Source organism: Amaranthus tricolor, chromosome 10, assembly GCF_026212465.1.
Source record: "Amaranthus tricolor cultivar Red isolate AtriRed21 chromosome 10, ASM2621246v1, whole genome shotgun sequence".
Classification (NCBI taxonomy): domain Eukaryota; kingdom Viridiplantae; phylum Streptophyta; class Magnoliopsida; order Caryophyllales; family Amaranthaceae; genus Amaranthus; species Amaranthus tricolor.
In genome coordinates this window covers 13,130,666-13,202,754 of record NC_080056.1, presented here as the reverse complement: position 1 = coordinate 13,202,754, position 72,089 = coordinate 13,130,666, and the positions used below count along the sequence as shown (strand labels likewise).

Genomic DNA, 72,089 nt, shown 5'->3' with positions numbered 1-72,089 from the left:
CCACAAAATAAAAAATGACCTCAACCACTAATTACCCCCAAGTTAATTGGGTTCCCACATTTAAGGGAGAAAAATATGAACAATGGGCTATGCAAATGAGGTCAATATTTATCTCTCAAGATTTATGTGAATTAGTACAAGAAAGTTACGAGCAACCACCCAAAGATGACACTAACGAGTCATCTTGGGATGAAACAAAAATAAAACAATATAAACAAAATAGGATAAGGGATAACTATGCCCTATCCCTATTATATCGTGGAGTCGACGAGGCAATACTTACAACGATCATGCCTGCAAAAACAGCTACGGAGGCTTGGAGGATCCTGGAGACAAAATACAGAGGTTCCGAAGAGGTAATTATTTTTAAACTCCAATCACTATGGAGAGAATTTGATAATCTATTAATGGCAGAAAATGAAACAATACATTCATTTTTTGACCGAGTCACTAATATAGTTTATCAAATAAGATCAAATGGTGGTAAAATAGAAGATGAAAATGTGATTCGAAAAATATTAAGGAGTCTTTCACAAAAATATAACATTATTGCCACAACAATAGAAGAAGTTAACAAGAAAAATTTATCTCAATTAAGTATGCCCGAATTAATGGGATCACTACTTGCACATGAAGATAGATTAAAAAGATTTAACGAAGAACCACTAGAACAAGCATTTCAAGCTAAGTTAAAATTTTCTAATGGTGAAAATAAAAATAGTCATTGTAAAAATTATGAAAAAGGACAAACATCAACTAATTGTAGCAAGGGGAGAGGAAATTTTAAAAATCAAAGGAGTCGATTAAATAATCAAACTGACCTTTATTGTAAATTATGTAAGAAAACTAACCACAATATTAATGATTGTCGGTACAAATGTAAGAGGTGTAATAAACACTCTCACCTCGAAAAAGATTGTTGGTATCGACAAAAAGAAGCAAACTATTCCGAAAATAATAATTCCGGAGAGCAAATATTTTACACTGGATTAAATGCACAAGAAAAAGTAAGTGACATATGGTATATTGATAGTGGTTGTTCAAACCACATGACCGGCAATAAAAATTATTTTGTCACTCTTGACGAAAATGTTAAAACACACATCACACTTGGCGACGGTAAAAAAGAAGATGTCGCCGGAAAAGGAACAATTGCCGTTAAAACAAAAAATGGATCATCACAATTAATTCATGAAGTTTTTTATGTTCCCGGACTTGCACAAAATTTATTAAGCGTAGGCCAATTAATTAAAAAAGGATATGTGGTTAAATTTGAGGATAACAAATGTCAAATCTATGATAAAAATAAGGGTCAGATAATAACAACTGTTGAAATGGCTCCTAACAAAATATTCCCATTAAAATTGCCATTTGAAGAAAAATTGGCTTTAAGCTCAATAAATGATGAATCCACCTTATGGCATTTGAGATTCGGGCATCTAAATTTTAACAGTCTAAAACTATTAAAACAAAAAGAAATGGTAATTGGACTACCATCAATAAAAAATGAAAGAAAAATTTGTGAAGGCTGTATATATGGCAAGATGCACAGATTGCCATTTCCTACCGCACCTTGGAGGGCCAAGGCTCCTCTAGAGCTTGTTCATGCAGATATCTGGGGTCCTACCAAGAATCCGTCTCTTGGCGGAAAAAGATATTTTCTTCTGTTCGTAGATGACTACTCCCGCATGATGTGGGTATATTTCCTGGAGAAAAAATCAGAAGCTTTTTCCCACTTCATGGAATTCAAAGCCCTCACAGAAAATCAAAGTGGGCATTCTCTTAAGATTCTTAGAACGGATCGTGGTGGAGAATTTACAAGCAACGAATTCAACAACTTCTGTAAGAAGCATGGCATTAAAAGAGAACTTACAGCAAGGCGTACACCACAACAAAATGGTGTCGCGGAAAGGAAAAACCGCACTATAGCAGAGATGGCCCGCAGCATGATGCAGGGTAAACATCTACCCAAAGGATACTGGGCCGAAGCTGTTCACACGGCAGTATATATCCTCAATAGATCTCCCACAAAAGCAGTTAGGGATTTAACGCCATATGAAGCCTGGCACAAGAGAAAGCCAAGAGTAGAACACCTCAAAGTGTTCGGATGCGTAGCTTATGCCCACATCCCAAAGGAGAATCGGGAAAAACTCGACGAGAAGGGAGAAAAATGCATATTCATTGGATACAGTCACGAAACAAAAGGATATCGCCTTTACAAGCCTGAATCTAAACAATTAATCATTTCTAGAGACGTAATTTTCGACGAAGCAGCCGAATGGACGTGGAAAGAAAAAGAAACTGAAGCTCGCGAAGGAGATACTCTCCTAAGAGATCCAAGTGAAGAAGATGGAGCAGACCAACCAACAAACCCATCATCTCCGAGTCCAAGTACACTTGAAAGTACAAGATCATTCCCAAGCTCACGAAGCCAAACATCACGTTCAACTCCTCAACCTCAAGAAGCCCGAAGATCAACACGAGATCGGCAACCGCCATCATGGTTACAAGATTACCATTGTGACCAAGCAATGATGGCTCTCTTCTCTAGTGAGCCACAAACATTTCAAGAAGCAGCACAAGAAGAAACCTGGATTGAGGCTATGAACGAAGAAATCAAAATGATCGAGAAGAATCACACATGGAAACTTGTAGACAAACCACAAGACAAGGAAGTCATCGGACTCAAGTGGGTCTACAAGGTGAAACATAATGATGATGGCTCCATCAACAAGTACAAAGCAAGGCTCGTAGCAAAGGGATATGCGCAACAACCAGGAATCGACTTCAACGAAACATATGCACCAGTTGTCCGCATGGAGACAATCAGAACAGTCCTGGCATTAGCAGCACAGCATCAGCTACCAGTCTTTCAACTCGATGTCAAATCAGCATTTCTAAATGGAGAACTCGAAGAAGAAGTGTACGTCGAGCAACCGCAGGGATACGTCATCAAAGGCCAAGAAGACAAAGTATATCGCCTTCGAAAAGCTCTGTACGGACTCAAACAAGCACCCCGAGCGTGGAACAGCAACATCAACAATTATCTTCTCCAGCATGGTTTCATCAAGAGTCCGAGTGAACCTTCACTATACATCAAGACACAAGGTAACAACTTTCTCATTTTATGCTTGTACGTGGATGATCTAATCTATACAGGCACACACCCACCGATGATCAAAGAATTTAAAAAGGCTATGATGAAGGAGTACGAGATGACAGACCTAGGTACAATGAAATACTTCCTTGGCATACAAATCAAACAAAGCCCAGGAAGAATATTTCTATCACAAGAGAAATATGCAGAAGACCTTCTCAAGAAATTCAACATGGGTGAATGTAAACCGCTGGCTACACCAATGGCAATCAATGAGAAGTTATCAAAGTACGATGGCAAACCAAAAGTCGACGGAGCAATGTATCGAAGCTTGGTCGGCTCTCTTATCTATCTCACACATACAAGACCAGATATAGTCAACGCTGTCAGCATCGTATCCAGGTTCATGAGTGAACCGAGCAAGGATCATCTAACAGCAGCAAAGAGGATTCTCAGATACATTAAGGGAACAAAAAGCTATGGGATCATGTACGAAACTGAAAAAGATTTCAAGCTCACTGGATACACCGATAGCGACTGTGCTGGAAGCGTGGATGATAGAAAAAGTACAAGCGGGTACGTATTTCAGCTTGGAAACAAGGTGGTCTCATGGTCATCAAAAAAACAGGCGACAGTAGCTTTATCATCAGCAGAAGCAGAGTACATTGCAGCAACAAGTGCAGCACGTGAAGCAGTCTGGATGAGAAGGATATTAATCGATCTACAACATAAGCAAGAGACACCAACTACAATGTTCTGCGACAACATGTCAACAATAGCAATGACGAAGAATCCAGTGTTTCATAGCAGATCAAAGCACATCGAGATACGACATCACTACATTCGTGAGTTAGTAGATAAAAAAGAGATCGAACTACAATTCTGCAAGACGGGGGAGCAACTCGCAGACATTTTCACAAAACCCATATCAACTGATAGATTTATCGATTTCAGAAGACGACTTAAAGTTCAAGATTTTTCAGATTAGGGGAAGTGTTAAAATAATCTAGAAAAATCTAGGATTTTAATTAAATATAAAAATATCTAAACTAAAGAATTAAAAAATAAAAATATCTAAGATAATATAATGGAAGTAACTAGAAAAGTAATTAAAAAATTAAAAATATCTAAGATATTTTAGTAAACTTGCACTATAAATACCCATTGATGTAATCAATTTTTTGTGCAATGAAGAACAATATTTCATCCTACATATTCACTCATCTTCCTCTCCAAATAAATCCATTCATTATTTTACCATCTAAATTTTCCTACATCATTTGGAGGGAATGGGTTACCTGAGAGTAATGGATTGGTTTGTCAAAATTATAAATCAACCAAACTTTAATGGAAAGGTTAAGCATTCCGTTTTCAATGAGCTTTAAAATCCATACCAAACACTTGAGGTCAATCATGGAACTCCTTTCATTAATTTTCCTTAATTATTTTTCTTTTAAGGATGAAAGCAACTGTTAGAAAGGTATGCTGTGGCTAGCTACAATTGCTAAGCTCCTACAGTTTTTACTTAATTGGTGACCGGAATCTTTAACATCACGAATTTTGCGACTGAAGAAAGAAAAAATGACTAATATCATATGTAAAACTCACCAAACAGCTATGAAATGCTGGCAGAAAATCAACTTGGTGTGTCACAAGTAAGACGGTCTTTGCAGAAAGAGCTTCCATAACATATTCCTATCATAAAGAAACCAGATAGATATTAGTTTTAAGTAAATGAAGAAAACCATGGTCAAGTGAATGTCATTGAGGTCTAAGTTACATTGAGGAGGGTAGTTGCAGTGCGTGCGTCAACTGCACTGAATGGATCATCCAAAAGGTAAATGTCGGCATCTTTGTATAATGCACGAGCAAGTTGAATACGTTGCTTCTGCCCACCACTTAGATTAATTCCTCTTTCTCCTATCTCAGTCAAGTCACCATAAGGAAGAAGTTCGAGGTCTTTTACCAACGAACACCTACGAAGAGTCTCTTGGTATCTTATGTCATTCATGCTAGATCCAAAAAGAATATTTTCACGTATTGTTCCTGTTTGTATCCAAGTCGTCTGGGAAACATAAGCTATTCTTCCATAAACATCCACCTGTACAAGAAACCGGTTAAAGAAAGAACAGAGTATACACATTACACAACTTCTCAGCTTTAGCAGGCCCACTGTAGGTCAAAATACTTGCTCATGTGATTAAAAGGATGCATAAATGTACAAATCATGAAGGTTGCGGAAAAAACTTACAGTTCCATCCAGCTTTTGTACTTCTCCGAGAATTGCTGCTAGTAATGCTGATTTTCCAGACCCAACTTCTCCGCATATTGCTATTCGTTCACCCGAGCGAACAATTAAATTTATGTTTTTCAGTGTTGGATTGGATTGACTGATTTCCCATGAAAAATTAGCCGACTTGATGACAATGGCATCATTTCTGCAGGTCATACTGCCTTGTTTCAGCACATTTTGAGTTTGAATGTTCGGTGCTTCAAGGAATTTCACAATTCGTGAATATGCAACTTTTGCTTGAATCACAACACTGATGACATCAGAAATAGCTCTGATGGGCTCTTGTACCAGATTCAATGTTGCGAGAAACGTGAAAACATTATTGGCATGTAGGGGAACTCCAAGTAAATAACAAGCCCCAAATGTAGCAGAAGAAACCAACATTGGAGATATCCAAAGGAGGACAAAGTTGTATGCCTTTTGCATCTGCACAGCTAACAACCATTTAGATTCCACTTTCCTCAATGCCTTGATTACGTTCTTGAAGTGAGTCTCCCAAGCATACAACTTTAGCACTTTCATGTTCATAAGAGCCTCCGAGCAAGCCTTAAGCCTGTGTTCTTGGGCAACCATCAACTTGCTTTGAAATGTATGCTGTAATTTGGCAAGAGGAGTGTTGCAAAAAACGGTTAAAACAATTACCAGTAATGCTGCAATAGCTGCAAGTCCCACTGAATTTACTAAAATAATCAATGCCAAGCACAGCTGGAGGCTTGTAGTCCAAATCTGATGAAACCAATAAGGGAATTCTCCGATTCTGTAAGCATCGACAGTCACATAATTTATAATTTCACCACCAGAATGCATCGTCCTAGCAACATTTGATAACCTTAGCTGCTTCCTGTAAATTGCTGCTGTGAGCATGGACCTTATTTTGAGGCCTATTAATCTACTCTGAAAGTACCAGTGCCTTTGTGACAAAGATTCCAAGATTTTCGAAAAGAAAATTGCAATGGCTAAAAGATAACCTTCGTATTTAAAAGTTTCTTTACCTTCAGCAACCTTAATGAAGGAATTCAGCAGAACTGGTCCAGCTGAAACTGCAAATATTTTCATAAGCGCTAAAAACCCTGATGTCAGAATCTGCCTCCAGTGGCATGCAACAATTGCCCAGAATATTGTGTATTCTGCAAGTGGTTTATCAGTCTGTTTCCGCTTATTCAACTCATCTAAAAACTGTAAGTAACACGACTCTGCTCTCTCTGTATCTCTTAGTTTTGGTATGTTGTCTTCCTGGAGAATCTTCTCCCTTCCCAATCTGAACAAAGGATTCAACCAAAAAAACATCATCTTACTAAACAATCCAGCAGTAGAAAATGGCGCAAGTGTGGCACCTGAATTGTTTTTTTCACTGCCATTATTCTCTTCAATCATAGGAATATAAAGAGTATTGTTGGCATTGCTACCCACCCCTTCATTTTGGTACCTTTTGAAACTACATAGCAAAAGCAAGCTTGCTCCTAGGAAAGACAGAATGTTTAACGCAAGGAGAGCTGTTAGTTTTTCATGGTTTACTATGGTAGCAAAGAGAGCTAGAAAGCAGAAGATACCAGCATAGGCAAAAGCCAAAATGGATGAAATTTGCACTAAGGCTTTTGGGTATAGTTCACTTGTAACCATTGCTGTTAGTCCCATCACCCACCACGTAACTCCATGGAAGAAATACATCAACCACCAATGAACTGGTGAAATAGAATGATCATTTCTCCAGTTTCCCACGAAAACACGAATACCAAAACCAATGTAAACAAGTCCCAAAGAGCCATTAAAAATAACTGATAATATTTGTAGGTTTGATAACTGTCTACACTTAGCTTTTAGCTCAAGGTTCCGGGATGTTTTGCTATGGAAGTTAAATAAGAGGACTACCAGAAGTAGTGTATCAAAACAAACCATGAAAGCATGGTTGACACATGAAGAAGGATCAGTGATAGATAGAAACTGAAGACTACAAGGCTCAGAACTGTTTACTGCACAGCTGGAACGCCCACAAAATAGAGTCCACACATCCTCCATTGTTTTCTGAATAAGCAAAGATAAACAACATCTTTCAGGTAATAGCATCTCAGAAAGAGAAACCATTTTCTGAATTCATTACATATAGAACTTTAAAGAAGTAATTATTATCTATGTTGATACAAGGAAAATTAAAGTAAAACTAAACATTTTTTTCAGAAAAAAAAAAACAGTACCGTTGTGTCTTTGCTTAATGCAGGGTTTGCATATATTTAGCACGAAATTGCTTGAAGTTTTGATGAAAACAGTAACTAAGCAAAAGTTCCTATCATAATTGATAAGCTTGATCATATGAAAAATTATGTGAAGTTGATAAGGAATTAAGATGATGCAGTTAGTAGCTTAGTGGGTTATTTCATGCAAATCATGATGACTAGCTCGTGAGAATAGAGCTTAGATGTACTAACTTCTAATGGAAAATGGTTTGCTGATGAGCAATGGAGTAATGACTATCTAGTGGGAATAAGTAATAATGACTAGCTTATGATATTAAATACTCCCTTTGTCCATGAGTTGCTACAATATCCTATTTCGTCCGATCTATTAGGTTTCCTCCATTTTGTTTTAATAAAAATTATCCCAACACTCTTTATTTATGCCTGATCACAATTTATGTCTCTTTTGATAACATCCATATCCGTTGTACAAACTCAAGAGCATGAAGGATCAGTTTAGATATGTTTTGACAACTTTTGTTAACATTTGTGTTGGAGAATCCACATTGTTGAACAATAAAGTGATGATAATGTTTAATAAGAAATCGGGAATCTGGTGATGTATGATGTTTTACAAGACAATCAGTTTTACTGCTATTCTTGTTCTGAAAAATATAGTGGCTCTCATGTAGGTGGAGTTTGTTAGTGATAATATTAACAAAGAGGTTGTTTTTGATTCACCATTGACAGCAAATATCATATGTAAATTTATTTAAATAAGAAGTACACAATATAATAAGTCAATTTATTGTAGTTTATCATAATCCAAATTAAAAAACGATAAATCTTTGACTCTATCGAAATAAAAAACATACTATTTTTTCATTTGAATAAGGTAATAAAATATACATTATTTATTTTTATTTATTTGTTTGAATATTTATTAAGATTTTAGTGTATCAAAAATTAAGTTTTATTAGAAGAAAAAAAACACTTAAAACAGAGAAGTATTTTATGGTTCATTGGCATGATAGTGGTGGTGTTCTTGTGTGTTTTTTTAGAGTTTATTTTAAATACAACTTGGTTGCCTTTTTTGGTATTTTAATGAAATACACTATTCAACTTGACACCCCCACCCCCAAAGCATATCTTGAGGTTTTGCCACTGCCAGTTTACAACTCCTTATTCATACCCTTCCATCTGCCACATTACACAAATCAAAGTGAGTTTTTTTTTTATTTTTTTTATTTGTTTTTTTAATTATTTTCTTAAGATGCTCTTGTGGAACTTTCCTTACAAAAATAATACTTTGTTGTACAACAACTGGCGCATTGGTTTTAGCTAGATCATTGCTTTTTGCTAGTTGGTTTCATGTTGCAAGATGGGAATATATGTATTGTGAATGGTGACTCAAATTAGTAAGTATTATTGAAGAAGATGAATCAAGAAGATGGGTTAAAAAGACAGGTGCGTGGGGCGCGGAGAAGGCCGGGGGGCGCAGAGAACGTTTTGTTTTCAAGTCGCGGCTCACGAAGTTGTACGCGGCTCGCAAGTGACGGTTATTTCTCACGTGGAGCAGTTTCCTTTTTTCTTGGCCGGTTATTTATGGATACTTGGAGCCCAAGTTTTCTTTTATTTTGGTTTTATTATATATATACTACCTCTTATTAGTACTAGGTTCATTATTCACAAATTGAGAGACAGATCACTAGAGAGCCATTGTTATTTGTGAGTGTTATTGTAATTTATCTTGTAAATTCTTTGTAATTATAGTGAAATTATTTGATCTTTGTGCTGGTGGACGTAGTTAACACATTGATAGTGTAACACTCCGGCCCCTCGGACCGCTGGTGACTACTCTTGGAGACTGTAGACTAGCCCCACAAACCAACACAAGTCTTTCCAGCGCACTTTGGCCTCACTCGTGCGCACCCGGGAAAACTTCTCAGGAGGTCACCCATCCTAAGATTGCTCTCCACCAAGCACGCTTAACTGTGGAGTTCTTAGCAAATGGGCTCCCTAGAAAAGAAAATGCACCTTGTTGATATGAGTAGTCTATCAATTCCTTTTTCAAGCTAAATCTGGGGTATTACAGATAGTGAACCACGTTAAATCTCTTTTGTCATTTTCTTATTATTTGCATTGAATTTCTTTATTGTTTCATTATTGTTCATCGATTTTGCTTCCGCTGTCGTACAACAGTATGTTACCACACTGACTTATCGGACTTTGATCTACTTTTTTGCTCATGTAACTTTAGTTTTTACGAATTAGGCAATTACACCGCTAATCAAATGTTAGACGCTGGGCAAGCAGAAATGCAGGATAATGTTTGCATCCATTAGAGGACTTTTTTCAAAGTCTCGCTTAGCAAGGCACTTTGTACTCTTGAATGCCCATTTGAAATAGATTTTAAATTATCACTTAGTGTTGAATTTATTTTACCTCTGATCTTTTAGTTCCACTTTTATTGACATTTGCTGAAAAGCAATTCATTTTCCCTTTGTTCTTGCATTCCATTTTCATGCATTGTGTTCTAAATTCTTATATGGGAACCGCTTAACATACTCATCAATTTATTACTCTCTTTGCTCTTTACAATTATTTCTATTTGCTATTTTAAATTGTTACATTTGTTATTCTCATAAAGAATCATTGTATTTAGATCACAAAGTTTGCATATAATTAATTTTATTCATTCTCACTATAATATTTTAATGATTTTTATGATTCCTAAATATTTTCCGCTTTTATTTTAACATCGGAGGGAGTAGAAAATGCTAATATGCGGTAAGTGTAAAAATACGGTAACAGTCATGATTTCGATAAAAAATGATCATGTTTTTACGAGGTGTGGTTATCGTAATGCTTAAGTAATTGTCGAAACCATCAAATATCCCTTGAAACGACCCATGATGCCTTTTTACACCTTTATAATGCAGTAAATATTAATTCGTTTTTTTAAAACCTTTGCAACACAGCTTATATAATGCGTTGGGGCCTTATTTTTACACCATGGATCTACCACTACTTAGTACAAGAAATCTTAAAGACATATGATTTACGAGGTTCACCCAATGTTTTCACAAGTTTTGCACTCTTGAACACTCCCGAACACCACCAAATACCTTAGGCTCTGATACCAATTGAAATACTAAGAATACTAGGGTCTAAAGGTTCAAACTTTATCCCTAACAACACCCAAGGACTATGGTAAGGGTGTTCTATGCAATGAAACAAACATCTCAATAAACTAGTAATGAAAAGCAATAAGAAACAATGCAATAAACAAAGACACAAGATTCACGAGGTTCACCCAATGTGGACTACGTCCTTTGTGGTGGTTAGTTTGCTTGTGTTATGTGAATAATCAATGGAGTTCTCAAGAACTCATACAATGAAAAATTACACTTGGAGAAGAAGAGTAGAGAAAAGAAGGGTTTGTGTTTGGCTTAGGGTTAGAATCAACTTAGGGATCTGTCTAGGGATTTCTATTTATATTAGAAGTCATGTACAAGTGATGGGTCAAAAGCCCATAATAATACAACCCGCAATAACTTATGGAGGAAGAAAATAGAGACTGTTGCTGAACCTCGCTCGACTGGTCGAGCAAAAAAGGATTGGTCGAGCGGATTGAAATCTTGGTCGAGCAGCAGTCCAGGAAGTCCCTGAATCGATTGGTATTCGCTTGACAGGTCGAGCCATTTGGTGCTTGGTCGAGCGGCTGTGTGACTTGGTCGAGCATAGAGATCAGTGCCTTCTGATCTGCTGGAGCTTGCTGCTGCTACCCTTGTGCAATGATCTTGAGGCTTCCTCATGCTTAACCAAGCACATACAAGGTACTCCATACACACATACATCCATATATTAGCCATGCATCGAATATCATCCCGATCACATGTGATTTGTGCACTCAAAGTCACACGAAACTCCAACAGTTGAATGACCAAAGATGATATGTAGGCCGGAAAAAGATTTAATTGATTTAAATTGACAAATTGAATTGGTAGAAAACCAAAATGAATGGAGATAGATAATTGGTTCATATAACTGACCATTGAAATTAATTTATCAGTTCATGTAACCCATTTGGTCTTTTGTTGTTAGGATAATAGGTGACTTGCGTTCACCGTGTATTTAGGACTTGATTAAGCAACTCCAACACTAGGAATCAAATTTGGAGAAGTGTAAGATGGCTAAAGGGAGCATTGGGGACCACAGGACATGTTGCACAAAGTCAAAATCCAACCAGAGGCTGCTAGCAACATTATGCTCGAATGAGCTCCATTTAAGCTCGAACGAGCACAAGGCTCTAGAAGGTCACTGGCTTGTTTTTGCCCCTTGTGCTGATGTCTGTCTTAACCATTTCTTACTTCTTTGTCATATGTTTCCCTATAAATACATTAGTCCTAGGTCATTTGAATGTAAGCCAAAACTCTCATAGTAATCTCTCCTTGCTTATTTTATTCCCCTCTATAGCTCCTCTTTTCCTCGTCAAATCTCCATTATAATTCCTTCAAACTTGTAGTTTTTCCTTCAAACACATTACTCCTGATTATAAACGCATTACTACTTGGGATTATCAATACTTTCAACAATTGGTCAATAAAGTCTCGTATAAATTGGTCAAACACAGAAAGTTATAGAAAAGAGAGGATGTATGACATTTAAATTTTAGACACAAATTTTGAAAAGGAAAGTGTTTTTTTTGTTAAAAAAAAAATAAATACTGTAATTTGGCAATTGGCATTATAAGGATAAAATAAAACTGAATTTCAGTAGCAATGTTTATTCATTATTCCTTAAACAACTCGTTTTCTTGTTCATGGACATGGCTTTTGTTAATGTGACTATGAGACCAGTATTCCATCACAAGTTGCTTGAACAGAGAACCTTCTTTTTTCATTAGTTTCATTGGCTCATCATACTCCATCAGTTTCCCTGCATTAGAAGCAACATTTTCAATTTTACATGATATACTATCATATATGCTTTTATACTTGTACGCGCTGAATATATAAATTTAGCTTAATTTTTGGTAATATTAAGAGAATAAGGTTTACCATCACTAATTGCAAGAACCTTTGTGCAGTCCATTACAGTTGGTATCCTGTGGGCTACGATGATAACAGTGGAACTACCAAATTCTGATCTTATTGTTTTCTGCAGGATCATGTCTGTTGTGTTATCTATTGATGCAGTCGCTTCATCAAGCACTAAAACTCTGCTTCTTTTCAATAGAGCGCGTCCTAAACAGAACAACTGCCGTTGTCCCATGCTCCAATTGCACCCATCATCCATAACTGTAGGTAAATCATTTCGTTCTATAAGACGCATAAATAATCTCATTAGATGAATTTTTTGTTGTTTGAAAGGACAAAAACACTTGCCTAGAGAATCTAGCCCTTGGTTTTTCTCGTCAACAGCTTCTTTAAGCTGACACTTATCGAGTACCTTAACACAGAATCATTAGTTATTACTAGTATATGTAAAACTTAAATCCTTAAGTTATGGTCCTGTGGAATATGGAACTGTACCTTCCATATTTCTTCATCATCATGCTGAGATAATGGATCCAAATTGAATCTAACTGTTCCATTGAATAGAGTAGGATCTTGAGGAATGATCCCGAAATGCGACCTTAGATCATGGAGTCCTATCGAGCATATATCAATACCATCAACTATAATTTTCCCTCCCACTGGTTCCACTAATCGAAATAGTGCCCCTATTAGGGTAGTCTTCCCACTGCCGGTCCTACCGACAATACCAATTTTATCTCCACCTTCAAATGTACAACTAATTCCTCGAAGAATCAATGGTGTATTTGGTCTATATCTTATCTGTTTAATCATGAAATTGTTAAAACCACAAGTTTCCAGAATCTTTCATCTTGATGTTCAAAATATTACCTGTAGATTGAGTATGTCCACTTTACCAACTGATGGCCAGTTTAGTGGTGGGTGGGAGTTTTTGATAAATTCAGGAGCTTCACTTTCTATATCCATATATTGGCTAAGCCTTTCGACAGATACGATGTGATTGGCCAATGTGCATTGATTTTGGATTGCAAAAACCATAGCCATATTCAATGCTAGACCATATGATAGTGCCATGCCAATGAATCCTGCATTAGTTGTATGAATAAGAACACAATTTCTAATACTGTAAAAAATTCTAACATTTTGATTTTATGTTTGTTGATTAATACTGTAAAAAATTCTAATACTGTAAAAAACTCTATTTTCCCCACTACCAAGTCACGCTTTGGTGTAGGTGGGTGTGGGACTTGAGCTGGTAACTTGAAAGGTCACGGGTTTGAGCCTCAAAAACACGCTTCCCCCCTCTACCGCATAATTATTTCTTGAACGAGGAAACTAGAGTAGATTTCCCAAATAATTAATTTAATTGGAGTTGCTAAATCCCACAAAAGATAGTGAAAAACCTCTAACCTGAGCTAAAGGTGTCAGGAGGAAGCAAAAGCATGCATAGCGCTGCTGCTGCAAGGATTGTAGCACCGAGGATCTCAATCCTATGAATCAGCCATTCATTAGCTGCGAAATTATGGAAGTTTGGGCTCGCATTTGTGTCAATAAGATTAAGAGTTTTAGAAATAAAACGTTCTTCCTCCTTAAAAGCTCTTATTGTCATGGCTCCAGCTACAGATTCAGCTAGATGGCTCGCTACCTTAGACTTGGTTGTACCGTTGAGTCTCATCAACTCTTTTGCAGTTGCAAAGTAGTATCTCTGTTCAAATGTTTCACCAAGTAATTAGTTAAATTCCAAAAATCAATCATGAACATCTGTAATACTTCCATATGAATGGACTTTATTGTTAAATTAAAACAATGGGGTAGTCCTAGAACTACTTACTTGCAGTAGTATTGCCATATAAACTGCAGGTAAGGAGACAAATAACACCTGCCAAGTAATGACAGCCAAGATAACTAGAGCAGAGAATGTATATGTAGTACCCCCAAAAGCTGTTTGTATACTAAAGGCTATATCAAGATCAACAAGGCTCAAATCAGAAGAGATCTGCAGAATTCAGAGGATATCAGTTCAGGCCAATAAATTGTGTCAATCAAAGTTCTGATTCAATAATGTCGTTTAGGCTCACCCGACTGAGTATCCTTCCAAGAGGGGTAGAGTCATAAAATGACATTGGCGCTCGAAATAGAGACTTGAGCAGCTGTGAAAATAAAGATTTTGATGATTCCATACCTAATGTAACCACTGTGAGAGATCTTACGAGTAAGATTAATGGTGTGCATAATCCAATAATGACATAAACCATGATCAAGGTAAATTTGTTGACTTGAGGATTATCTACGGAAGATGCCATCCAAGTGTTTCCTACTATTTGGCTGCACAAGAAGGCAATATGAGAAAGAGCAAGGATAGAGAAGTACAAATAGCCTTTCCTTTGATTTAGGTATATTAGGTATGGCTTTAAGCCAGTGTTTCCCACTTCTTTTTCTTCTTTACCAATTAACTGTGTTTCGCCTTTTGCGGATTCATATTGCTTCTCAATCTCATTAGTATTAGAATATTTGCTTTTTCTTAATGTGCTAACTTCAACATGAGCTTCAGAACCGACAGTCGTTTGGTGGGCGTTAACAAGGTCCAGAAACTGTGAACTTGAAGCTAATAACTCATGGTATGTGCCTGCCTTAAGAATTTTCCCATCTGACATCATCTACATTAAAGGGAAACACCCTAATATTAAAAATTGCATCGAGTAGGAGTAGCTCAATAAAATGCTTTTTATGCAAGTTCTTAGAAAGGAGCTAAAAATCCCGTGAATGTAGTTTAGTGAATAGTGATTGGAGACTCACCAGACAGCAATGAAATGCAGGAATAAAATCAACTTGGTGTGTCACAAGTACGACAGTCTTTCCCGAAAGAGCCTCCATAACATATTCCTGTCACATAAAAAGTGAAATGTGTGGAGCACATCAAGGAAGTACTGATGTTGATAAAAAAAAAAAAAAAAAAAAGGTCAAGAGTTACATTGAAGAGATTAGTTGCTGTTTGTGCATCAACTGCACTAAACGGATCATCCAAAAGGTAAATGTCAGCATCTTGGTATAATGCACGAGCAAGTTGAATACGTTGCTTCTGCCCACCACTTAAATTAACCCCTCTTTCTCCTATCTCAGTCAAGTCACCATAAGGAAGAAGTTCAAGGTCCTTCACTAATGAACACCTGTGAAGAGTCTCTTGGTATCTCATGTCATTCATGCTAGATCCAAAAAGAATGTTTTCACGTAACGTCCCTGTTTGTATCCAAGCCGTCTGGGAAACATAAGCAATCTTTCCATAAACTTCTACCTGTAATAGGAAAGATATTTAAGGGAAATTTCATACGGACTTAATCTAAATGCTTTTGTTGATGCAGTTCAAGAACAATGGAGGGTTTTGAAGATGCTCACAGTTCCATCTGTATATGGTACTTCCCCAAGAATTGCTGCTAATAATGTTGATTTTCCGGCACCAACTTCTCCACATATAGCTATTTTTTCACCTGGATGAACATCTAGATTTATATTTCGTAAGGTTGGCTTTGATGAGTTTATGTCCCATGAAAGATTTGCAGACTTCACTCGAATGTTGTGGTTTTTCCTACTCGTAGTGTTCTTTCTGACATTTTCAGTCTGAAGCTCTGGTGCTTTGAGAAACTCGGCAATTCTTGAAAATGACACTCTCGCTTGAATCACTACCCCAATAATTTCAGGGATGGCTCTAATCGGCTCTTGAACCAGACCCAAAGTTGCAACAAACGTAAAAACATTGCTGGCATGTAGAGGAATTCCAAGGAAATAACATGTCACAAATGTAGCGGCAGATACCAATACAGGAGACGTCCAGTAGAGAATAAAGTTGTAAGCCTTCTGTGATTGCACCACTGATAACCTTTCATATTCATCGTTACGCAATCTTTCAACTACATTCTTGAAGTGAGTTTCCCAGGCATACAACTTCAGCACCTTCATGTTTACAATAGCCTCTGTGCAAGCCTTCAGTCTCTCATCTTGAGCAACCATCAATTTAGTTTGGAACTTGTGCTGTAACTTAGCAAGCGGAGTGTTGCAAAGCACGGTCACTACAATCACTAGTAGTGCTGCAATGGTTGCAAGTCCAACTGATTTGATTATAATAAGTAATGCAAAGCAAATCTGAAGGCATGTAGCCCAAGTTTGATGGAACCAAAAAGGAAATTCTCCGATCCTGTAGGCATCTACTGTCACATGATTCATTATCTCACCACCAGAATGTACGCTCCTTGCAGCATTTGATAATCTTAGTTGCTTACTGTAAAGTGCTGCAGTGAGCATGGATTGCACTCGAAGACCAATCAATCTACTCCGAAAATACCATTGTCTTTGTGACAAAGATTCCAACATCTTTGCAAGGAAAAGTGAAATAGCCAGAATATAGCTTTCAAATCTGAAAGCTACTTTGCCCTCCGCAACCTCGATGAACGAATTCAGCAAAAGTGGGCCAGCTAACACTGCAAGTATCTTAAGAAGTGCAAACAAACCCGAAACCAGAATCTCCGTCCAGTGGCATCCAACAATTGTCCACAAGATTGAAGATTCTGATGGAATTTCAGACTTCTCGTATTTACTCAATCGCTCAAGAAATTGCGAGTAACAGAATCCCGCTCTATCTATGTCCCGTAATTTAGGTAAATCCTCCTCTTCAAGAATCTTTTCCTTACCGAATTTCATCAAAGGGTTCAGCCAACAAAATGACATTTTACTAAACAATCCAGCTTTAGCAAATGGGGTAACTTGGGCAGTGGAATCAATTTCATTTAGAGATGTATAAAGGGTTCTCTGATGTTCAGTCACCCCATAATCTTCAGTGTTGTACCCCTTGCAAGTACACAACAACAGCAAACTAGCTCCTGTAAAAGACAGAACATCCAAGACTACCTTGAATGTCACTCTTTCATGGTTCACTATGGCCGCAAACAAAGCTATAAAACAGGAAATCCCAGCACAGAGGAAAGCCAAAATGGACAAGAAATGCAATGTAAGTTTTGAGAATGACTCCCCTTTAAGGCTTGCTTTTAGTCCTATTAATAACCATGTAACTCCATTCAAGAAATATAAAACCCACCAATGAATTGGGAATATTGAATGATCAATTCTTAAGTTTTCCTCTAAATGCCAAATCCCAAGTCCAATATAAACAAGTCCCAAACACCCATTAAAAACAGCTGATAAAATCTGCCAGGTTGAAATAGGTCTATATTGAGCTCGTAGCTCGAGTTTTTTGGAAAACAAATGGCAGATGAAGCTCCATAAGAACACAACAAGAAGCAGCAGGTCAAAACAAACAAAGGTGACATGGTTTACACATGAAGAAGGATGCATTACAGATGAAAACTGAGCTGTGCATGGCTCTGAACTTCTTATTGCACAATCTGATTGCCCACAAATGAGGTTCATCTGCATCAATATAGAGATACTACTCATCATATAGGAATGATACAATGTAATAAAAATCACATTTGTAAAAATAACTGCTTAAAATTTAAAAGAGAATACCTTTTTTGTTAGTATAAATTAAATTTTGCAAAACATAGTGAAGTTTTTTGTGGTTGATTACTGTATATCAGGGTAATGTAGATAGAAAAAGTCAACAGAAACATAAATGTGTACTTAATGATAATCACATAGTACTATACAATTAAAAAATATCATAGATAAAAAAAATCATAGCTCATGTAACACACTATAGAATAATATCATATATAAATGTTGAAGATTCAAATAAGAGATCTCATCAAAGAAAAATCACTATCTACTTATAAGAGTAGTTTGAAAAATCAAAAATCCATATTAAATTCAGCCACAAAAAATGTTATTGGAAGAGCAGGATTGGTGCTAAGACTTAAAAAGGTTCCAGACAAAATATTGATTATGGGGTTCTGAGGTTTGGGTAGGCCATCTTTGTCTTTCTAATATTTTTAAATGTGCCCGAAGCACAGGCTTGTTTTGCTCTCTCAGCTATTTCTACCACAAAAAGTTTTTGAATTGTTCAAAAAAATTGAGAAAACTCAACTAAAATACAACATGCATCACAAATAGGAGTTCATGAATTTGATAGCTTATTACCTTAATTAGCATAAGAACTCAATTCCAGATTTAAATTAAGGCTTCCTGCTTGTGAGATTTTTGTCATTTTGAGGAGAATACACATACTCTTTCGTAGTGTATTGGGTATGTGCAAGATGCCGGTAACACAAGGCCATTTAAATTAAGGGATATCAAATTTTAGTTGATATTAGTTTATATTATATTTGATTTACTTTAATTACTTGTTTTTAGGTCTCAAAATTAGAGTTGTTTAAATGTGATTCGACTCGAAACTAAAAGTTATTTGACCGAAAATGCGTTTTTTTTAAAGGCTTACTGAACCGACATTACCCGAACCGAAGTTGTTGTTGTATATTGTGACTTTAAATTAATAATTAAACTTATAAAATAAAGTTATGTAAATTTAGTAGGTTACAAAAACATATGACAAGTTCAAACCTTTGCGTAACATAGACCAAATGTATACTTCATCATCGGAAATCACCATATATTGAACATAGTAACAAGAAGATTTTGCATGTGACTTGATATAAATTCTAGGCGAAACTCTCTTCCTAAAACATCATTTCCTTCCTACTACGGTGCTTGGGAATGTATACTGCAAATATGTTTTGAGATACAAAGAATTTCACTAAATTCCTAGCACAAGGAAATTAGAACGACATGAGAAAACTTAAATGGAAGAAGAAACAGAAATTTACAATCGAGGATTGCAAGTTCTCTATGTAAAGTCCTAGAGAAGATGAGAAATTCAGAAATTAAATGTATATTTCATGTATATCTTGTTGAACATTTAGAGTATATAGACCTAGATTTGTATATACTACATACTTAGTATAGTAGTGGGACTAAAATAAATATATTATAAGTCCAATTAAATGTTTCAAAGAATTTGATGAATCATTACTTTGATTCATAAGTTTTGTTTGATGAATTATTACTTTGATTCATAAGCTTTGCTTGGTGAAACATTACTTTGATTCATAAGCTTTGCTTGGTGAAATATTATTTTGGTTCGTAAGCTTTGCTTGGTGAAACATTACTTTGATTCATAAGCTTTACTTGGTGAAACCCTTTTGTTTCAAAAGGAGGTATTATTTGATGCATAGCTCTATAAATAGAGGTTGCATGCCAAAAGACATTCAATCTCAATTTCATATCATTTATGATTTCTCTCTTAAGAATACTCTTATTCTTGTTCTTCCTTTCATGAGATAATATTGAGAGAGTAATTAACTCTCAATATCATCAAAGTTCTTAATTCATCACAAAGTTTGTATTTTACTATTGCAATTTCCTTGTGCTAGGATTTTGTTGTGTAGATTGTATCTCATTGTGAATTTCATTTTATCATCCCAAGCACCTTTGTGGGAGAAATATCATAATAAGAAAGTGCACGAACGTCTTCTATTCATATCAAGTTTCTGAGCGACTTATTTGACTGTCGCAACCATATCTTCATCGTCTCCTTGGTGATTCAACAAGAGTTCAAAGTCATATACAAAGGATTACAAATAGTGTAGATTTATCTTGTAACACATATTTGTAATACATCTTTATTGTAATATATCTCATGTAAGAAAATAAAAAACCATACAACCATTCATGAAATAATATGTCACTTTATGAACCGCAACATCGATTCACGAATCAATGTCGATATTAAATCAATCCATCCCAATCATTCAGTTAATATAATCATATTATTCGTAGGTAATTATTACATAACTAACAAAACCGAATAAAACGAACATTTCAAAAACCAGCACGAAAGTTGTGGGCCACGACCTGAGCAATTTCCAAAACAGAAACTTTGTCTTAAAATCTTGCGATCTGCGAGTCTTTTCGCGATCTGCAAAAATACTTTTGCACAAAACAACAATTTTGCAATATTGGGATATTTAACTTTATTAATAAATTAATTAATTTATTTGATTTAATTAATTATCATTTTTTATGACCATTATATGCTCTATATGACAACAGTTGCACCCGAACCGATTGACAATCGAAAATGGGAAAACTGTACCCGAACTATGACCGATTTTTATAACCGACATATAACCGTTAACTGAGATTATGTAAACCTAAAAGTGATTGAACTGAGTCATATCTGACCCGAATCATGCTCGAAACCGAATTCAATCCGGCTAAAACTAACTTAATCCGAAATAATTTTTAATCAAACTACTGTAAATCTGAACCGAGTTTTAACATAGAAGTATGATCAACTCATAGTCAATCATCTTATTAATTAATGTAATAAATTGAGATATTTCATAAATTAAATTTCAAAAATACATGGTTTCATATATTTAAATTTGATAATTGATGGTCAATGTTTATTAAACTATTTTTAATCAAATTAGATGAAAAATGATAGGTAATTAATATTAGTTTACAGTCAAACAAGTAAATGTAACAAAATAATAATCATTGATTGATTTTCATTTTAACTATTTCCCTTAAGTAAAGAAAATCTTGTCATTAATTAAAAAATATTAGCAACTTAATGTGCCATTGACTCGATTAATAGTAATTAGTAACTCGTAGCCGAATTCTACTTGAAAAAAATACCTGGATCTGATCTGTACCCGATAAAACCGAACCAATTATTAACCGATGACAATTCGAGACCGATTGACACTTGACTCGAACTTCACTCGACACTGAACCGATGCAAATTAACCCGATAGCTCGAATAACTGATCTTCAACCGAACCGTGACTAAATGACCCGACTCGAGTGTGACCAGTCGTAACACGTATCCCAAAAATAACCAATTTGAAATTCAATCGAATCGAATGATACCCGTCCGAAACCGACCCGTTCACCCGAAGGAACACGTTCTAAAAATGTTAAAGTAAAGGGGCCTAAATAAAGGGGGAGAGCACCAAGAGTTAACCTGGATTAATTGTTTTGCAATGTAAGTATTTTTTATGCCTTATAATAATCACAGCAATAATGAGTAGTTTCATAAAATGAATATACACATACGATTATATATGTTCATTTTCACAGAACTTCTCACTTATCTATGTTGGAATGTTTTTATTTTTGCCTCATTCAATGATTAATATTTATATTTTTTTCATACTGGGTAATCCCATGGGATGCATATTTTTTAATTTTATTGTTTTTAATTATTTTAAAAAACAATGAAAATGAATTGTAAATTATTGATTATTAATTTTCAAATAATTATTAGTAGCATGTTAATATTTAATTAATTCATCTTTCATTTTAAAAATACTACATATATGATGTTAAAAAAAAACATTATTTTAATACTATTTTGGGGTTTTTGGATTAATAGTTTATTAAACAATTTTAGCTTGTTTTGATACAAATAAAGTATTGGATGGTCAAACAATCCAAGCTAGTCTTTGGTAAATTAAATGGTCAAAATAACTTATTATCATGGATAAATTGTTTTTGAACAAGTTGCTTATAGCAACGGGTCCAAAATCAGCTTATCAAATGAGTCAATAAAATCAGCTGGTCAACTTAGATAATGTAATCAGCTACAAACTAATAGGTATTAGCTATTTACCAAAAGCCCCTTCAATCTTAAATAAGCAAGCATCACAAACTATGTTAAAAATTAATTTCAATTTTAATAAATTATTTTGAACACAAATTATAAAATTAATTTAGATGAAATAGTAATAATGGAAGTGATAATGCAGATATAAAATTAAAAACAACTCGCTTTGTTTGAGACTATCATAATGTTTGAGACAGGCCCGTGTAATTAGCTTAATTATCTTGTTGATCATTTAAAGATTGTATGTGATATTTTAAGGTTATAAGTAATCATTTTAATACTGTAAAAAAATAATCAATTTAAAAACGCAAGTAGTCATTTTAAGGTAATACACAAAAATTAATGTATAAGACTGTCTCACTGTCAAAGGTGTCGCACATGTGTTCTAAATGCCCCAACTAATACAATTATATAACAAAATCTTTTTGGAGATTCTCAAAACAGTATTGATCATTTTAAGTTAGTAAGTATACAATGGTCAACCTAATAGAGTCATAAAGATGATGTTCGTCTCAATTAAGAATTTTGAAATTAAAAAACATTTAATAAATCACAAGTAATGTTGCCAATTTTAAAGAAAAAATAATAAAGAGAAATTCATAATTTCATTCACTATTTATTCTCCCCTATAAATACAAAGCCATTTCCTTGACATTTAAACCTTCAATAATCATTTGCAACCAATAGGTTCTACACTAGTGATCAGTTGAAAAAATTTTCAAGCATTTTCACGATACAGTTTCATCCCAAAAATTGCTCTCTTCTTCATTGTCTTCTTCTCCTCCCAAAGTTTGTTCTTCTTCTTCTTCAAGCTTCATTCTTCTCTTTAAGCTCACTCCTTTTTCAAGTTTCAACCAAGTTTTCCTTGTCTTCCGGTTTCATCCGGAATTTTCATTGTTTCTTCAAGTTTTTCTGTCGTTTTCAAGCTAGCTTCATTCAAGTAGTTCCCATTTCAATTTATCATCCTTTCAAACTTCCATTATCCCCATTTTTATTCCTTCCTCCCTCTTCCCTTATAAAACGCCATTAATTGTGTTTTTTGTGTTTACTTTTACATTTTTTGCTAAAAAAATAGCTATGTGTACTAATTTTGTCTTTCTTACTTCAGTGTAGGTCACATTGCAACTATTATTCATCTAGATTCTAGATTCACAAGGTACTTTCTATTAATACCAAGATTTATTTAGTTTTGATATTTTGATTAATTAAGGTTTTAGGGTTAAATGAATGTTGTTTTATTATTTTATATTTGAATGTGATTTTAATTATGTATGTAATTGTTAATTTTGATTTATACAATTTTTCACATTTATATTATACGTTTGTTCTTATTTTGATTTATGTATATTTTGTTAAAAAATGGCATTTTTCGTGTAATTTATGAAGTGTTAGAATTTTGTGGTATTGTTCTCATACATGAAGTTAGGATGGCGTGAGTTGATTTTTATTGACCATGTGTCAAAGTGTAGTAATGTATCAAACCATGTATCAAGTGTAGTAATATATCAAAGTTAAATAGTGTTGAAATCCTAATGTCTAGTCCCCTTGTTGACCCATGCACCCAAACCAGAACGATCCGTTATTTCTCTGGTGATGAGATCAAAGAAGCATTGTGGTATATCCCTTCTCACAAAGCCCTTGCTTTGATGGGTATAGCTTTGAGTTCTTCAAAAAAGCCTGGTCAGCGGTGCGCAATTATGTTATTCTTGTTATCCCCAACTTCTTTAAGAATGGCATCATCACATTTGACTTTTCTAAAAATATTCTCACTCTCATCTCTAAGAATGATAATCCTACAAATGCTAGCCATTACCGCCCCATTGTTTGTTGCGGTGGGCTCTATAAAGTCATTATCCAACTCATTTGTAAAAAGCTTCAATTGGATTTAGAGGAGATTATTGATGATAATCAGGTTGCCTTAATAAAAGGGAGGAGATCCTTAGTGAATAATGTAATCATTGCTCATGATCTTCTTAGGGGTTATAAGAGGAAGAATGCAACTCCAAATGCCTTATGAAGTTAGACTTAGCTAAAGCTTATGACACTGTGAGCTGGCACTTTCTTGCAGAGTTGCTTCCTGGTCTTTGTTTCCCTCAACATTTGGTGAGAATCATCATGCTCACGTGTTATCTATTATCACTGTAAATTGAATTTAATGGGAGGATTGTGGATAGCTTTTAAGGCAAGAAAGAACTAAGGCAGGGTGACCCCATGTTTCCTCTTCTCTTCCTTATCATCATAGAACATTTGAACAGATGTATAAAGCATGCTTCTCTCAATAAAGGTTTCAAGGTTTCATCATAGAACATTTGGAGGCCAACCCTTATGTTTTTGTTTTTTGATTTTTTGTCATGGTGATCCTATTTTTGTTGGAATTATGAAAAATTGTATTGATCAGTTTTGTGTTAATTTTTCTGGTCTAAAAGTTAATTTTGATAAGTCTTAAGTGTACTATGGTAGTTTGGATTCTGGTCTTAAACTTATAGCGCATTTCGCCTACAATGGTGCTTAGGTTAAACTTTAACAATACGCTATAGATATACAACGGTTTGTACTATAATATAAGCACTATATAATGTAGAAATTTGAAAGAACAAGTGTGTCTTTTTATGAGAAGTACTTTCAGAAGTATAAAAATAGAGTTTGCAAGATTCTAAGAACATAAACATGTAAAGAAGAGAGGGAAAATTCAGAAAATATGAATATAAATTCTGAAAAATATACTTACAAGTGAGGCCTAATGTCTCTTATTTAAAGATAAGAAACAATACAATGAAGTATCACATCGCTTCATTACATCTTGTTAAAGTAACACTTTAAAACAATATAATGAAGTATCACTTCCCTTCATTACTTTATTACATCTCCTAAATAAATATTTAACTAACCGTTCCTGATGCAATACTTTGCAAAACTATTCATGAATTGAAATTTTTGAAAGTAACACTTTAAAACAATACAAATGAAGTATCACATCCCTTCATTACTTTTATCACATCTCCTAAATGAATATTAATTAACCATTCCTGATGCAATACTTTGCAAAAATATTCATGACTTGAAATATTTGTCCTACATTACTCTAAATAAACAACAAAATGGAGGCCCGATAACCTTTTACAACATATTTTAAAAGGTATGCCCAAATGGACAACACCTTGAGTAGTTTGGGACAGTCTCGCTGGAGATTTGGGACAAACATTACAAGATTGCATAATGGGTTTACGTTCCACGTTCCATGTTTCTTATGAAGTACTAATTATCATATCGGCCAGTCTTGCATGAGACTGTCTCACGGTGAGACAGTCTCATACAAGAATTTGTGTTATCATATAGAAATGCTCTAGTGTGATGACTCATTCACATTTGAAGTCTAGGAGAAATTTAATGTACTAATACAGCTATAAGAAGTTGGACACTATTGAAGAATAATACATTGTCATTAATAGTTGATGCGAAGAGATATTTTCTTCCTAATAAAAAGCATAGATGTACAAAGGACACACATAAGTAAATAGGCAAGTGAGTTGTGTGTTAAAAGGAAGTAGAACAAGGATAAGCGTTGATTTTCAATTCCGGCTAGAAGAGTAGATGAGGGATGTTTATCCATTGTAACTTTGTAGCTTCTTTGCGTGTTTTGTTCAATGTGATTGATGAGCAGAATGGAAGTGAGACCAATATTCCTTTACAAGTTGGCCATATAGTGAAACTTCGTTCTTCATTAGCTTCATGGGTTCATCATACTCCATTAGTTTTCCTGCAGCATAGTTAGAAGTCAATTGTTTAGTTCTCATCATGCTGAATGAGTCTTATCGTATTTTTCCTTTGGTGTTTTAACTTAATCAAGATAGAGATGATTGAACTGATCTAAACTTGTCGGAGAGATGACTAACCGTCACTAATTACAAGAACTTTTGTGCATTCCATCACAGTTGGGATCCTGTGGGCTACAGTGATCACAGTGGATTCGATAAATTCGGTTCTTATTGTTTTCTGAAGGATCATGTCAGTTGCATTATCAATGGATGTGGTAGCTTCATCAAGCACTAGCACCCTGCTTCTCCTCAGTAAAGCGCGCCCAAGACAGAACAATTGTCGTTGCCCCATGCTCCAATTTGATCCATCTTCCTCAACTGAAGGTAAAAGTGTTTATTATCATACTAATGTTAAGTATTTAGATGTACTTTGGAAGCATAGACACTTGCCTAGGGAATCTAGCCCATTGTTTTTCTCCTCAATAGTTTCTTTAAGTTGACATTTGATGAGTACCTTCCCATAGAACACAAAAACATTAGTAGTTTCGCATTAGTTAGGAAAAAAAGGCACAAGAATTGCATTATATGTTGAGTCCTATATGTAATAAAAGGGAAGTTGTACCTTCCAAATTTCTTCATCATTATGCTGATGTAAAGGGTCCAAGTTGAATCGTATTGTTCCATTGAAGAGTGTAGGATCTTGAGGGATAATCCCAAGACGTGACCTTAGATCGTGAAGTCCTATTGAAGATATATCAATTCCATCAACTATAATCATCCCTTCTACTGGCTCCACTAAGCGAAACAATGCCCCTATTAGGGTACTCTTCCCACTACCTGTTCTACCAACTATACCTATTTTATCTCCTCCTTCAAACGTGCAGCTGATTCCTTGAAGAACTAGTGGTGTCTCTGGTCTATATCTTATCTGTTTTTAGCATGAAGCTGTTAACTTTTCAACCTTCCAGTATCTCGAATGTTTATACAAACGTAGAAAGTATTACCTGCAAATTGAGGATCTCCACTTTACCTACGGCGGGCCAATATTGAGGAGGGCGACTATTTTCGATGACTTCTGGAGCTTCACTAGGTATATCCATGTATTGATCAAGCCTCTCTACAGATATTATATGATTGGCCAATGTGCACTGATTCTGAATTGTAAAAACCATACCCAAATTTAACCCAAGACCGTATGATAGTGCCATACCAATGAAGCCTGCAATATCGGTTGCATTAGCTCTGTATGACATTAGTGCATAAAGATACTTTTCAGTCAACCACATTATAGAAAATATGCACCCAGTTAACCCGAAAAAGAGTGCTAAAGAGTAAAGGAAGAGAATTACTCACCTGAGCTAAATGTACCAGGAGGAAGGAAAACCATGCACAGTGCAGCTGCTGCTAGAACAGTCGCACTGAGGGTCTCAATCCTCTGAATGAGCCATTCATTGGCTGCAAAGTTATGAAAGAATGGGCCTGCATTTGAATCAATTAATTTTATATTCTCAGCAAAAAAGCGATCTTCCTCTTGAAAAGCTCGAATTGTCATGGCTCCAGCTGAAGATTCAGCAAAATGGTTTGCTACCTTAGACTTGGTTGTTCCATTAATTCTCATCAGCTCTTTGGCAGTAACAAAATAGTATCTCTGTGCACATGTTTCATAGATTAGTTAAACTTCTCAATAAATTTTCATACATCAGAGATTCCCTCTACGAATGACAATTATAGTTTCGATTGTGCGATATCCTCCAAAAACTTACTTGCAGTCGTATTGCCATGTAAATCACTGGTATTGTGACGAACAAGACCTGCCAGATAATTACAGTCAACACTCCAAAATTAGCGCATGTTATGGTAGTAGCACCAAAGGCTGTTTGAATGCTGAAGGGGATATCAAGGTCAACAATGCTTAAATCAGAAGACATCTGCAGTGTCCAAAGAAAGTGGAAGAGTTACTTCAATGTTATCAGACAACTTGTGTAGATCCACATAGCTATTATACTTACCCGACTGAGTATCCTTCCGATAGGAGTAGAGTCATAAAACGACATTGGAGCTCGAAATAAGGAGTTTAGTAGTTGACCAAACAAAGATTTCGATGATTCCATTCCTAATCTAACCACTGCAACAGATCTTATGAGTAAACAAATTGTTGCACAAAGTCCAATTATGAGGTATACGACAATTAGTTCTGATTCACTAACACGAGGATTATCAACACCGGAGGCCATCCAAGTATTCTGTAATATCAGGCCTACAACAAAGGAAAGATGAGAAAGAGCAAGAATAGAGAAATAGATACATCCTTTGTTCTGATTCAGGTATATTAAGTATGGCTTAAACCCAATATCTCCAACTTCTCTTTCTTCTTGTTTTATCAACTGATTCCCTTTCCATGATTGATGCTTTTCCTCCACATGTACTTTCTTAATCTCATTTGTAGCATATGTATGTCTTTTAGATGTACTGACTACAGCCATTGCTTCACTACCAGCCGTCTCTTTATGTGCATTTATAAGGTCTAAAAACTCCTTACTTGACGCTAATAATGCCTCATATGGACCAGAAAGGACTTTTCCATCTGACATTAGCTGCAAAACAAGAAGAAATGTGTTCATTTATGATTGCAGGGATCATATGCATAAATTAAAAGACAACTTTACTGATTCATAGTATTGAGTCTCTTAGCAATGATACACTCACTAAGCAATATTGAAATGCAGGAAGAAAATCAATTTGATGTGTCACAAGCAAGACCGTCTTCTCAACAAGAGCTTCCATAACATATTCCTATTACAATATAAAAAGCCATTTTTACTCAAGTGATTGAGGAAATAAAGAATTTCATAGTTAAGGTTTGAGAATTACATTGAAAAGGCTAGTTGCTGTGTGTGCATCAACAGCACTGAATGGATCATCCAGAAGATAAATATCAGCATCTTGGTATAATGCACGTGCAAGTTGAATTCGTTGCTTCTGTCCACCACTTAGATTAACTCCTCTTTCCCCTATTTCAGTCATATCCCCATAAGGAAGGAGTTCGAGGTCCTTTACCAATGAACATCTATTAAAAGTTGCTTGGTACCTCTGTTCATCCATGGCAGACCCAAAAAGAATATTTTCTTGTATTGTTCCTGTTTGAATCCAGGGTTTCTGGGAAACATAAGCTATTCTCCCATAAACTTCCACCTACAAGAGAATAGATTTGAAAAGGGAGATACTTTTAGGATTTCGTGTACATATGACAATAATTTAAGATCCAAACTCTTGCTATAATTGAATGCAAGTAAGTTTCAGAGCTGTGTTACAGTTGACTTATGTACTACTTTCATCATCAAAATTCAAACATATGGTTAAGTATCACTACAATTAGATCACTTGAAGGGTTGCTTAGAGATCTTGTGAGGCTGTTCAGTTTTGATGCATAACTACTTTTAAGTTAGACGCATGTTTTCAGTTTTTTACCATATGGTTTAAGTGGGCATCTAGTTTTGATTGGTGCCGATTATATACATGTCTATTTTTGTCATCATAAGTTTTTATTCCTCGTTTTGGGTTTTAATAGAACTTTTTGTTGCACAATGTATCCCCAGCAGTTTCTTATGCATCGTTCGTAGGGCTATGTAGGATATTTTCCTTATTTTTATACATAATCCTTTTCAGTCAAATATAATTCTAATCAATAGAATATGATGTTAATTTATACTTCATTTAACTTCAATAGGAATGATGCTTTCATTGGAGGACGAAAATTGATATTACTCTTGAAAACATAATAACACTATATTTCAGTGAGATATCTACGGTTCTATGATTGTGGGTTGTATGGCTTTAATTGTTTTATGATTCCTGATAGTGTATTCTACCGTTGAAAGCAATATTATTCCTGATAGTGTATTGTGGGCTGTATCTTGTATGGCTTTGCTTGTTTCAATAATGTAATGTATATGCTTAGATATCACTTATGTGTATGGTAATGCTGGATAGATGCTATTAACATGATGCTATAATTCAAAAAGTATGAAGGTTGTTGAAGAATCTTACAGTTCCAGTTATATGTGGCACTTCTCCAAGAATAGTTGCCAGTAATGTTGATTTACCCGAGCCAACTTTTCCACATATAGCGATCTTTTCACCTTTACAAACGCATATATTTATGTCTCTGAGTGTCAGCTTTGATGGATTCATTTCCCATGAAAGATTGTCTGATTTGATCAGAATAACATGGTTTATGCAACTCATATCTCTCTTTCTCCTAACATTTTCAGTTTGCAGCTCTGGTGCTACAAGAAACTTTGCAATCCTTGCAAATGCAACTCTTGCTTGAATGAATACGCCAAGGACATCAGGGATGGCTCGAATTGGCTCTTGCACTAGACGTGATGTTGCAACAAACGTGAAAACATTACTGGCATGCAGAGGAATTCCGAGATAATAACAAGCGCCAAATGTAGCAGCTGAGATCAATACAGGAGACGTCCACAACAGGAAAAAGGTGTATGCCTTTTGCAACTGCACAACTGACAACAATTTACATTCTACTTTCCGGAATGCGTCTACTACATTCTTGAAGTGAGTATCCCATGCATATAATTTCAGCACCTTCATGTTAAGAACAGCCTCTGAACACGCCTTTAGTCTTCTATCTTGCGCGGCCATCAACTTCCTTTGAAACTTGTGCTGTAATTTGGCAAGGGGCGTGTTGCAAAGAACAGTTAAAACAATCACTATTAGCGATGCAATAGTTGCAAGTCCAATTGCATGAGTCAGAATTATTAATGCAAGGCAAAGTTGTAGGTTGGTTGTCCAAATCTGATGAAACCAAAAAGGGAATTCTCCGATCCTGTAAGCATCGACAGTTACATAGTTCACTATCTCACCAACTGAGTGTGTCCTCCTAGCAGCATTTGATACACGCAGCTGCTTCTTGTAAATTGCGGCAGTAAGCATAGACTTCACTTTAAGGCCAATCAATTTGCTCCGGAAGTACCATTGCCTTTGCGACAACGATTCCAAGATCTTTGCAAGAAAGAGTAAAATTGCCAAAACATAACTTTCATATCTGAAACCTTCTTTACCCTCAGCAATCTCAATGAAGGAGTTCAACAAAAGCGGTCCAGCTGACAGCGCGAGAGTCTTCAGAAGTGCGAAAAACCCTGAGATTAGAATATCCCTCCAGTGGCATGCAACAATCAGCCACAACACTGAGCTTTCTGATGGAGATCCACCTTGTTTACTCTTATTCAATTGATCAAGAAACTGTGAGTAGCAAAACTCTGCACTGTCTATGTCTCGTAATTTTGGTATGTCGTCTTCCACAAGAGTCTTCTCTTTGCCCAATTTCATCAATGGATTCAGCCAACAAAATGATATTTTGCTCAACAACCCGGCTTTGGCAAATGGGGTAACTTGCGACACTGAATCGGTTTCACAGATGCTGCCATCATTTTCCTCACGGTTCAAAGGAGTGTAGAGTGTACTTATTCCATTTTCAACCATCCCGTTCCACGTACAGAAAAGCAGCAAACTAGCTCCTAAAAAGGATAGAATATCGAAAACGACCTTAACTGATACTCTTTCATGGTTAACTATGACAGAAAACACAGCTATAACACAGAAAATCCCAGCAGAGAAAACAACCAAAATGGAGAAGACCTGCAAATCTGGTTTTCGGTACGACTCGCCTCCAATCGGACTTGATATTAGTCCCATTAACAGCCATGTAACTCCATGTAAGAAATATAAAACCCACCCATGAATTGGTGTTATTGAATCATCATATTTCAAGTTTTTCTGTAAAATCCGAACTCCAAATACTATGTAAACAACTCCCAAACATCCATTAAAAACAACTGATAGAATTTTCCAGGTTGAAAGGCTTCTATTTTGAGTTCGTAGCTTGAGCTTCTTAGATAACATTTTGCAAATTAAGCTCCACAAGAGAACTACTAGTAGCAGTATATCAAAAGAAATAATGAAAGCATGGTTAACACATGAAGAAGGTTGTATTATAGACTGAAATTGAGGTGTACAGGAGTCAGAACTACGTAGTCCACATTCAAATTCACCACAAAATATGTTCTTCAGATTCTCCATCTTTTCTTCAGGCTCCTTTAATCTGCAATTAATATTAATGTCAATATCATTTAATGGAAAAGAAGGAAAACTTTTCTGGTTTGATATTAACAGTAACAGAAAATGAGGCAAAGATGTTGAAATGTTGCAACTCAGCAATAGACAAATAACATGTCATCATCCCAATGCAAGTAACTTCAACATAGGCAGTATATGATTGTTACATACCTTTATAATAAAAAAAGGTTTCATTTATAGCATCAAAATGCTTATTTAAAACAAGGCATTGGAGGAAAAGGTAGCTTTTGTTATATGTAGAACTAAGTAGAAGTGCTTCCACCATTTTGAAATACTTGTTACATTATTGTTATTGGCACTATTCATCGTTCCAGCTTATTTATATATTGCGGCTAATGTGCAAAAAATATATATATATCCGAGTAGGATCTTGTTTTAATTCTCAAATCACATATTTACATGATGGTAGTAACTTTTTATAATATTTAGTTATGCATAATTCGATAATTACACATTGAATTACATAAAAAATCAAATATGACATATATAATGGTACAGAGAATGGAACAGAGAAAGTATTAAAGCATTAAAAAAAGTATATAAAACAACTAACAAGTATTAGCTCATGCAAACTGTAGGGGTAAGTAGTTATGTACTTACAAGCTTATGATTGCAGCATGCATATACCTAAGCTTTTTACGTTGACAACCCCATTTCTAGAAAGATTGGAACTCAAATCTAAGAACTTTGATTTTATAAAATGTAGAGACCAAACTTGAAGGTAGGAGTAAATATTTAAATAAAAGTTATCAAGATATATTACGTCTTTGCAGCCATGTGTAAAATATGAAGGTTTCAATCAAAATCTTAAGTTTTAGTCGAGTTTGATATTAGAATATAGATTATTGGTCCAAATCGCACTCACTCCTTATTTAAACAAGTGAAAATTTAAGTATCATGGAAAGATATAGTGTGTGTAACAGTCATATTTCTAGTCTATAGAAAATCATCTCATATAAGGGAGCATAATAAGTGTTTGAACATATTGCAGGGTTACAATCATGAGCTTTGAACATTTGGTCACTAATTGTGTTTAATGGGGTTTATATTTTGTAACACGATATTAAAGATGATTTCACAATAGAAAATGAAATACTCCAGCTTTGAACACTGAGCTAGGAGGAAGCATTTAGGGGGGTCCCTAATTATATAGACGAAAATTTTATTTTCAAAATAAAAAAATCTATATCGAAGGTTACTTGACTAAATAAGTTTTTTTATTTAATGATTGTAAAAGATTTATTGAAGGAATGCAATTAAATAAATGATAGGAGGAGGGCGAAAAAAATAGGAAGGTGATTAGTAATGATGAAGGCTATAATTCATAAGAAATAACTAATAAAATTTTTGAGATTTCCAAAAACAAGTGAGTTGATGATAGTGAATAGACCTGGGAAAACGGTCGGTCGGTCGGGTTTTGGGTCGGATCAATTTCGGTCGGGTCATTTTCGGGTCGGGTCAGTTTCGGATCGGGTCAGTTTCAGGTCGGATCACTCCGAGTTTCGGGTCGGTTCGGATTGACCCAACGGGTTACCATAAAACATCAGAATATCCAATCGACTAATTCAACATAAAAAAAAATCATTAAAATATCTAAAAAAAATCATTAGAGAAATTACATGTACAATTTTCAAAAAATAGTTGGTATGTCAGGTTCATTTAAGTGCAAGAAAAATAGGGGAATTAATACTTATTTTGAAAGACTTGTAAGATACGCGTAGAGCTGTTCAAAACAAACCCGACCCGAAAATCCGACTCGGAATCGAAAATTATCCGACCCGAAAAAATGTAAGTTTTTTAGATTTACCGAACCGCAATTACCCGAACCGATACTTCACTCGAACCGCTTAATAACCGAAAAGGCCAAAATCGAACTCGAACTGCAACCGAATTTTATAACCGACATATAAACCTTAACCGATGTTACCCGAACTGAACAATGATCGACCCGATTCAAATCCGACCCGAATTATGCACGTAACTGAATGCAACCTGACTAAAACTGATTAAGATCGAACTGTTTTTAACCCGAACTGATACAAATCCGAATCGATTATTAATCGAACTGTTTTTAACCCGAACTGATACTAACCCGAACCGATTCTTAATCGAACTGTTATACATCCGAATCCAATTTCAGTTTTCTAATTATGATTTTTTGAATATTTAAAAACTAATTTCTAATATTGAAAGATTGTAAACAAGTTTATATATAAATATTTTAGCAAATCAACTATAAACCAATAAGATTCCACTAATTCTTCAAGCTTTAAGCCCCAAAAATTTACATTCATCACTTATACATCCACCAAATTTAAATATATAAATATTAAGTTTTTAACCCCAAAAATTTACATCACTTATACATCTATGTAGCTTTATTGGGTCATTGAGTTCTGATGCATGCTCGTTCCTTTTATGTATGGCCAACTAATTCAAGAATCAAGATGAATTCTGTTTTTCTCATTGTCCCACATCGCCTAGGTGAAAGAACGCAATCCCACTAGTGTGTTATTTATATAGGCCAATTAGAAGTGTTGTATAGATTGATTTGAAGGTATAGTGAGTAAAATCTTATTATCTAGTATCCTTCTATATCTGGAAAAGGTTTAAAAAAAAAACTTCTTTTAGTTATTTAATTAAATGTATAAGTATTTGAAATTATAAAAGCATTCCACAATAATCTGTAGGATAATGGACTTATATACATGCCCATTATAATAGGAACTAGAAAGTGCTGATAGATAATTTAGTAATTTTTGTATGAAATATGAGATAGACGATATAAAAAGTCCAAATACAAAATTTGAATATTTTAATTTAAACATCTTTAAATGATGTAAATAAGATATTAAAAAACAAAAGTGGATATTATAAGTAAAAAAATAAATGTTTTAAAATATTGGAAATATTTAGTCTAAATTAGGATATTAAATAATCAAAGGGTAAGCATGGCATAATTAGCCAATCAACCCTTTTAAATATGCCCCAAGGCTGTTTGGTCTTGTTTATAGCTAGTCATTACTAATTACCTCTTCTTCTAAGTCGATGTGGGACAAACATAAATTACCACTTGTTTGGTCTTGTTTATAGCTAGTCATTACTAATTACCTCTTCTTCTAAGTCGATGTGGGACAAGCATAAATTACCTCTTGTTTGGTCTTGTTTTATAATTTAGGGTAGCGACATTCGTTTTTTGAAAAGCTCATTCAAACGTGCGAAACGTTCGTATAAATTATATTGATTTGCTTACTGAAATGTAGAAGAATTAAAAACTCATTTGACTGATTTAACAAGATACATGTATTCAATTAAGATGATTATAACGTCCTGTTTTTAAAGAAAAATAATTACGATGGCTAAAAAGACGTTAAATACGTGTTTTTTGAGATCTATTGATGAGTTTTAGTTTTAGGGTTCAAGTGATATACTCAATATGTTGAGATACTTTGAAAACTAAAATTTTATTTGAAATGAATTCTAACATTGAAATTACTCTAAAAATTGATATTAAATCTGTCAAAACGGGTCGGTTTTCGGTCGGTTTCCGGTCGGGTCATTTTCGGTCGGGTAATTATCGGGTCGGTCATGTTTCGGATTAAGTCGCTTTCGGGTCGGTCGGGTTCGGGTTTTGTCGGGTCGGGTCCCGGGTTCATTTTCGGGTCGGATCAAATTTTCCCAGGTCTAATAGTGAACATATCACGAAACAACAAGTTAAAGCTAACTATGACATAAAAGGATCCCAAAATCCTTAGGAGAGCCACTATTGGGGAATAAATCATGATTCGATCTATATCATTACTAGCCTTAGATCTTCTTATTTGTCAGCGATCTTGTTGGACCTCTTGAGTTTTGATGATGACTACACTTTATTTAAACAAATATGTTTTTAAAGATTATGTGCAGGTCGATATTCGGTCGTAATTGTGATCGTTGATAGTACCTATGGCTTAGTTCATGGAAACATACGTGTCAAAAGGATTCAAGAGATGTTAGAAGAGTATATCACTTGGGATGTAAAATGGAGACAGGAAGTCTACTGTTCCCAGGTTGAATGTTCTAGCAAAAATGGATTTTGGAGACAGCGCACTGTTCCCAAACTGAAGTCAGCCAACGTTAACTAATAAATTCTGATTTTTATTAATTTTAGGTTATGTACAGAAAGTAATTTGTTGCATTCATTTATTTATTATTATTAATTGGCAAAAAGTTTTCTAAAAATTACTTTACGTATGAGTCTCTAAATAAAGATCCTTTATTTTAGGATCTATATTTAGTAAATGACTATATTTAGCTAAGAAGGAATAATAGCTAATTTTAAGGGATCCTTAGCTATTTTTAGCTAAAGGTAACCGTCCCTAATACTAGTAATAGGTAACCGTTTCTATTTTTAGTAAAGATCAACCGTTTCTATTTTTAGCTAAGTTCCAGCCGTTATTATGGGAACAAGAACTGTTGCTGAAGAAACTGCTGCTTAAGGGAACAGAACCTATTATTAAGGAACAGCGGTTATTGTTGTTTTAACCGTATGATTGATTTATTCAATTCATTGTGGAAATAACCGTTTGGTAGTTTAATCCACATTATTCCCATGATCTTTTGCTAAGGAATAATGGATTGGAATATTCCTTTTTATTAGGGATTTTAGCTCTATAAATAATGGACTCGGTTATTCTTCAAAACTTGCCTTAGTATGAGCCATTAAATCATACGTAATTTTGGCAGAATTTTTTACAAGAAAATTTTGTTTTAAAAATGCCAATTAATTTATAATATTTTTTTGTGCAACTCATTGATTTTATTTTAGAGAATTTTTATCCTTTTGTAAGGGTTTTTGAGAGAATCTGTGTAACTAGACTTGAGTGAGTCTAGGGGGAATTAGAAAGCTTCTAGTGAAGCTAGAGAAGAGAATAGCTTTGAGTAAAGCTAAGGACATAGCTTTTAGTGAAGCTAGTGTGGAGTTTAGCTTTTAGTGAAGCTAAGTTTGTTGCTTTGAGTAAAGCAATTTGAGAGAGAAGAGTTAGCCTAGTTGATGCGCTTCAAGTGAAGTAAGATGTTTAATGTAATTGTAACGAGTTGCCTTAAACATAGTGGAGAATTTAGAAATCCCGAGGGGTCGTGGTTTTTCCTTCTATTTAGGCCTAGAAGGTTTCCACGTAAAACTCGTTTGTCTCTTTTAATTATTTCGCTCTAAGTTTAAGCTTTATTTATTTTATTCAATTCCGCAAAAACAGGGCAAAAACGCTTAAACTAGTAACAACAACAATTCACCCCCCCCTCTCTTATTGCTGTTTTCGTTCCTAATTGAGTCTACAGATCTCATTGGAACGAGGCAGTCTTAAAATTGATCTTATGCACCTTGATTATCCTTAAGCTCTTTACATACTTAAAACATAGGGAGACATATAAAAAAATAATAAAAAACTCTAATTCTAAAAAATTGTCTACTAAATATAAACTTATATACGTCAGTTCTGTTGTCGGCCCGTGCAACAAGAAAATTAAGACCTTTCCCGAGGATAAGAAACTTGTGGGACACTAAATTGTACCGGTCTTGGTACTTAGGAATGGTTTCGGAAGAAATGGATGCTAGAATGAATGTTTGATTCCCTGCATGTGTACAGATACCCAAGCCACAGTGACAATACTCGGTCAGCCTATATGAGACTCTATAAGAACCTTGTGCTAGTCGATGTGCATGAATAGGTTGCAGTAGAACAGAAGGAATACATTCAATTCACCCAAATACTGGTCGATGACATCAAAACATGTAACACACCTTATGTATGCAGTTTGCGGTTGATGCTGACTGTTGTAAAATATTACTTTAATTATTTCGCTCTAAGTTTAAGCTTTATTTATTTTATTCAATTCCGCAAAAACAAGGCAAAAACGCTTAAACTAGTAACAACAACAATTCACCCCCCCTTTGTTGTTGTTCCCGTTCCTAATTGAGTCTACAATTGGTATCAGAGCCCTGTTCCTAGTAGATCAGGAAACCCTGAGGGCAAAATCCTGGTGTTCCCGAAAATGTCAATTATGAACGAGCGAACGGAAGAATGGTATTCTACTCAAAGACCGCCCATGTTCGATGGAAAATTCTACATTTATTGGAAGAATATGATGGAGATCTTCATCAAAGCGGAAAATTATCAAGTTTGGAGAGTCATCAAAATTGGAGACTTTGAGGTAACTACTACTAACTCCAATCATGAAATTGTTTCCAAACCCATAACCGAATTTGAAAAAGAAGATTTTCAGAAGATGGAAATTAATGTCCTTGCCATAAAGCAAGTATGTTCTTCTAACTCATTTTCTATCCACCCATCCAATTTAAGTAAAAATAAATTAATAGAGTTGCTAAAGGAGACACAAATTAAACTTGAAAATTTTAATGATAAGTTTCTCCTATTGGAAAAGAAGCTCAAAGTAAGTAAAGACCATGTCTCCTATATAAACACCTTTAGATCCGATGTCCAAAACAGATTTTTCGGTTTGTTGGACCAAAATATAATTCTAAAGGAAAATATGGAGAGAATTAAAAAGAAAAAGGTTATTCTTAATATTGAGTTATCGCAATACAAATTGTTAGGCTTGAATATAGAATTAAACGACGCATCTATTAAGAACCTGTGTACAGATTTTTAAAATCTTGACAGTAGCTTCGAATTCAAATGCTCCAACAGTGATAAAATAGAGCTTGAATTAAATTCAAGAGAAAAAGGGAAAATCAAAAGTGTTCCCAAATGGATTCAAGAAGCTAAAAGTAAAAATTCAAAACGCCTAGATCACTTTAAGAATAACAAGAAGAAAATGGCTTACGTTGATCTCCCTAGAGACAGAATCTGTTCCTTCTGTGGAGGAACTGGCCATCTGAAGGACCAGTGCACCAAAAGGGAACAGTACACTGTCTCTAACGGAAACTATGTCGATAACGATGAAGAAAGCAGATTCTTGTAAAATCGACAAGGAACCCAAGACAGCCTGGGTTCCTGTAACTAACAATTAATTTTTTTCAGGTCCAAGTGAGGGGGAACAACTCATGGTATCTCGACAGTGAGTGTTCCAAGCACATGAGGGGTGACAAATCTAAATTTCTCTCACTTGAAGCCTATGGTGGGAGAACAGTAACCTTCGGTGACAATAAGAAGGGTGAGATAATCGCCAAAGGAAATGTTGGAAGGTCATATTCCCATGCTATCGATAATGTATTTTTAGTTGAGAATTTGAAACATAACTTACTTAGCATTTCTCAATTTTGCGATAAAGGTAACTCTGTGAACTTTACTTCTGAAAAGTGCATTATTTCTAGGAATGACACAGGAGACATCGTTCTCGAGGGAATCAGAAAAGGAAACACTTATGTTGTGGACCTGGACACTGTTCCCAAAACCAGTCTAACGTGTTAAAGTGTTATTGAAGACGACCCACTTCTTTGGCATAAGCGTCTAGGTCATGCTAGTTATACATTGATTAATACATTAAGATCAAAAGACCTAGTTAGAGGATTACCAGCTATAAAATTCTTTAAGGATGAAATTTGTGATCCTTGTGCCAAAGGAAAACAAGTGAGGTCATCTTTTAAATCAAAGAATATTGTGACCACCACTAAACCACTTGAATTATTACATATGGATCTATGTGGACCTATGAGAACACAAAGCCGTAGTGGCAAAATTTATGTGTTTGTTATTGTTGATGATTACAGTAGATTTACTTGAATTTTATTTTTAGTTAGTAAAGATGAAGCTTTTAATGAGTTTGTTTCTTTCGCTAACAAAATACAAAAATCTACCAATAATCAAATTATTCACATAAGGTCAGATCATGGAAGAGAATTCGAAAATTCAAGTTTCATGAATTATTGCAATGAACATGGATTAAGTCATAATTTTTCGGCACCACGAACACCACAACAAAATGGTGTAGTAGAAAGGAAAAATAGGACTTTAGAGGAAATGGCTAGAACCATGTTAATTGCTAGTGGTCTACCTAGAAATTTTTGGGCCGAAGCTGTTAATACTGCATGTTATATTTTGAATCGTGTATTAATAAGACCAATCACTTCAAAGACACCTTATGAACTGCTTAAAGGTGTTAAACCAAATACTTCCTATTTTCGTATGTTTGGATGCAAATGTTTTGTTCATGTGAATGGAAAACGAAATATAGGAAAGTTTGATGAAAGAAGTGATGAAGCAGTATTTCTTGGCTACTCATCACATAGTAAGGCTTACAGAGTTTAAAACAAAAGAACAATGAGCGTGGAAGAATTCGTTCACATAATTTTCGATGAAACTAACTTTTTGTCAAGTGAACAGGATACAAATAATTTTAAGATAGGTCTTGCAAATCTAGAGAATGATGAAGAAGAAATGAAAATGCAAGATCAAGGAACAGCAGGTGAACAGCTGATCCCAGAAGAGGCAGAAAGGAACGATCTTGATCAGGAACAGCTGGTACTTCAGAACCAACAGACTGTTCCCAATACAGCTGTTCCCACAGACGAGCAAGTTGATCCAGCAGCTGAACAGAATGTCAATCAAGCTAATGAACCAGAACATACTACTGTTCCTACAAGAGAATTTGTGCCCAAACCTTGGAAATATCAAAGTTATCATCCTCTTGATTTGATTATAAGTGATTTGAATAAAGGAACACAAACTAGATCTCAAATGAGAAACTTTTGTGCACACTTTGCGTTCCCATCATCACTCGAGCCCAAGCATCATGAAGAAGCTCTAAAGGATTCCGAATGGATCGTGGCCATGCAAGACGAATTAAATGAATTTGAAAGAAATAAAGTATGGCACTTGGAACCCAAACCAAAACACAAAAAGGTAATTAGTTTGAAATGGGTATTTCGGAATAAACTAGATGAGCATGGAATAATTGTAAGAAACAAAGCAAGGCTCGTGGTCAAAGGATACAATCAACAAGAAGGTATTGATTATAACGAGACATTTGCTCCGGTAGCAAGGTTAGAGGCTATAAGAATCTTAATTTCTTTTGCTAAATTCATGAACTTTAAATTATATCAAATGGATGTGAAATGTGCTTTCTTAAATGGTTTTCTTGATGAACAAGTTTTTGTTGAACAACCCCCAAGCTTTGAAAACACCTCTTGTGTTGATCATGTCTACAAGCTTGATAAAGCTCTTTATGGCTTGAAACAAGCTCCTAGGCAATGGTATGAAAGACTATCAAAGTTTTTGATTTAAAATGACTTTGTAAGAGGCAAAATTGACAAAACCTTATTCTTTAAGAATAGAGGTTCGGATATTTTAGTTGTTCAAATATATGTTGATGATATTATTTTTGGAGCCACCAATGAACTGTTGTGTAAAGAATTTGCTAACCTAATGAGTAATGAATTTGAAATGAGTATGATGGGAGAACTAAACTTTTTCCTTGGGTTAAAAATTAAACAAACAGCTAATGGTATCTTTATTCACCAACAAAAATATATAAAAGAACTTCTCAAGAAATATAGCTTAAATAATGCCAAAACCAACAATACACCTATGGCTACAAATATTAGATTAGATGAAGACCCAAATGGAACAAATATTGATCAAACTATGTATAGAGGCATGATTGGCTCTTTATTATATCTAACTGCTAGTAGACCCGATATTGCTTTTAGTGTTGGTTTCTGTGCTAGATTTCAATCCAATCCTAAAGAATCACATCTCACTGCAGTTAAACGAATTTTAAGATATTTGAAGGGAACAGATGACTTGTCCTTATTTTACCCTAAAAGTGATGTCTATGATTTGAAAGGTTTTAGTGATGCAGATTATGCAGGAGATCTGGTAAATAGAAAAAGTACGTCAGGTATGGTACAATTTCTTGGCTCATGTTTAGTGTCATGGTGTTCAAAGAAACAAAACACTGTTGCATTATCCACTGCCGAAGCTGAATACGTAGCAGCAGCAGCTTGCTGTTCCCAAATGCTTTGGATAAAACAGCAGCTAGGAGATTTTGGTATTAAGTTTGAATGTGTTCCTATTTATTGTGATAATACCAGTGCCATATGCATATCTAAAGATCCAGTGCATCATTCACGAGTAAAACACATCCACATTATGCATCATTTTCTTAAGGATAATGTTGAAAATAAAAATATTATTTTAAAGCATGTAAACACCAACAAGCAAATAGCAGATATCATGACTAAACCACTTCCAAGGGAACAACATGAGAAAATGAGATTGGAACTTGGCATGATCAAGCTGCATTGAAGTGAATGACATAGGTGATCCTTAAAGACAGAATGAAAATTGAAAAGGTCAATCAACCAAAAAATCTTGATTGAAAAATCGATTATCGAAAGGATCAGGTACGCACTATTTAAAATTATACACTGTGAATGCTCATATGATTGCTTGTTTGATTTGATCAAATTGTAGTAGCAAATAATTTCCATTTATTTTTCATTTTCATAAAAAATTTCATAATATTTAATATATATATTTACCCAGCAATTTCCATTAAAATAGCGGGAGTTAAATCATCATAGTTCTTCACTTAATTCGTCTGTTTCCATTTCACATTCTGTATCCATATGCATGAATTAAATAAGGAACATGAAACACCTAATCAAGTAAAGCAAACGTCCCTTCATACTCATTATAATCACTCTCTCACGTCAATCTCTCACTTCATCTTCAATTACAATTCATTCAACCCCAACAACCGCCTTCAATCTTGCTTTTCCCTTTCTTAATTCACCAAATCGCCATGAAAACCAAGAACCAAACATCAAATATGAAACAACCCAAACCTTTAAGAATCATCCACCCAACACCTCTTATCACTGAACCTGAGTCTTCCTTAAGAGAACAGGGAACCCCGGTTGCCTCTGGAGTGCATGAAAGCAAAAAGAGAAAGAGAGACTCTACAGTAAAGAAATCGTCTTCAAAAAGGGCAAAAGTTGTTGTTCCAGTTAGTGCTGAAGAGTTATCCAAAGAGATGATTGTTGGTTTCGGACTTGACAAGCAATGTTATGAATCCAATTTCTTTCCTCAATTTCACGCAATCTTACAAAATCAATTTTGGGAATCTTTGATGGCAGAACACTATTGTAACCCAATGTACCCCGAATTGATGCGTGAGTTTGTTTCAAACTTTTCTTTTGACAATGGCGTCTGTACGAGTGTGGTTAAGGGGATCAAAATTGAATTTAATAGTCTGATTTTAGGAGGATGGTTAGGTATTCCTTCCACTGGATTTGATGTATACATTGTTGGGTCAAAAATCATTTTTTCTGGGATTAATGAGAAGGTTGTCTGGAAGTTTTTAGGGATAAAAGAAAAAAGGGGGAAAGGTTAGCCACAATGTGCTGTCTCCTATGCACAAGCTGTTATATAATATAGCACGAAGAATTCATTTTGCCTCGCACATCTAAAAGAAGTGAGGTCAGTTTAAGAGATGCTACGTTAATATACTGTATGGCTAATAACATCAATATTAACTTTCCCTCTTTGATGATCTCTCATTTGAATGACTGTATTTCTAAAGGATATGTGATAGAATATGGTGGTTTGCTGACATGGATCTTTAGGAAGCTAGGTGTTCTTCTTGAAGGTCAAAATTATCCCATGGGTCCAAATAACAAAATAGGTGTTAAGTGTCTAAATAACTTGCATCTTAGATTAAATGAAAATGGGACTCTTGAGAATATTTTTGAACAATCTGATGTGATTTCTGACAATAAAGAGGGCGCCAATGAAGGAGAAAATGAAGAAAACGTTGAGGAGGAGGAATTAAATAAGGAGGAATAGGAGCATGTTCCCTCTGCCACTGAGAAGGCAGAAGGGCATTCTGATAAGGAACATGAGGAAAATTCATGTAAGGGGGAAGATGAGAAGGAACCTGTGAAGGAAGAAAAAGAGAAAAATGAGGAGGGTTCTTTACCTGGTTCAACCCCTAGGAAGAGTCGTAGGCTAGCTTCCAAAGGCAAAAAACCTGTTGTTATTCTTGATGATGACTCAACCTCATACACAAGAGCTGAACCAAATTCCTTCCTCACCTAAACTGACCACACCTTCATCCCATAACTTTTCTTCACCACCACAATCACCTATACCACCATCATCACCACCACTAGAACACACATCACCAAATTAAGGTTTAGGTGACACTATAGTTCCAACAGCCCATCTATCCTCCATTCTCCTGAAACTTAACGAATTGCAGTCCAGCTTCCTTGTTTTTAAAGATGAAATTCGTGTCTTTATAGCCTCACTATCTGCTCAAATGGACCAAATGGAAGCGCGTTTGGGGGCTAAGCTCGACACAGTAGAGGTGGAGACAGAATATGTGGATGATGAAGCTCCTGCATCTTAATTTATCCTGATACTCATAATATTTTCTTATTTGTTGCAACCATCACTATCATCAAACAATCTTTTCTTGCTTTTGATTTGTACCAGCTGGGGTACTGTTTGTCCTAATTCATACTATGAACTACATTTTCTTTTATGCTACTAACTATCTGTGACGATTAATCATAGCTGATCTTGTTTGCATTCATTGTTACTGCTTTTTTACTTTGTGCATCCTTATTCTCTCTTTGACTATGTCTATATGCTTAGTATTGTGGTTTGATTGCTCCAATTCTTTTTGAATGATGTCAAAAGGGGGAATATTGACACAAACTTAAATAATGCTTGAGTATGCTTAGCTCTGATAATATCTATTATGTTGGACTTTAGGATTAAGGTTATGATTCATGATCTAAGGCTGTTTGGCTGTTAACTGCTGATGATTGTTGTGTACTACTGATGATTGTTTATTACTTGCTGATTTTGCTCTGATTGTCAAAATATAGCTAATCTATTGTCAGTATATAGTTAACACCTTTTGTTAATGCTTGATGCTCTGATTCTAATATTTATGATTAATGCTCTGATGCTTATGATCAAGATGCTTATGATCAAGATGAACTGTGATGAATTGTTTTGTTTGTTCAGATCATCTATTCACTTTTGAGCTCTGATTGTATGCTCCAAATTTATTGAAACCACTGCTTATGTTCTATGCTGAAAATGTTTGAGTTTTTGTTGTGTTTATGTTTAGAGTAATTTGATTTATGATATGCTTCGTAAATTATATTTACTAAGTTAAGAAGAGTTGTTTTAATCTCTAACATGCTCTTCAACATTGGTTTTACTCTATTTTGTTTTAAGTTTGTTAAAAAGTTTGTCATCATCAAAAAGGGGAAATTTGTTGGACCTCTTGAGTTTTGATGATGACTACACTTTATTTAAACAAAAATGTTTTTAAGAGATTATGTGCAGGTCGATATCCGGTCGTAATTGTGATTGTTGATAGTACCTAGGCATGCCCACGGTCCGGGTTGGTCCGGTTCCGTTCCGGTTCCATCCGGTTCCGGTTCCATTTGGAACCTGTCGCGAACGGTTCCGGTTCCGGGCGGTTCCAAACGGTTCCTTAGCGGTTCATGAGGCGGTTCCAACTCAAGGGACGGGCGGGTCGGACCATCGGTTCCATTTTTATTTTTTCTTTAAATATTTATAAAATAAAAAAATACTATAATATCGCGGACGTACCTTTGATGATTACTTGATTATTAGCAAAATTCATTGCATGTCAAGTTGTCATCGTTATTGAAATATTTACTAAAAAGAATGGAAAAAAATAAATTAATAAGAAACGAATCAATGATAATGTCGATAAAAATGATTAATAAAAAAAGAGGGAGAAAATGGACTTGAACCTAGTACCCAAATGAATACTAAGCTCCCTACGTATCCCGAAGGAATCAAAGCCCACGTAGTTCTTTGTCATACCTTTTATTTATAGTTGTTGAATGTTGATTAATCGTTGTCGCTTGTCGGATTGATCCTATTCGTCTTCGTCATCATCATGTGGTTGATTAGATGCTTCCGCTGACTCTCCTCCTGACGATGATGCAGATGTATCCATCATCATCCATGGATCATCATCGCCGTCTTGATCATCATCATTCCTTAGTCCTTGTGTTCGAATCTCCGCTTGATCCCAATCTTTCTTGCAAACACATATTTGAATACTATGTGGAGCAAGACGAGATCGCTTTTCGTCCAAAACTCTTCTACCTGCACTAAAAGCAGACTCCGACGCAATTGTTGACGCGGGAATTGCAAGAATATCCTTTGCAATTCTCGATAAAATGGGAAATTTAACAGATTTTTCTTTCCACCACTCCAAAATATTATAGATACTTTGGTCTATTTCAAAGTGGTGTTTAAGATAACTATCTAGTTCTAAATATGAGGTCGAGGAAGAAGAAGATGATCCTACAAAACTATCATCTTGAGTCATTATGTTAGCTATTACCGAATTATAGTAAGAGGGACGTGCCGAAACGCTAGCACGCCTAGACATATCGCGTTTCGGGTTATATACACTAGCGTAAAAATCATAGAGTTCTGCTAAATATTTTTTACATGTTCCTACATAATTATGTACATCAGTAGACGGGCGATCTAATGATTGGTAATAAAATCCTATTACTTTAGTAAGGACCTCAGTTTTAAAACGTGGGTCCAAAATGGTTGCGATTCCATAAATATAAGGAAAATCGGTAAAATATGCTTGCCATTTTTCCATCATATCTGCAAGAATCGGCCTCAATTTTGGGTTAGTATCTTCATGTGTATATTTAAGGAGATTATAAAAAATAGTAATACATTCACTTATTACTAAGTGAACGTTCGGTTCATAAACATAAGAAAAAATCTTAGTCGCGTGGTCATACGCTTCTAATATGTTATGTACACCTATAGCTAATTACCAAGTGTCATCAGCTATGAAACTATCTGTACACTCACTATATAGTTGTGTTATTCTGGGCGATAAGAAATCACCTTTCTTAATAAATCGTTGGTTGAGCCCCAACGTGTAGGAGTATCTAATGACCAATACATTTTTTTAAGTTGGTATTGGTCACATAATTGTTTATATCGTCTTTTTATCTTTCCGATCCTAAGCCATTTCACTATATCCCTAATTGGTTCTAATAAATCACTTAATTGTTTTATGCCTGCTTGGCAAGATAAGTTAATTATATGCGCACAACAACGTATGTGTAATAAGCTACCCCCAAGGATTAAACTAAAAGCAGGTTCGTTAAACAAAAGTTCTATACATTTAATGTTCGCGGTTGCATTATCAGTTGAACAACAAAATATTTTATCTAATAAGTTCCATTCTCTACATATCTCTACTAATCTATATTTTATGTTTTCACCGGTATGTCTTTCTGGCATTGTCTCAAAAGCAATTATTCTTTTTTGAATAATCCAATTTCGATCTATCCAGTGTGCTGTTACACACATATAAGGTTCTAAATGTTGGGGAGCAGACCAAATGTCAGTTGTTATGCTAACCCTACCATTAAACGATTTAAACATTCCAACTAATTCATAGCGCATTGATTCGTATAATTTAATTGTGCGTCTTTTAAGAGTGCTCCTAGGGATTGCTCTATATTGTGGTTGCAAAGTTTTTCTAGTGAGACGCTCGTATGCCCTACTTTCACCGTGGTTAAAAGGCAATTCATCACAAATTACATACCTAGAAAATTCATCAATCATGTCATTACGATTGTATCTAAAAGGCATACCTGTGCTGGGAATGTCCCATTGTGTCTGTCGGCTTCCACTTGTGGTCCCGCTCCCGCTTGCTGCATGAGTTTCTTTTGTGATTCCATGCTTCTTTGCCAAATGTTTGTTAAAAGATCCCGTACCACCACCTAACACGTATTCACAAAACACAATAAATAAATGTTTATAAAATATGAATATATAATGTATGAATGTATAATGTATTATATATGTGTAAAAAATTTAAAAAGTATTTACCTCTGGTGAAACTGTATGAAACTAAGGGCTTTACTCCTTGACTTTCACAAATTTCACAAGTGCATAAGAAAATATCTGGATTCTCGGTTGGTTCTTTTGTGAAATACGACCACACATGTGAAACAGCTCTACCACTAGGAGGTGCCATTGCCGGAAAAGGTTGTATTACTGGTTCGTCTTCATCTAAATAAATAATTTAAAATTATAAAACTATAATTAAATAAATAAATAATTTAAAGTTTAATTAATTTGAAGAATAAAATTATAAAACTAACCGATAGTTTGGAAATTGACTCGTTTACCACGACCTTGTCTTTGTTGTTGTTGTTCTCCTTGTTCTTCATGTGATCTTGTTGATGACTGTCGAGATATATGTATCCCAATTGGGGTCGTTGGTTCCTCTTCTTCATCAATTTGTATTTCTCTTTCCACTTCTTCTGCATAATTATGTAACTCTGGGTTGTACCCTTCCGGATAATTATGTTCATAATTATAATTACTAATGGAAGGTGTTGTTGATACCGACGGAGTAGAAGTGGCCTTTCTTTTGGAGGAACTGGAACCTCCCAATGATTTTGCCACTTTAGTAACTTTTTTTGTGGCTTTTTTCAAAAATGAAGACATGATTGATAATATTGAAGTAATAATAGAAATATAGAATTAAGAAATAAATAATTAATTAATTATGTAACTAACTAAATTAAGAAATAATTAAAAGACTAATTATGTAATTAAGAGAATAATTGCGTAATTAAAGAATTAAGTAGAGAGTAAGTAGAGAGAGTAGGAGAAGAGATGAGTTGTGAATGAAAATGATTGAAAGTGATGAGTATATATAGAGGAGAAGGCAACGGCTAGCAAACGGTAACGTAACGGTCACATTTTGGCGAACCGGTTCCATGGAACCGGTGGGCCGGTTCAACCGGACCGGTCCCGGTTCCGGTTCCGGTTCCGTTGAGCCGGTTCAACCGGACCGGTTCCGGTTCCAGAACCGGTTCCATGGAACCGTTGGACTGGTTCTCCCGGACCGGTTCCGGTTCCAACCTGCGGGTTTTTTACCCGGTTCACGACGGTTTTTTCCGGCGATTTCACGGTTCCGACAACTTTTTTCCGGCGGTTCGGGGCGGTTCGGAATCTGTCGCAAACGGTTCCGGTTCCGAATCCGGTTCCAAGCGGTTCGGCACCGGTTCGGTTCCGGGTAACCCGTCTCGTGGCCATGCCTAATAGCTATGGCTTAGTTCATGGAAAAGTAGGTGTGAAAAGGATTCAAGAGATGTTAGAAGAGTATATCACTTGGGATGTAAAATGGTGATAGGAAGTCTACTGTTCCCAGGTTGAATGTTCTAGCAAAACTGGATTTTGGAGACAGCGCACTGTTCCCAAACTGAAGTCAGCCAACATGTCAGCCAACGTTAACTAATAAATTCTGATTTTTATTATTTTTAGTTAATGTACTGAAATTAATTTGTTGCATTCATTTATTTATTATAGTTAATTGGCAAAAAGTTTTCTAAAAATTACTTTACGTATGAGTCTCTAAATAAAGATCCTTTATTTTAGGATCTATATTTAGTAAATGACTATATTTAGCTAAGAAGGAATAATAGCTAATTTTAAGGGATCCTTAGCTATTTTTAGCTAAAGGTAACCGTCCCTAATATTAGTAATAGGTAACCGTTTCTATTTTTAGTAAAGATCAACCGTTTCTATTTTTAGCTAAGTTCCAGCCGTTATTATGGGAACAGGAACTGTTGCTGAAGAAACTGCTGCTTAAGGGAACAGAACCTATTATTAAGGAACAGCGGTTATTGTTGTTTTAACCGTATGATTGATTTATTCAAGTCATTGTGGAAATAACCGTTTGGTAGTTTAATCCACATTATTCCCATGATCTTTTGCTAAGGAATAATGGATTGGAATATTCCTTTTTATTAGGGATTTTAGCTCTATAAATAGTGGACTCGGTTATTCTTCAAAACTTGCCTTAGTATGAGCCATTAAATCATACGTAATTTTGGCATAATTTTTTACAAGAAAATTTTGTTTTAAAAATGCCAATTAATTTATAATATTTTCTTGTGCAACTCATTGATTTTATTTTAGAGAATTTTTATCCTTTTGTAAGGGTTTTTGAGAGAATCTTTGTAACTAGACTTGAGTGAGTCTAGGGGGAATTAGAAAGCTTCTAGTGAAGCTAGAGAAGAGAATAGCTTTGAGTAAAGCTAAGGACATAGCTTTTAGTGAAGCTAATGTGGAGTTTAGCTTTTAGTGAAGCTAAGTTTGTTGCTTTGAGTGAAGCAATTTGAGAGAGAAGAGTTAGCCTAGTTGATGCGCTTCGAGTGAAGTAAGATGTTTAATGTAATTGTAACGAGTTGCCTTAAACATAGTGGAGAATTCAGAAATCCCGAGGGGTCGTGGTTTTTCCTTCTATTTAGGCCTAGAAGTAGGCTTGGCCATGGGGCGGGTTACCCGGAACCGAACCGGTCCCGAACCACTTGGAACCGGATCCGGAACCGAAACCGTTTGCGACAGGTTCCGAACCGCCCCGAACCGCAAAACCGTGAAACCGCCGGAGAAAAAGTTGCCGGAACCGTGAAACCGCCGGAAAAAACCGTCGTGAACCGGGTAAAAAACCCGTGGTTTGGAACCGGAACCGGTCCAACGGTTCCATGGAACCGGTTTTGAAACCGGAACCGAGACCGGTCCGGGTGAACCGGCCCACCGGTTCCATGGAACCGATTCGCCAAAATGTGACCGTTACGTTACCGTTTGCTAGCCGTTGCCTTCTCCTCTATATATACTCATCACTTTCAATCATTTTCATTCACAACTCATCTCTTCTCCTACTCTCTCTACTTACTCTCTACTTAATTCTTTAATTACGCAATTATTCTCTTAATTACATATTTAGTCTTTTAATTATTTCTTAATTTAGTTAGTTACATAATTAATTAATTATTTATTTCTTAATTCTATATTTCTATTATTACTTCAATATTATCAATCATGTCTTCATTTTTGAAAAAAGCCACAAAAAAAGTTACTAAAGTGGCAAAATCATTGGGAGGTTCCAGTTCCTCCAAAAGAAAGGCCACTTCTACTCCGTCGGTATCAACAACACCTTCCATTAGTAATTATAATTATGAACATAATTATCCGGAAGGGTACAACCCAGAGTTACATAATTATGCAGAAGAAGTGGAAAGAGAAATACAAATTGATGAAGAAGAGGAACCAACGACCCCAATTGGGATACATATATCTCGACAGTCATCAACAAGATCACATGAAGAACAAGGAGAACAACAACAACAAAGACAAGGTCGTGGTAAACGAGTCAATTTCCAAACTATCGGTTAGTTTTATAATTTTATTCTTCAAATTAATTAAACTTTAAATTATTTATTTATTTAATTATAGTTTTATAATTTTAAATTATTTATTTAGATGAAGACGAACCAGTAATACAACCTTTTCCGGCAATGGCACCTCCTAGTGGTAGAGCTGTTTCACATGTGTGGTCGTATTTCACAAAAGAACCAACCGAGAATCCAGATATTTTCTTATGCACTTGTGAAATTTGTGAAAGTCAAGGAGTAAAGCCCTTAGTTTCATACAGTTTCACCAGAGGTAAATACTTTTTAAATTTTTTACACATATATAATACATTATACATTCATACATTATATATTCATATTTTATAAACATTTATTTATTGTGTTTTGTGAATACGTGTTAGGTGGTGGTACGGGATCTTTTAACAAACATTTGGCAAAGAAGCATGGAATCACAAAAGAAACTCATGCAGCAAGCGGGAGCGGGACCACAAGTGGAAGCCGACAGACACAATGGGACATTCCCAGCACAGGTATGCCTTTTAGATACAATCGTAATGACATGATTGATGAATTTTCTAGGTATGTAATTTGTGATGAATTGCCTTTTAACCACGGTGAAAGTAGGGCATACGAGCGTCTCACTAGAAAAACTTTGCAACCACAATATAGAGCAATCCCTAGGAGCACTCTTAAAAGACGCACAATTAAATTATACGAATCAATGCGCTATGAATTAGTTGGAATGTTTAAATCGTTTAATGGTAGGGTTAGCATAACAACTGACATTTGGTCTGCTCCCCAACATTTAGAACCTTATATGTGTGTAACAGCACACTGGATAGATCGAAATTGGATTATTCAAAAAAGAATAATTGCTTTTGAGACAATGCCAGAAAGACATACCGGTGAAAACATAAAATATAGATTAGTAGAGATATGTAGAGAATGGAACTTATTAGATAAAATATTTTGTTGTTCAACTGATAATGCAACCGCGAACATTAAATGTATAGAACTTTTGTTTAACGAACCTGCTTTTAGTTTAATCCTTGGGGGTAGCTTATTACACATACGTTGTTGTGCGCATATAATTAACTTATCTTGCCAAGCAGGCATAAAACAATTAAGTGATTTATTAGAACCAATTAGGGATATAGTGAAATGGCTTAGGATCGGAAAGATAAAAAGACGATATAAACAATTATGTGACCAATACCAACTTAAAAAAATGTATTGGTCATTAGATACTCCTACACGTTGGGGCTCAACCAACGATTTATTAAGAAAGGTGATTTCTTATCGCCCAGTAATAACACAACTATATAGTGAGTGTACAGATAGTTTCATAGCTGATGACACTTGGTAATTAGCTATAGGTGTACATAACATATTAGAAGCGTATGACCACGCGACTAAGATTTTTTCTTATGTTTATGAACCGAACGTTCACTTAGTAATAAGTGAATGTATTACTATTTTTTATAATCTCCTTAAATATACACATGAAGATACTAACCCAAAATTGAGGCCGATTCTTGCAGATATGATGGAAAAATGGCAAGCATATTTTACCGATTTTCCTTATATTTATGGAATCGCAACCATTTTGGACCCACGTTTTAAAACTGAGGTCCTTACTAAAGTAATAGGATTTTATTACCAATCATTAGATCGCCCGTCTACTGATGTACATAATTATGTAGGAACATGTAAAAAATATTTAGCAGAACTCTATGATTTTTACGCTAGTGTATATAACCCGAAACGCGATATGTCTAGGCGTGCTAGCGTTTCGGCACGTCCCTCTTACTATAATTCGGTAATAGCTAACATAATGACTCAAGATGATAGTTTTGTAGGATCATCTTCTTCTTCCTCGACCTCATATTTAGAACTAGATAGTTATCTTAAACACCACTTTGAAATAGACCAAAGTATCTATAATATTTTGGAGTGGTGGAAAGAAAAATCTGTTAAATTTCCCATTTTATCGAGAATTGCAAAGGATATCCTTGCAATTCCCGCGTCAACAATTGCGTCGGAGTCTGCTTTTAGTGCAGGTAGAAGAGTTTTGGACGAAAAGCGATCTCGTCTTGCTCCACATAGTATTCAAATATGTGTTTGCAAGAAAGATTGGGATCAAGCGGAGATTCAAACGCAAGGACTAAGGAATGATGATGATCAAGACGACGATGATGATCCATGGATGATGATGGATACATCTGCATCATCGTCAGGAGGAGAGTCAGCGGAAGCATCTAATCAACCACATGATGATGACGAAGATGTATAGGATCAATCCGACAAGCGACAACGATAAATCAACATTCAACAACTATAAATAAAAGGTATGACAAAGAACTACGTGGGCTTTGATTCCTTCGGGATACGTAGGCAGCTTAGTATTCATTTGGGTACTAGGTTCAAGTCCATTTTCTCCCTCTTTTTTTATTAATCATCTTTATCGATATTATCATTGATTCGTTTCTTATTAATTTATTTTTTTCCATTCTTTTTAGTAAATTTTTCAATAACGATGACAACTTGACATGCAATGAATTTCGCTAATAATCAAGTAATCATCAAAGGTACGTCCGCGATATTATAGTATTTTTTTATTATATAAATATTTAAAGAAAAAATAAAAATAGAACCGATGGTCCGACCCGCCCGTCCCGTGAGTTGGAACCGCCGGAACCGCCTCATGAACCGCCAAGGAACCGTTTGGAACCGCCCGGAACCGGAACCGTTCGCGACAGGTTCCAAATGGAACCAGAACCGGGTGGAACCGGAACCGGATGGAACCGGAACGGAACCGGACCAACCCGGACCGTGGCCATGCCTACCTAGAAGGTTTCCACGTAAAAATCGTTTGTCTCTTTTAATTATTTCGCTCTAAGTTTAAGCTTTATTTATTTTATTTAATTCCGCAAAAACAGAGCAAAAACGCTTAAACTAGTAACAACAACAATTCACCCCCCCCCCCCTTTCTTGTTGCTGTTTCCGTTCCTAATTGAGTCTACAGATCTCATTGGAACGAGGCAGTCTTAAAATTGATCTTATGCACCTTGATTATCCTTAAGCTCTTTACATACTTAAAACATAGAGAGACATATATGAAAAAAATAATAAAAAACTCTAATTCTAAAAAATTGTCTACTAAATATAAACTTATATACGTCAGTTCTGTTGTCGGCCCGTGCAACAAGAAAATTAAGACCTTTCCCGAGGATAAGAAACTTGTGGGACACTAAATTGTACCGGTCTTGGTACTTAGGAATGGTTTCGGAAGAAATGGATGCTAGAATGAATGTTTGATCCCCTGCATGTGTATAGATACCCAAGTCACAGTGACAATACTCGGTCAGCCTATATGAGACTCTATAAGAACCTTGTGCTAGTCGATGTGCATGAATAGGTTGCAGTAGAACAGAAGGAATACATTCATTTCACCCAAATACTTGTCGATGACATCAAAACATGTAACAAACCTTATGTATGCAGTTTGCGGTTGTTTACTTAATAATACTGACTGTTGTAAATTATTACTTTAATTTATTAAATAAACAATAAAATAAAGTTATAAGTTTGTAGTAGAAAACAAATAACATATGACAATCAAGAACTTTGTTTATGTACACCACCGAGAACTCCGAAAACCGATCTTTAATCCCGAACAAAGTAACAAGAAGATTTTGTTTGAACTTGATATTAATTCTAGGCGAGATGTTCTTTCCTAAAACATTATTTCCTCCCTACTAGGGTGCTTGGGAATAAACAGGAAATATGTTTTGAGATACAATGAACTACACTAAATTCCTAGCACACGGAATTTAGAACGATGTAAGGAAAACTTAAATGGAAGAAAATACGAAAAATTACAATCGAAGATTGCAAGTTCTCTATGTAAAGTGCTAGAGAAGAAAAGAAATCAGAAATTGCGTGTAGAAAATACCACACAAGCCTTCTATATTTATAGAATAGCTTACACATTTTCACGAAGCAACATGTTACTCCATGAAACACAAGATTGATTCATGAACTAATGTCATCTTTCAACCAAAGCACCTCAATATATCTGGTTAATATAACCATATTTGACTGTTGGTAGTTACATTAAAACTAACAAAACGGAAAAACTAACTTTGCAAAGAAAAACCCGCAAAACAGAGCGAAACTTGCGGGCCGCAAGTTAGGTCACGAGCTGCGACCTGCTGTTTCCACAAAACAATAGCTTTTCTTTCCTTTCTCGCGATCCGTGAATACTATTTTTTGCTCAAAACAAAAACTTTGCAACCTTAAGATATTCTCAAATTAATTTTATTTAAATTAATTATTTAATTTAATTAATTATAATTTTCGATGACTACTCATAAATCTTGCCCTCTTCCTAGTCTGACATTTTTAGAACTGGAGAAGTACGCTCCGTCCCCCACCAAAATCAGCCTGGTTATGTGTTCTTCATAGCTGAAAAAGCCATGAATTTGTAGGTCTGTTATTTTAAGGTGTAGTAATAACTCAATCTTGACCAGTAGCTTGCCTATGTCGCCTACCCCAAGATGTAGCATCATCAATATGGCTATCCGTAAATGGGTCATCAACACTGCCAGAAGTACTAGCGCATGCGGCATGTCTGTGCACAAAAAAACCTACCTCTCTTGCCCCTCACGATAGTCCAATCAAAAGGGTCTCCTCTAATAGACCTAGAACTACTACATGACAATACACCTCTATAGAACAATTTCTCTCAACCATAATTACTAGCTATATTTCTTTATAATTAAATAAAAAGAAGTATCTTAAACAAATAATTAAAAATACATTTAATAAGTTATATATAAAATATCAAAAAATATAATAATCAAAGTTATAATTAATTATCAAATCAAATAATCAAACGTATAATTAGACTAGTAATTAAACTAATGGATAAATATAATGATTATTTGAGAAATAATAAAAAATATTAAATAATATTAAACAAATAATTAGACTAGTAAGAAAGTTGAGTGAATTTTTCAAAAGAGAGGGGCAATCTTGGAAAGTTTATGAATAAAAGATAGCAATACATTGAAAAGATGTCAAAAAAATAGAAGCGAATTTAGTAAATAAATATTATTGATATAGACAAATAGCGAAAAAATAATTTTAAATAAGAAAGATTGATGTTGTTACTTGTTTTACACTGTAATAAAAAAAGTGTAAAACAATTTATTAATCATTGTTGGTTTATGTTTTAACGTTATATACGATAAATAATATTAGAACATTTTGATAAAAGATTATATATATATATATATATATATATATATATATATATATATATATATATATATATATATATATATATATATATATAAACCAATAAACTATTTTCTCTTTTCGTTTTTATTTGTCCATTATACTTTTTTTACACATTTTAAAGAAAATTTTATGCCCTAGTATTCTGTAAATAAGCATTATTATAAATTACAAAAAAATTATATTAAAAAACTATGCATTAAAAAAATATAACAAGATCTCACATAAATATATTTTATCATCAATATATATTTCATAAACCTAATTTAAATTTTACACTAATATAGTTGGAAAGCCTAAATTGGAAAACAAAAGGAAACAAAGAGATTACTTTATAGATAGAATTTTCAATGCGCGTAATTATATTTTACTAAATTCATACATTTTGAAAATAAAATATATAATCTTTAGAATTGTACAAAAATATTAAATTTATTTTCTAAAAATAAAATATATGCTTTTCTAAGCAATTATATTAAAAATAATAAATAGAAAAAAATTATCTAGAATAATCAAACATTTTTATGATTTTCATATTATAATCCCATTTATTACATAACTATTAATAATCTCAATTTTAGGGGGTGTTTGCCTAAAGTAAACTTGGATAATCAGATGACTTGCTATAGTTGGTAATTTATGAAAAAGTAAACTGAAAAGTAATGTAAAATTAGAGAAAAATTTAGAAAATTTACATAAAATGTTTTTTGATTAATTAAATAATCATAAGAAAATTTTAACATTTTTTCCGATATTTTATTTTAAATTATTTTTGTTTAGAAATAAAAAATAAAAATTATTATAGTAAATCATCTGATTATAAGATTTACACTATGCAAAAACCTCTTAAAAGTTAAATTATTCATAATAAAATTATTATAAAAAATCATAAAAATATTAAATTATTTTAAATAATTTTTCATAATAAACATTATTGTTGTATCAAATATTTCTATGTTATATGGAAATAGAAAAGGAATGATTAGTGGAGATGACAGCATAAACATTGGAAATTAGGAATAATTGGTCGGAGTAGTAGCACTATTCTCCTTCTTGGAGATATAATTACAATGCAATGCAAGATTCTTTCTTCCACTTGCCATATGAATTACGACAGATACTCCACTTTTGTGAATTATTGCAAACAGCATGCACAAAAGGAAGAAGATGATACTTCAAACAAAACAACAATACCATCATATTCATAATGACAAAGAAGCAATCGAGTACTCCTGTAAAATTTTTGGGTCATTGTTCAGAGTATAAAGTATATTTTCAAGTCGCAATCATGAGTTTGAACTTGGAATATTACACATGGTAGCAACAAATTTTTAAATCCTAAAAAAATTACACAAAATTAACATTGTACTTTTAAAATTTAAGATGCTGTAACATTAACTCCAAAAAAACTTTAGATTATATGTTAAGTTGTGAAATTTCGTTTTATTCTTGTCTTCTTTTCTTAAAATACATTTACCTTTTTTCCTTAAAATTCCACAAAATACCATTATATTTTTGGAATTTAAGCTGCCATAACATTAATGTCAAAACTGTTAGATTATACGTTAAGTTGTGAAATTCCAAAAGTACAATGTTATTTTGTAGAATTTGTTTTAAGATTTACTACCACTTGCTTTTCGCAAAAGTTTATTGCTACCATGTAGAATATCCCTTCAAACTTTTGGTTAGGTTTTTTATATAATGTTCGGGAAAGCTAGATTGGGGGTAGAGAGGCCCGACCACTTAGGTATTTTTTTTAGCTTTTGCCCCTTTACTAATATATGATAAATAGGTTAAAAAGAGTAAAAATATAATAAAAGTTAATACTCCCTCCACACCAATATAATTGTCACATTTCCTTATTTGGCAAAATCATATCAATTGTCACATTCCTATTTTTGTCAATCTTTTTTTTACCTAAATATCCTTAGTTCACACAATTACGAATATACCCCCATATACCTTGCTTACCCAACTACCATTCACTACTTATCCAATTACCACCTTTTTAATGGACCCCACACCACTTTTAATATCCGCGTCCAAACAAATGGAACATTTATATTGGTGTGGAGAGAGTATAACTTAATGGTTAGTGTAATACATTTGTAACCTAAGGATGTGTTTGGCAAGAGGGAATTGAAGTTGGGGATTAGAATTTCAGTGTAGAATTATATAAACTTCCTTGTTTGTTTGAGGATGAGAATGAGAATTAATAAAGGTTGGAACATGGGCGCATGCGAATGGGAAAGTCCCACAAAAAAGTCTTGTGGGATGGGTGGTAATTAGGGTTGAGACTTGAGTGACATTTCTGCTATTAATGAAAGTAAAAAAAATAAAAAAAAAATAAAAAGAGTTATAAGGCCAATTTTGTAAATATAATCAATTTTTATCTGATTCCTTATCAATTTTTATCATTTGCCAAACAAGTACATAAAACATTTAGTTCAAGTTTCAATTCAACTCTCATCCCAAAGCCTCATTCTGATCCAAGTCTCAACTACAGTCTCTTAATTCCTATTCCCACGTGCCAAACACTAGCTAAGGTTAAGAGGTCACATCTTAGTTATATTATAATGTCATTACTTTTTATCTTTCCTATTTACATTCATTCTTTTTAGTGTGTAAATTTAAATTTTTGCTATTTTAATTTTAATAGTGTTTTTTAGAGACTTACTAGGTTAACAACAGAGTTAAAAACACTTTATTTTTTCAAAAGGAATAATTGCACAGAATCTTCAATTCCATTTGTTGAATATATTTTTTTTGTTATGATTCGAGATCATTTCAATTTATATTATTTTAAAATTTTTATAATTGAACTATTTTCTTTATAGTAAATAATTTATTAGTATATCAACTATTTGATCCCCTTAATTAAAAATCATGATTTTGCCCCTAGTTAGAAGTTAACGTGATAAAAAATTACAGACATGTTAGAGCATAAAGCATGTAGTGGTGTCTCAACCATAAAGTTAAGTATTTTACTTTTTTTCAACCAAAATATATGTTATGTTTTATCAATAGAAATTCAACAATGACCGTCTAAACTCTAAAGCAAATACAAAATAGGTTATGTGTTTGCTCTCACAAATTTGCTCTCATGTTGTCATTCTCTTTTATAGTTCTTGCAAAATCAAGCATCACATGCATTTATATATTTATTTGGTGGGTATGTAACCTATACCTTTTTAATTTGAATAGAACGATGAAGCATAAAAAAATTTTATGTTTTAAAGAATTAAGTAAATTAAAAGTGTTTTAAAATTAACCATTAAATATAATTATAAATTACAATTATCAATTAAGCATAAATAATTTTATACTCCCTTCTATTTAGCTTATGTGTCCTATATTTAAGTCACCTTAATTGTCCCAAATTTATTTTTGGTATGGGTTTTTGACTTTTATGCCCTTAGTAGCTTTATCCTATTTTCAATTATACCCTCCATTACCCATACTAATTTTCCTCCCTTACATTAAAAACCCATAATACTACTTTCTTTCCTGCCCTTAGGGTCTCACTTTTAACTCTCCTTAAAATTCGTAAAAAGTCAAATGGAACTCTTAAGTTGAATAGGGGAGTATATTAGAAGTATCATTTAACAGGAACTGTTGATGGAAAAATAATAACCGGTTATTCTATGTCACAATTAACCGTGGCATTTCATCTTCTCATTCATTACATTAGCGCGTTTTTCACTTGTCTTACATCTCTTTTCATATTCATCTCTCTTCTACTCCATTAAAACACAAAAAATCTGCACTCTTCTTCATCTTTCTTTGCTTCTCTATTTTTTTGATCTCTCTCATGCCATGAACATGACAACACATGATAACAGATCTAATATATGTTCTCCGTTTAGAAATACTTCTATTTTTCGGTTATAAGCACTATTCATCACTTAAGTTTATTTTATATATTTCGGCTAATATTTAAGTAAAAATATTGTCAAATAAAATTTGTTTAAATTGTGTAATTGCATATTTTCATAATATTAACTTTTTGTAATTTTTAGATATGTATAATTAAATATATAAATAAAGAAAATAACATATTAGATTACATTAAAAGAAAGGAAAACGTATTAATAGTAGATTTTGCACATCATTAGCACTCTGAACTAACAGTAAAAATCAGTAGTTAACACATGAAATCAGTAGCTAAAAGCTAAAATCAGTAGCATTGACTAATTAACAACATTAAATCAGTAGCTACTAAATTTAGCTACGGAATTTAGCATTGTAAGTAGCTAAAATTAGTAGCTAAATTCAGTAACGACTAATTAACCAACAGCTAGCTGACCTTACAATGATAAATTCAGTAGCTAAAATTAGTAGCTGATGAACTGTAGCTAAAAACAGATACAAATAGCTGAAATAAGTAGCTAAAATCAGAAAACTTACCATTGATAGCTGGGTAATGGTGGACAAATCAGCAAAAGGGAAATGGAAATTCTTCTTCACTGCTGCGTTACTAACGATTGAGTTCTTCTAATTGAATGGAAATCTTCTTTAATAGTGGGTATTTTGTAGGAGGGAGTAAATATAAATCAAATAATGGAAGTGAAAAGGTTTTGAACAAGTAAAATGGTAAAAAAAAATATAAAAGGAAATAATTTCATTTAAAATAATACAAATCGTTTGTGGATTAACTAATAACAATTCGGGTTCATGTTTTAGGTTTATATAATAAGGTACTTATTTTAGGAGCGGAGCAAAAATTAATAAATATTTTAAAGGTTATGTGTAATTTTAAAATTATGATATTTTTTTAATAACTTGATATCTTTTTACACTTAATATATACCAGGTAATTTAATATTAAAGTTCTTAATTTTTAAGTGCAGGTAATTTAATATTGAACGTTACCTAAAGTAGTGGCTTGGTTCTTTGTACAACACCACGACCCTAAACGTAAATCCGAGCTTCTATAACGTCTAAATGTGACAATTTTAGAGTATAGTTTTCTTCGCATATAGGAGTATTATTCATCAATTACACCACAAGCAAGTTGCAATAAGTTAAATTGGATCTTGTATATATGTTTGTTTTTACATAATTATAACTTCATTATAAGATTAGGTTAAAGTTAAGTTTAATTATAAGGTATTTGTTTTAAACAACACTAATGGTAACTGGTCAGAGTGAAAGTAGAGACTAGTTTTATATGAAAAAATAATTATTTATGATTTACTAATTGAGCTAAGATGACGGTCTAATACAATAATTTGTGTTAATAGCAAGGTCGGCCCTAAGATTTTAGGGACCCAAACAAAAACTATATTATGGGCTCTAAGCCTCTAATTATATATAAAGTATAGATCAAAGAATACAAAATTTTGAATATCGAAACATGTTACACACCAATACATTTTAAGTGGATACAGGAATATTTCCTCTGTTCCGAATGACTCGCAACATTAGGAATATTGCACTATTTATTCATCATTCTTAGTTTGTGATTAGTGTTTAATTTATAAGTTAAAATATAGTTTAGTGGAATCTCGTTTGATTTGTTTCAACGCAAAAATTATTAATATTTAATTTTTATTTTATTATATATAATTTGAAATATGGAGAATATAGACTAAGGCGTAGTGAGCGGGTGGTAAAAGTAAGGCGTAAGACGGATGGTAAAAGTGAGTCATTTCCCTAAATAATGCAAATTTATAAAGTATTTCCCATTTTGCTTGAAATGGAAAACTAATTCCCACATTACCATCCACGTAGGATAGCTTTGAGAAATAATTTTTTTTTTAATATAACCGCTACATGAGGTAGCGGTTTTATTTAGGGATCTGGAGTAAAACGCCATATGAAATGGCGGTTTGGTAATGGGAATTTTTTTTTTTTTTTAAAAATGTTAAGTAAACCGCCACTTGAAGTGGCGGTTTGGTAGCAGTACAAAACAGAATGTCGAGCTTGGTTCTTCATTCCATTATCTTCTTTGCTTCTTGCTTCTTGGTGCCGGTATCTTCTTAAAAAAAAATTTTCTTCACTCTCATTTACTTCAAATATACAATTTCTCTCATTCAACTAAACTAATCAACTACATTTCCATCATTTCCTTGTAAAGTAGATCATTTTCATCCTCATCTAAGGTATGAATAAAACCCTAATTTGTTTTCAATATGCAAAATTTTTTTTTCATTATTATTTTCAATTGAAGTTATAAATACGTTGATTGTTTATTACATTCTCTTGTTTTCATGATTTAAGCTTAGATTTTACACATTTATAGTTGAATTTTAGGATTTGGTTTGTATGCATATAAAGTGTTTGATGAAATGCTTCAATGAAAGTTTATTACTTTGTAGGGTTAATTTAATGGTTTTAGTATATATTCATGGTATTTTTAGCTTTTATATTTGTAATGAACTTTCTAATAAGTGTTCTAATACCTTAATATCACAAATTCTTGTATTCAAATTTACACTTCCCTTACTCACATTCAACAATTAAGTGTATGTGAAATCAAATGAAAAATATGTTTGTACTTGCAGAATATGGATCATTATCCTGTTATAGTGTATTGGGGTGGGGAAGTAAGTTATACTGGATCCGATGTTGGGTATAATGGAGGATTAAATACAGTGATATTTATCCATCGTCAAAATACGACTTTTGAGGTGTTTGTTAGCAAAGTCTATGATGTAATTGGTTGTGATCGCAACTCTTATATGTTAAAAATGGAAATGAAATACCCGGTGACTGGGAAAAATGTGTTAGTTCCGATTAAGAATGATGAAAGCATAAGTGCTCTTGCTTATGCGGCATCACAAGCCCCTGGAACGGCAATGGAGGTTTATGTAAAATTGGTTGCAAATTTGGATAATGCGAGGGAAGTCATGACTAGCATGGAACTTCCAGAATCAGGTCCTAGTGTACGCCATGATACATTCACAAAATCAGGTCACTCCCAATCACTTCATTAGTTAGGATGACATTCTTCCGGGTAAACGAATACTTTGCCACAAGGAGGGATTTAGGGAGAAACAGATTATACAATGGACATGTGTATGCGAAGAAACCAAGTGATACGATTGATAAGAATGCTGAAAAAGCACGCTTTCATGATGTTAGGATATATGACACAGTGCGTGGGATATTTGAGGTCACCACTGGTTGTGGCAATAGGATAGCAGGAAAAGGTGGAAAATCCTACATGGTTGACCTCACAGCAACATCATGCACATGTCAGAAACCAACCATCTTCAAGTTACCATGCTCACATGTTCTTGCAGTCTGTCGAGCTCGTAACATATCGTACGATGCTTTTGTGGACCCTTCATTTCGCACTACAAAATACGTATCGACATATAAGAAGTCTTTCATGCCCGTTCCAGACATGTTCACTTGCTATCCTTAGGATGGTCCTACAGTTGTTCCAAATCCCTCAATGAAGCGTGGAAAGGGTCGTCCGCGGTCAACTCGTTTACGGAACGAAATAGATGCACCGTTGACGTGTCCTCGAAACACGTGTAGCTTTTGTGGATTTAGTGATCATAATAAGAAAACATGCCCTCGAAGGTCAAGAAAGTATGTTTTTTTTTATTTTGTAATAACATGTTGAATCTGATAATATTTAAATGATTTTTATAACACTTTTGTATGTAACAGCGATCATGGCGATGTCGGGCCCAGTTGATCCATCAGTGCTTACACTTTTGTCATTGCGGAGGTTGACGAGTTCACACCATCATCATCCACCGGTGCGCAAAACAAAAGGCGCCGGGGGTTGTAGTTTAACAAACTTTGTATATTCTTATATGACTTGAACTTCTTGTATGAGTTTCCATAATTGTAATATATCTTTGTATTATTTTCATAATTATTTTTTTCAAAACAAGTCGGTTCGTAATTAATTATTATGGAATAAATGGTATTGAACTACTTTAATGCATGTTGCGTTCACTATTTTAAAATGAAAGAAAAAAAAAATCAGGCCACAAGCAAACCGCCACATGAAGTGGCGGTTTACCTGGACCAAACCGCCACTTGAGATGGCGATTTGCCTTGACCATACCGCCACTTCATGTGGCGTTTTTGGGCTTAAGGCAAACCGCCATCTCAAGTGGCGGTTTTGTCTGAAAAAATAAAAAAAAAATTAATTTTCCACGTGGACGATATTGTGGAAAATACTTTTCCAAAAAATGCAAAGTGGAAATTATTCTTTTTTTAGCCATAATCTGAAAATAGTCTCAGTAAAAGTGAAGGAAAAGAAAGAGGGAACTATAATTAATTAAATTGAAAATGTAGTCTCAAGGAAAGGCACTACTGCACACTAGGAAAATGATAGTGGGAAGTATTATGAATGATGACTCCCAATTACCTTTTGCTTTTTACTCGGTTTTGATTTGCTTGAACAGCTTCTCTCCAATATCCAATAAATTCATTCTTTTCAATTCTACCTTCATACAGAGTACGCACTCATAGTTACTTTCACTTTCTTAGAGTTAATTTGTTTAAAATGGCAATTACTATAACTCAATCTTTATTTTTTGCCGCCTTTTTCCTTTTTCATTTTATCGTCATTTTTATTTTAAATTAATTTAATAAAATATAAAAATATTTTTGGACTTAAAAATTTTAAAACTTCTATAAAACACTTCAAACTCACTCAATAACACTTTTGTCACTTCAAAAAACACAAAATCTACACATAAAATTAATCAGAGCTAAAGTGCGACTGAACCTAGGAGGAGTTGTTAACAAAAACTCGAGGTAATGTCTATTTTAATGTAATTCAAAATTAAAAAAAATAATAATTAGTTTTGAATTTAAAATACATATATAAAATAAAATAAATTAAAATATCATAAATAAATAATTTAAGTAAAAAAAAAAATATATAATAAAATAAAATAATTTACTATAATATTTAATAAATAATAATAACTTAAAAAATAATTATAATAAATAAAAAGAATTAATTTTTCAAAAAAAAAATTAAAAAAAATTTTCAAAACCCCCCCAGTCGCACTTTTTGTGCGACTCTCCCTAGGTCCGGTCGCACATTTTGTGCAACTGGAGGGGAATCTGGAAATTTTTTTGTTTTTTGAAAAAATTCGAATCGATTAATTACTTACCGAATCGTTATCATGCTCGTTTTGGTTAGCCATTGTTATTCGATGTACACTTTTAGCTTGTTTAAGTTAACATAGTGTTTTTAGAGAGTTTTAGAGACATGTTATAGTTTTTGAGTTCGAAAATTATACAGGGCAATCTTGAAAATTCATTACATATAGGGTGACGATAAAATGAAAAAGGTGGCGATATTTAGTAATACCCTTATTATACGTATTTTATTCAAAATGTCAATTATAATATCATGATCGTGAGATGCGCTTCATACTTGAATTTAATTTGTCTAGTAAGAAAAAATTTTAGCATATGGATTTTCTAATTTTGAGATCGTCTTAATAAGAGACGGTCTCTCACAAAAATAACTCGGGTTAAATTGTACTATTTCATAAATATTATGAGGCGTCTCACCAAGAAATGGTTTCTCACAAAAGTAGTTCATTTGTGTAATATTTTAATAAAAAACACACAGTAAATAACTTATTATATGTCTATTAACATCAGTGGCGGACCCAGCTAGGGGCAGGGGGGGGGGGCAGTGGCACCCCCAATCTGAAAAAAAAAAATGAAATTTAAAAAAAAAAAAAAAAAAATTGCGACCACCTGGCTACCAAAATCCCCGTCGCTAATCACCTTTAAAAAAAAAATAAATAAAATGTTGCTGCTTCCATTTAAAAAACAAAGCAAACCGCCAAACCCTAATCGCATTCACCTGGTTCGACATTCGACAGAGAAAAACCTTGAACCTTCCTTCTCCAAATCTCCACGACTCCACCGACCACCGACCACCGCCAGTCCGCCACAGCCCACAAACGGCCGACCAAGTTTCAGTGTTACAGTGTAGCCTTCGACTGTTCTTCCTCTTCTTCGCTCACAGACATTCGGCATTCGATAGTGTTCTTCGGCTTCGCTTCTTGCCTTCTTCCTCTTCTTCGCTTCCTCTTCCTCTTCCAGTCGACATTCGATTCAGGTATTCTAGCTTTTGAATCTTTTTCCTTTGCTATTAATAAGAGCAATTGCATACCGTTTTTAAATTTTCGTTTTAAATTACATTAACATCATTCAGATTGTTTCAATCTCAAGTTTCAATGTTTAGTTTGGATGCAATTGTTTATATAAATGGGTTTTTCTAATAGTGGTAAGAGTAATTATTTGAAATTTCGTGTATTATCTTGTGAGATTCATTGAATTGTTTGGATGTATTGAGGACCATTTTTTTGATAAAGATACGCCTGAAATACTGGTTTCACTGGATTATTGATTCTTGATTCTTTGATTCTTGATTATTGATAGTTAAATTGTTTGTTTGTTAACAATTAAATATTTAGTTTAATTGTTTGTTTAATTGAATAATTTGTTTGGTACTTTGGTTCATTGGTTGCAAGTTGACAAGTTGTTACTTGATAGTTTGAATAATTAGATTGAATAATTGAGTCATATTTCTAATTTAATTAGGAAATGTCAAGTAATTCAAGTTCATCTTGTTCGAAAAAGTCAAAAGCAAAGGGAAGACAACCCGATCTTCGTGAATTATTGTTTAAAAGAATGAAATCCCAACAAACATCTAACGAAGGCAATGAATCTTCTCCCTTAAGTTCTCCTCTAAGTCCTCCTTTAAATTCCCCTCCAAGTGAAGATGTTAATATGGAAGTAGGTGGTTCAAGTAGTTGTGATGAACCATTGGATGATGAATGGGTGTATGATGTTGAACTTCTTCCTCATGACCCGGGATTGAGGAAAAACATAATGGATTATCCCCCTAATGAAATAAATCCGGTTAGGAGAGCATATATTCTTAAAAAACCTTGCCAACCAAAAACACATGATTTCCCTCAAAGTAATATCTCCGGTAGGTTACGCCGTTTTAGTTTGAATTGGTTCAAAAAATGGGATTGGCTTGAATATAGTGTTGAAATGGATGCCGCATTTTGTTTTGTTTGTTATTTGTTCAAGAGGGATATTGAAATTAACAAGGGGGGTGATGCATTTGTTGTTGGAGGGTTTAGAGCGTGGAATAAACCTGAGAGGATTGAGAAGCATGTTGGAGGAGTTAAAAGTGCTCATAATATTGCTTATGAGAAATATGTGAATCTAAGAGATGCAAAGAAGACATCAATTGAATTTGTATTTGATAATGCGAGTGAGGTTCAAATGAATGAATATCATATTCGTTTGAATGCATCCTTAACTTGTTTGAGATTTCTTTTGGGCCAAGGTTTGGCATTCCGGGGACATGATGAAAGTGAGGAGTCATATAGTAGAGGTAACTTTATTGAGCTTTTGAAGTGGTTGGGTGGGAAGGTTGAGAAAATAAGAAAATATACTTTCCAAAATGCACCCAAAAATTGTCAATTAACATCTCCCAAAATTCAAAAAGACATTATTACTTGTTGTGCAAAAGAGACTACTAAGCGCATAATAGAAGAGATTGGTGATGGTTACTTTTCTATTTTGGCCGATGAATCAAGTGATGTGTCTCAAAAAGAACAACTAGCTCTTGTTTTGCGGTTTGTTAATAGAGAAAATGGATCGGTAGTGGAACGCTTTTTAGGCATTCTACATGTGGGTGATACTACCGCTTTGTCTCTTAAAAATGCCATTATGTCGTTGCTTATGGAACATTCATTGAGTCCTTCCATGATAAGAGGTCAAGGGTATGATGGGGCAAGTAACATGAGGGGTGAAATCAATGGCCTCAAGACTTTGATTATGAATGATACTCCAAGAGCCTATTACATTCATTGTTTTGCTCATCAACTTCAACTAACTCTAATTGCGGTTGCTAAAAAGAATGTTAATTGTACTTGGCTTTTTGACGTACTTGCAAACTTGTTAAATGTGGTGGGAGCTTCTTGTAAGAGAAGAGACCTTATTCGAAAACACCAAGCTCAAGTAGTGGCTCAAGCTTTGGAAGTGGGGGAAATTGAAAGTGGATCGGGTTTGAATCAAGAACGTGGTTTGAGTAGGCCGGGAGATACACGTTGGGGATCTCATTACAAGTGTCTAATAAGTATCATCAACTTGTTTCCTTCAATTGTTAAAGTGCTTGAGGAGATTGGAGAAAATGGCTCTCCGGATGATAAGCTCAAAGCTTAAGTTGTTTTAGGATCTTTGGAGTCCTTTGATTTTATTTTTATGGCTCATTTCATGTTGACTATTTTTGGCTACACTAATGATTTATGTGTTGCTTTACAAAGAAAGGAACAAGATATTGTGAATGCCATTAGCCTTGTTAAAAGTACAACGAATGTGTTGCAAAAGATGAGGGATCAAGGATGGGATAGTCTCTTAGACAAAGTCATTTTATTTTGTACTAAACACGAGATTGATGTTCCATCTATGGATGCTCAATATGTACCTCAAGGAAGATCAAGACGTTTTGCTAAACAAGCAACAAATCTACATCATTTTCGCGTTGACATTTTTTTGGAAGTAATTGATTTGCATCTTCAAGAGATTGATAACCGTTTTAATGAGAAGAACATGGAGTTACTTACATGCATGGCTTCCCTGAGTCCTAGAGGTAACTTTTCATCTTTTGATAAAGAGAGGATACTTAAACTTGCTTCTTTATATCCCGAAGAGTTTTCATGCTATGATTTAACGGCTCTTGATCTTCAACTTGATGTCTTCTTGGATTCTATGCAAAATGATGAGATTTCATGATTTGCAAGATATCAATTCTCTTTCCATGATGCTTGTTAAAACAAGGAAACATGAGACTTTTCCTCTTATACATTTGCTAATCAAGTTGATGTTGATTCTTCCTGTTGCTACGACAAGTGTAGAAAGAGTGTTTTCCGCAATGACGTTTGTCAAAAATAAGTTGAGAAATAGCATGGGTGATCAACTAGTGAATGATTGTTTGGTTACTTACATTGAGAAGGAAGTGTTTCTACAAGTTTCTGATGAAAAGATTATTGATCGCTTTAAAAATATGAAAACTCGAAGGATGAATTTGTAATTTTCATTTGAACGCTTGTATTTTTTTTTTAATATTTTGGATTGTAAAACTTTTAACATCGGATTTGATATTGTAAATTGTAAATATTGTTTCTATTATATTTTCTATTTTTCTTTAAAAAAAAATTATTCGGACGACGATCAGATTATTCGAACGACGTGACGTTCGGATTTTGCCCCCCCAAATTGAAATTCCTGGGTCCGCCACTGATTAACATAAGTTCGTTTTGGATTTTTTTTAGGGCCTTGCATTGAGCAACCTTATGTTGTATTTTGTGACTTTAATTTTATTAATCAAACTTATAAAATAAAGTTACATAAACTTAGTAGGTTATAATAATATATGAAAAGTTCAAACCTTTGCTTAACACATACCAAATGTAGAGTTTATTATCGGGAATCACCATATATCGAATATAGTTTCAAGAAGATTATTGAACCTGATATTAATTCTAGGCGAGATGCATTTTCCTAAAACATCATTTCCTTTCTACTATGGTGCTTGGGAATAAACCGGAAATATGTTCTGAGATACAAAGAATTACACTAAATTTCTAGCACATGGAATTTAGAATGATGTAAGAGAAACTTAAATGGAAGAAGAAACGAACATTACAATCAAGGATTGCAAGTTCTCTATGTAAAGTGCTAGAGAAGATAAGAAAAATCAGAAATTGCATATATTGTCTAACCACACAAGCCTTCTATATTTATAGAATAGCTTACATCATTTCATGAAGCAACATGTTACTCCATGAAACACAAGATCGATTCAGGAACTAATGTCGGCTTTCAATCAATCCATCCCAATATATCCGATTAATATAACCATATTTAACCGTTGGTAGTTACATAATAACTAATAAAACGAATACACTAACTTTGCAAAGAAAAAGCCGCAAAACAGTGCGAAACTCGCGAGTCGCGAGCCGCGACCTGCTACTCCCACAAAACAGTAGTTTTTTCTTATATAATCGCGATCCGCGAGTTGTTTTGCAAACCGCGAACACTACTTTTGCTCAAAATAGAAAATTTTCAAACCGCGAACAGTTGTATTTGTGTTATTATCTGATCCAATATTTATTAAGAGTAATAAATAAAATAGCTAACTGTTTCGGTAATGAAACGATGAAGTGTAAGAGAAACTTGGAGTACCTGAAGATAAAGCGTTATAGAAGTTAATATTCAACAATTTTAAAGTATGACGTAATCCTTCCATAGCTGCAACTGCAGTTCCTGCACCACACCACATTAGCCTTGCCCGGGGGGCAAACTCCCAGAAAGCCCCTCCGACGCTCAAGTCAGTTGCAGAGACAGAAGTATGATTAATGCGGTATTAATGATTATCTAGAGGCTTTAGAGATGGTAGGAATATGTAATTGGGTGAGTTAGATGTGAATAGTTGCATAGAATTGGTAGATGAATGAAAAAGCTTCGCTTATGAATTCTGTAGGGGGTTCTTATATAGGTTGATTCATGAATTATTGGGTAATTTTTCATGGGAGATCATGGGTGACATGGAGTATAATGGAGGAAAGTGGGGCTGACTAGCAATTACAGTTGCTGGTATCTTTACTTAGAGGACAAGCAAGGGTGGAAAAGTCATATAAGCCCCATTAACCGTAAATCAAGGTCAACACATGGTCAAAGGTCAATAAGATTGAAAGTCAACAGAACAAAAATGTAATTTTATAGGATTAACATAAATAAATAAAGAAATAAATAGATAGATAAATTAAATGTTACCCATAACACTAACCTTAGTAATTGCGGATATAGAGGTAGGTATTTTCAAATGTATTGAAGCACAAAAAAAGGTGTGGAAAACTGAATTGAAAGCAAAAAAATGAATAAATACTAATACCCAAAAGAAATTTTCTTATAGAGAACCAGTGAAATTGGTAAAGAGATTGTAAATTTTAAAATGTTGATTTAGTGTAGAAAAAAGAGAAGATTAGAGCTACATACCCAAAAGAAAAAATTAAACAAAATTAATCAATAACACTAATACTACACTAATAAGATTAATAATGTACTAATAATATACCAAAACAACAAATAATATACTAATACAAATAATAATATACTGATAATGCTATACTACTACGATTAATAATGTACAAATAATATACTAATTAATATGACAAATAATATACTAATATGATAAATAATATACTAATATTACAATAATACGAGTAATGTTGAACTAATATGACTGATATTATAATAATGTGAAAAATACTATACGACTAACAATAAAATAATATAACCAATATAATAATAGTAATCCTACACTAATAAGACTCATAATGTACTTGACTTATATTATTATTTTTTTTTTAATTTATTCTAGTAATTATTTAATTTATGTATATTAATATATTTCAAATACAATAATTAA

At 34.1% G+C, this 72,089-nt stretch overlaps 5 protein-coding genes and 1 long non-coding RNA gene across 9 annotated transcripts in view; 3 read left to right on the top strand and 3 right to left on the bottom strand.

The window, feature by feature from the left end:
• The window catches only part of LOC130826338 (ABC transporter C family member 10-like), a 16,571-nt gene extending 6,802 nt beyond the window's left edge, over nucleotides 1-9,769 (bottom strand). Inside the window, exons 1-4 of one of the 2 annotated variants that reach the window (XM_057691967.1) lie at nucleotides 7,583-9,769; nucleotides 5,349-7,412; nucleotides 4,878-5,198; nucleotides 4,706-4,792 (exon numbers count right to left, since the gene is read on the bottom strand). In XM_057691967.1, coding sequence (XP_057547950.1) covers nucleotides 4,706-4,792; nucleotides 4,878-5,198; nucleotides 5,349-7,406 — 2,466 coding nt within the window. In that variant the 5' untranslated portion in view covers nucleotides 7,407-7,412; nucleotides 7,583-9,769. Of the gene's footprint in view, nucleotides 1-4,705; nucleotides 4,793-4,877; nucleotides 5,199-5,348 lie in introns of both variants that reach the window. The other variant, XM_057691966.1, reaches the window with a different exon arrangement.
• Nucleotides 9,770-12,246: 2,477 nt separating this feature from the next.
• Nucleotides 12,247-18,822, bottom strand: LOC130826337 (ABC transporter C family member 10-like). Of its 3 annotated transcripts, none has more exons than XM_057691964.1 (12): nucleotides 18,691-18,822; nucleotides 15,997-18,021; nucleotides 15,575-15,895; nucleotides 15,400-15,486; nucleotides 14,682-15,260; nucleotides 14,435-14,599; nucleotides 14,014-14,308; nucleotides 13,474-13,688; nucleotides 13,099-13,404; nucleotides 12,952-13,015; nucleotides 12,625-12,864; nucleotides 12,247-12,502 (listed from the first exon to the last, which is right to left on the bottom strand). In XM_057691964.1, the coding sequence occupies exons 1-12, from the start codon at nucleotides 18,700-18,702 to the stop codon at nucleotides 12,357-12,359; spliced, it is 4,455 nt and encodes a 1,484-aa protein (XP_057547947.1). In that variant the 5' UTR covers nucleotides 18,703-18,822; the 3' UTR covers nucleotides 12,247-12,356. The 3 variants fall into 3 exon arrangements, with proteins under 3 accessions (XP_057547947.1, XP_057547948.1, XP_057547946.1); XM_057691965.1 differs by lacking the exon at nucleotides 18,691-18,822 and adding an exon at nucleotides 18,121-18,677; XM_057691963.1 differs by having other exon boundaries at nucleotides 12,625-13,015.
• A 4,066-nt stretch (nucleotides 18,823-22,888) lies between these two features.
• Nucleotides 22,889-30,384, top strand: LOC130825712 (uncharacterized). The gene is made up of 3 exons (XR_009046917.1): nucleotides 22,889-23,375; nucleotides 26,152-26,358; nucleotides 30,246-30,384. It is a non-coding gene; the product is annotated as an uncharacterized LOC130825712 (long non-coding RNA).
• LOC130825706 (ABC transporter C family member 10-like) lies at nucleotides 25,585-61,181 on the bottom strand. Its single transcript, XM_057691070.1, has 13 exons — nucleotides 61,046-61,181; nucleotides 47,762-47,890; nucleotides 30,022-32,095; nucleotides 28,846-29,166; nucleotides 28,681-28,767; nucleotides 27,984-28,568; nucleotides 27,738-27,902; nucleotides 27,328-27,622; nucleotides 26,979-27,193; nucleotides 26,597-26,902; nucleotides 26,425-26,488; nucleotides 26,113-26,352; nucleotides 25,585-25,976 (listed from the first exon to the last, which is right to left on the bottom strand). Exons 2-13 carry the CDS (start codon nucleotides 47,779-47,781, stop codon nucleotides 25,861-25,863), a joined length of 4,488 nt encoding a protein of 1,495 aa, XP_057547053.1. The 5' UTR covers nucleotides 47,782-47,890; nucleotides 61,046-61,181; the 3' UTR covers nucleotides 25,585-25,860.
• Nucleotides 61,182-66,414: 5,233 nt separating this feature from the next.
• LOC130825710 (uncharacterized) lies at nucleotides 66,415-68,821 on the top strand. Its single transcript, XM_057691078.1, has 2 exons — nucleotides 66,415-66,695; nucleotides 67,181-68,821. The coding sequence occupies exon 2, from the start codon at nucleotides 67,184-67,186 to the stop codon at nucleotides 68,819-68,821; it is 1,638 nt and encodes a 545-aa protein (XP_057547061.1). The 5' UTR covers nucleotides 66,415-66,695; nucleotides 67,181-67,183.
• A 165-nt stretch (nucleotides 68,822-68,986) lies between these two features.
• LOC130824855 (uncharacterized) lies at nucleotides 68,987-69,391 on the top strand. Its single transcript, XM_057689871.1, has one exon. The coding sequence runs from the start codon at nucleotides 68,987-68,989 to the stop codon at nucleotides 69,389-69,391; it is 405 nt and encodes a 134-aa protein (XP_057545854.1).
• The last annotated feature ends 2,698 nt before the right edge of the window (nucleotides 69,392-72,089 follow it).

Excerpts from the sequence above, each read along its gene's own strand:
- LOC130825706 (XM_057691070.1), bottom strand. The coding sequence starts at position 47,781 with ATGGGACATTCCCAGCACAG. Across the intron at positions 28,768-28,845 it reads CAGCAACTAGCCTTTTCAAT|GAATATGTTATGGAAGCTCT; the intron begins GTAATTCTCAAA and ends ATATTGTAATAG. Across the intron at positions 27,194-27,327 it reads TCCTGGTACATTTAGCTCAG|GCTTCATTGGTATGGCACTA; the intron begins GTGAGTAATTCT and ends CCGATATTGCAG.
- LOC130825710 (XM_057691078.1), top strand. The coding sequence starts at position 67,184 with ATGTCAAGTAATTCAAGTTCATCTTGTTCGAAAAAGTCAAAAGCAAAG.
- LOC130824855 (XM_057689871.1), top strand. The coding sequence starts at position 68,987 with ATGAGGGATCAAGGATGGGATAGTCTCTTAGACAAAGTCATTTTATTT.
- LOC130826337 (XM_057691963.1), bottom strand. Across the intron at positions 13,405-13,473 it reads TGGACATACTCAATCTACAG|ATAAGATATAGACCAAATAC; the intron begins GTAATATTTTGA and ends ATGATTAAACAG. Across the intron at positions 13,016-13,098 it reads ATGATGAAGAAATATGGAAG|GTACTCGATAAGTGTCAGCT; the intron begins GTACAGTTCCAT and ends TTCTGTGTTAAG.